Below are 72,089 nucleotides of genomic sequence, written 5' to 3'. Positions count from 1 at the left end.
TGGTCAAATATTCTAGTGAAGCTTTTCACATTTTACTTTCAATGTGGATTTAAAACTCAAGAGAATAAAGCTATAGATATAATAACTGAAATGTATTGTATTTACAAAGAAACAGAGAAAGGAAAGCTGATATCATGTCTTTGAGGAAAGGCCTGCATTTCCATGTTAAAAGGACAAAGATGGAGCACATATAGACACCAAAACAACAATTCAAACAGATGCCATATGATGAAGCTAATGCTTGTCATTATTGAAAGTGCTCAAGTGGGCCGGGCGCGGTGGCTCACGCTTGTAATCCCAGCACTTTGGGAGGCCGAGGCGGGCGGATCACGAGGTCAGGAGATCGAGATCACGGTGAAACCCCGTCTCTACTAAAAATACAAAAAAATTAGCTGGGCGTGGTGGCGGGCGCCTGTAGTCTCAGCTACTCGGAGAGGCTGAGGCAGGAGAATGGCGTGAACCCGGGAGGTGGAGCTTGCAGTGACCCGAGATCGCGCCACTGCACTCCAGCCTGGGAGACAGAGCGAGACTGCGTCTCCAAAAAAAAAAAAGAAAAAAAAAGAAAGTGCTCAAGTGGTCTTGCAAGATAAAGAGGATGAAACAGATTTTATAATTTTGAGACATGTTTGAATAGAAGCAATTTCAATAAAACAAAAAGCCTTTTGAGAAGAAATTGATAAATGGAAGGTGGGTGAGATTTAAAATAGCAAAAGTGCCATTTAAAAGTAACATTTAAAATAACAAAGTGAACTACAATAGGAAGATGTTTGAGGGTGAAAGGCCAGTAGATAATAATATAGAAACTCAAAAGAGTAGAAAGTTAGTGGGAAGACTTTGTAGAATGCATTAGTCCGGATGGCATAAGTTGTGCATTATCATCTATTTAATAATCACACCATAGAAATGTAGCATTTGTAGTTTTGGCTCTTGCAAAATCTGAAGAGAGCTGGGTGACTCCCTAGGGCCTGCTCCATGGAGTGACTCAGAGGAGCAGACATCTTCCAATGACCTCCATCTTGACAACTTTCAATGACCTCCATCTCAAAAGTGGAAGCAACATAAAGATGTTTGATGAGCAACCAGTGGCCATACAAATATTGGAGAAAAAAAATTAGAATGTGGGGAGAGAGGCAGTAGACACAATAAAAAATTCTATATAACACAAATGCTATATCTTTAAGAAATTGAATTTTTCCATTAAATATTTGTTTAAAGTTACGGACTACTTAGATGTCAAAGTATCACTTATCACAAAGATCAGTAACTTATTTCCTCTGTATAGTAGATGCCTCTTCTGTAGAATTAATATTTCACTATAATCTCTAAGATACAGTTCAAGGCACAATTTTATAATTCGAAGATTTTTATGGCATGAAATTGAGATCTAATACTCTTGTATCTTTAACAACCATTTTGTATTTAAATAACTGTTGACATTTACAATCATTCAAGAACTATTTGAGCTCTATATAGATATTGAAGTACAAAATTAATTATGAGATAATATATGGAGCCTGTCGGCTTTGTTTTTTAATAAGTGTGTATGTATGCCAATAAAGGCATTTTTGTTTCCTTATGTAAAATGTCCTATCACCCCTCAGCTCATTTTGCTATATCCACAAACACTACAGTTAGCACTTGAGTTTTCTTATTTGTTTTTTCTTTAAAAATTATTTATAACTTTTGGTTTCTGAAAAAATTGGTAATAAAACAGGCAAAGTAGGAAAAAGAATTATCTGGTGGTAGAGCAGACAGAGAAATAAACACTTCAGCATTTATTTTTAATGACCTAGTTAACCTCACTCACTGGATTTATATAGCTGACAGTTTGACCTCTTTTATTGCTGATATGAATTGAAATTTATTCCATGAACTACACGACTGATCATGAAGAAAATAAAGACATGAAAAGTGGCAAGACTTAATCTGATCTCTGTGTATGTGATGCTTATATTAAATCTTCCAAATATATAAAATAAATTCAAATAATTCAATTGTTGTAGACACATTGATTACTTAATTAAATTTATTTATTTATTTATTTAAATCCAGGTTACCAAAATTATTACCTAGAAGAAAAAGATATTTTAATCAGAAAAATGAAATACTTTATTATTCTACATAGGATGAAATGTGGTTCAGAATAACAACAACGATTAAATGGATAGAATAACAACTTAATTTCAAGTGGAATAAAATTGAGAGTTCTTTCTTCCTTTTTTGTTATTAAGAAGCCATAAGAGGTAGTCATATTATTGATTTATGGGTAAGTAATTTTCACTTCATAAGCTAAGAGATTAATCTGGAGTTAGTTGCTTTTTATTATTTTTGTGTGCTTTTTAAATCAGATTTTGAAGAAGTAAAGGAAATAAACATCAAAACATAATTAAAATTTTTTATTTATAAAGTGTTGTTGGCTTCTGCCTATTACTTAATGTACAATGAGTATTTGGTTTTAAAGACAGATTCTCTATGATAATAGATTTAAGGAGGACAATAATAAGTATGTACTATAAAATTTAATTCTGGATGCATAAAATATATTTTTCATTAATTTTGAAACACTATCTCATACAGCTAAATATCAGAGTTGTACACTTATTTTAGTTTTTAAATACAATTTTCAGGGTCCAGGACCATGGAATTTGATATAAGCATTTAAAAATGTGTTTTTTCTCATGGTGAGAGCAGAGACAAAAGATAATCTGTAAAGGAAAATAATTGTACATGTTATTGGTTATCTTTTTGTTTGTTAGTGCATTTTGTTTCATTAATTTGGGAATTATCAATATAAATAGAGAACATAGTCTTCATTAGTTCCTGTGGGTTTGCATGAATTGTATGACTGGGAAAAATGTAAAATGTAAGGTGCTCTTAATCAGCAAATTTTTCAATAAAATGTCAATGATGAACAACAGAAATTCTCTTCTTACTGGTATGCTGGAGTGACTTGTGCTAATGAGTTGGGGATAGCCCATAGAATAGTTTAGATTCAAATAGTGCCAGTTGGCTCGTTTAGACTATTAGTAAATGGACAGACTTTTTTTCTTCTTTTTTTTTTTTTTTTGAGACAGAGTCTCACTCTGTCACCCAGGCTGGAGTCCAGTGGCACAATCTCAGCTCACTGCAACCTCTGATTCCCGGGTTCAAGCAATTATCCTGCCTCAGCCTCTCAAGTAGCTGGGATTACAGGTGCACGACACCATGCCCAGCTAATTTATATATATATATATATATATATATATATATATATATATATATATATATATATTTTTAGTAGAGACGGGGTTTCACCGTGTTGGCCAGGAAGGTCTCGATGTCCTGACCTCGTGATCCACCTGCCTCGGCCTCCCAAAGTGCTGGGATTACAGGTGTGAGCCAGGACAGACTCTTCTTAATGCACCCTTGCAAATGCCATGTTCAGCCATTTTCAACCGAATTTATTTATTTATTTCTATATGAATGCCCTCATGGATTGTTTCCCAGACGATATGGTTTTGAGGTCTATTTTCTGCATTGTAATAACCTTTACTACAGTAATTACAAGTTCAAAAACACCAAACATCTAATGAATTTCTCTATGACATTGTTTATCTTCCATAATCATGTCAATATGGTGCTAATAGCCAGAGGAGACATTCGCACATTCGCCTGTGTTTTTACAAATCTCAAGACAAAAAATATTCTTAGGTCAAACTCTATCTCCATCATCTAATGGATGATAAAATGTAAGAATGAACTTTATGACAGATTAGCACCTGAACCGTCTCAGGAGGGAATTTCTCAGGTTGTCAGTACATAGCATTAAAACAGCTGAGTTATAAGTCTGTCAAGTTTGTAGTTATGCTCCTAACGGAGGAAGAATTACTGCAGTGATAATTACTTATCAAAGTTCTGGCCCCCTTCCCACCTACTTTTGAGCTTCTAAAGACTCATTTCCTAATAAACAAGTTAAGGGCAGTGATTGTTATTCATAGGCTCACTGTTAGTATTTAAGTGAATTATTTTCATTTAATAGTTTATTTTAGTTATGTAACCATAATACATAAGGTAATCATTGCATTTCTTATGCTGTGCTGGCATTTTTAATGTAAATTAAACCTTTGTTTCTAGGGTAATTTATTGCATCACATAGCAGACTCTAAGACTCACTAGTACTTTATGAGCAATTTTAGTTAGTTTTCCCTTTTGTACTTTTTTATGAGAACTGGTTTTATTTAATTTGGGGAAAACATTAAATTTGTCTAGGAAGATTATTAAACTAAAGTGAAATAAGCATTAGATTTAAGATGTGATTTGGACGATCAACCTAGATTGATGTTCATTATGAAAATATGTGCGTTACTACATGGAAATTGAGTTTCACTCTCCAAAGACTGAAGATTGATTCCCTAGATAACAAGCTAAATTTAGTGTGAACTCCAATACTGAACCCATCTACTTTTGACCAACTAACTTTTGGCCACATACAAGGAACTACTTGTTACTTTCTTTATGATTATGTCGAAACTTGTGTCGTTTCTGTTGCTCTACTTTTAAACTATAGATTAATTAAAAAAAGGGGAGATGAGATAAATTTAGACTTTTTCTCTTCTATATCTTATCCTTGTGATCTTTTAAGTATTGTAAACTTACAGAAAAACTCATTTGTTTAAACCTTTAACTTAGATTTATACAAATCACAATGTAGTCAAGGTCAAAAATTTAATTACACAAATCTTATATACAAAGTTGACATTATTTTTTCTTTCTTTTCTGAAAGTTATTTAATCTTCATTATAAGTTCCCACTTCGTTTAAGTAGAAGGGAAGTTTAGATTTATCCTTTAATTTTTATCTTGGTTTTATCTTGTTAAAAAGCCTCGTCTGGTTAAATTTTCAGCTCATTCTATGTTCAACTTCTAGATAAGAAGATTTTACATTTTCTCATATTCAGGGTGAAGCAAGAAAAACCTGATTATATTTCCTAGCAACAACATAAAGGTAACTAGTCTCAGCTCTCTCCTTTTTGGCTGGTCCTTGCTGTAGAATGGATGTCAGGTTGATTGGTCTCTGTACTGTCATCAGCTGAGATTAATGCATTCATCCATCTCTTGCTGTGGATTAGAAACCACTGCTGCTGAAAGTTGACCAAATTCAATCCAATCCCCAGTCTCTGCCAATTGAATGATCCTTTAAAATCTGCATGTGCCTCACTAGAGCACACAAAATCTTGATTTCCTGAATGCTAAGAACAATTTGTGGGGTGATTCCATCATCATTTACCTAGTAAATTCCCTCTTTTGCTATACTGTTACCACATATCATACTGGACATGGCTGAATATTAGACTTCAACTGCAGAGCTGGTAAAACAAGAAATGTTTTCTTGGGTTATTTCATGCTTATTTGCGTGTTTCTGTATTTCACCCACTCAGATTTCAATCCTTTCTTCTAAGTCTTTTTTTGCTTTCCACACTGTTCCCTAACCCCCAGGACTGGTACTTGTCCATGGCCTGTTAGGAACTGGGCCGCACAGCAGGAGGGGAGTGGTGGGCGAGTGAGCAAAGTATCATCTGTATTTACAGCTGCTCCTCATCACTCACATTACCACCTGAGCTCCATCCCACGTCAGATCAGCAGTGGCATTAGATTCTCGCAGAAGCATGAGCCCTATTGTGAACTGTGCATGTGAGGGGTCTAGGATGTGCACTCTTTATGAGAATCAAATGCCTGATGATTTGAAGTGAAGCTGAGGCAGTGACACTAGTGCTGGGGAGTGGTGGCAAATCCAGATTAACATTAGTAGAGTGGTTTGACGGCACAGAGACCATAATAAATCAATCACTTGCAGAGTCATCAAAACTCTATCAGTGAGTGGAGAGTGACAATTGAGCTGCATCTTGTGGCAGGCTTTATAGTGGCAAGGGAGCTGAGGTACTTCCATTGTACAGCTACATCTGGTGGCCTTAAGAGTTTGTTTGAGACAACTTCAAATCTCCATATGCTCTAGGTTAAAGTCAAGGTGGAATATTCTGAGATTGACACAAAAGCACTGAAAAGCCTGCTTCCATTACTAACATCCTGTCTTTGTGAAACAGGGTTTTCTGCAGTCACAGCAACCACCAAAACAGGATTATGGAGTACACCAAACATCAACAACACACTTAGGCGTCACTGTCTCCCATCACCCCCAGGTAGGACCATCTAGTTGCAGGAAAACAAGCTTGGAGCTCTCACTGATTGTACATTATGGCAAGTTGTATAATTATTTCATTATATATTACAGTGTACTAATAATAGAAATAAAGTTCACAATAAATGTATTGTGCTCGAATCGTCCTGAAACCATCCCCCCACTACCCCCAGGTCCAAGAAAAATTGTCTTACGTGAAACCAGTCCCTGGTGCCAAAAAGTTTGGGAACTGCTATTCTAACAGACCAGAATGGGTAGGTTTTCTGTTTCTTCCTTCATATCCTACTGGGACTATATTTTTATTATGATATTTTTATTATGATACTTTTATTATTCGTTGAGTCATCAAATATCCAGATACAGCTTAATCATATAAGAAAGATTATTGATATGTGATGAAAGATCTGTCAGTTAAGGCCAACACATTTGGTTGACAATGCAGGAAAATCAGAACCACTCAGATCACGGATTACCATGAAGTAAAGTGAATGTATTTTTGAAATCCTCCCACACATTAAACATTTTATAAAAACTTGAAGGCAATATATTCTGGTTATTTCGGACTAAGTATCTGAACTTAGATCCTATTAAGTCAAACCATGTGTAAAACAACAAGGTTGGACCACACGAAGTTGTGGTTTTTGCCTGTCAAAAGTGGAGAAATATTATCAATGTAGGTTCAGTTATTTCAATTCTTCCGTTATCTTGTTTCTGTGAAAATTAATTTTGGGAGTCTTTGCCAAATGTGTGAACACAGACACACACACACACGCACACACACACCATTCTCTTTGATAGTCAAGTCTTTACATATTACACAAAAATGTTGATTTACTGCTACATTTTAACATTCCACTTGATAGAAAAGAAATTATCCACTTAAATAATTATATTGTGCTGTCTCCTCATGTTATAATAAAGCCATAACACACATTATAAATATGTATAGTTAATATATAAATATTCACAAAATAATAATTGCATTTTGTTTAATATGTATCCAAAGAATGTATTAGGATTACACCTGATTTTTCATCGTGTATTTTGTTTGCCTGGGAGGTTCTATTTGCCATTGGCTTTATTCTTTGCACTATCACGATATCCAATTTCAACATTTCTTAAACATTTCAAGCATACTAAGAAATATATTTTTTTTCCCAAAAAAGTGTAATTTTAATGGCATCTCTCTAAAATTCAGACTGGCTGTTTTCTAAGTTTGAACTGCACACCAATGTCCTCTGTAAACTTCCCATCATTTGCTTTCTGAATACAGCATCTTATATTCCAGATATCATGTTTTTCTATTTCATAATTACTTGAAGCACATCCTAAAGTAAATTGATAAGAAATGATACACAGGGTTTAAATTAATAAATCATCGATTACCTAAAATTTAGTTTAATTTAGTCTCTGTAGAGGATTCTAGGTGGAAAAGTATTCTACTTAGTTTTGAAGACATTTTCACTTCGTATCACGTCATCAAGCGTTGCTGAGTCCATTTCCAGTTTCCTTAGCTGTCCCTTTGCAAAGATCTTGTTTCTCACCTGCCGACACTATGTGCGATTCCTATGACTCCTGTAACAAAGCACCACAAACTGGGTGGTTCTCATATTTTAATCAGCTTAGTTTTTTAAAAAAACGTGTTTGTTTCTTTGTTAGGTTGGTTGGTTTTGCTATTCTGTTGTTTGGGATTTTTATATATTTTTATATCAACCCCTTATCAAATGTATGGTTTGTAAATATTTTCTCCCATTGCATAGGTTGTCTTTTCAGTCTATTGATTGTTTTCTTTGATGTACAGAAATAATTTCTTATTAAATTACACAAACATGCATATATAATTATTTGCATGGAGCACAGTAATTTCTAATTTTCTGCAGATGGCTTATGATTTTCTCGATTTGATACATAAAGAGGAGATCTTGCAATAATAAATATTTTGAGTCTTATTATGCCGTACATATGTTAAATTTAATACTTCCTTCCATAGGAAAAGTGGATGATTAAAGTGTGACTCAAATGTGTGTGATTTAGGCAAAGGACCTATTGCTAGATAAATCTTGCAGATGCCAAGAATTGAAGCAGAGGCTTTATAGGTAAACTAACAGTTGAATTTTTCAAGTTCTCTTGGAAACATTTGTAGAAAAAATATTTTCGAACATTTAATGAAGCAGTATGAGCACACCTAAGTCACTCAGCTGTCTGAGATGATGTCAGAACATTTTTCTCGCTGTAAAGGAAAATGAGCAAGCACACACTTCCTCTAGCCCATCTTCCCAGCCGCCAGTGTCCAAGACTCTTAATAACCTCTGTCTGATTTGTCACTTGGAGGAAGAATTTGCTCATGTATCATGACTGTCAGAATCCCTTTCTGGCAACTATATCAGTAATTAGCTATGCCTTGTTTGTGCTCAAGGCAAGTGTATCTGTCACACTGATTTTTAAAAGTTCTAGTTTTTATTCCTGTTCTCATTTCAACTCCCATAGTAGCCTCTCAGCATTGTAAAACCAACAGTCACAATATCGATCAAGCTTTCATTGAAACTTACGTTCTAGAAAATAAGAACCAGCATGCTACGCCACCCTCAGTAGTATCAAATTTTGAAAAGTTAATATTTAGAATGCAAAGTTAAAAGCAAAGTTAATATTTGGAATGATTTGAGAACACTTTTGTAAATTTGTAAATAGCTTTTCTGATTGAGTGAACATAAACTGCCTTGTGTAGAGTTTTCTGAGAAATTTTTCATTGATCAAATATACCCATATATTGTCTACTATAAAACAGTAAGTTAATTAAGAGTTTCTCTTCCATTGGTTAAAAAAATGTCATTTCAGACTTTTACTCGGGTTTTAGAACAAATTAAAAAATAGACATAAAATGGCATAGATCAGAGATTTTCCAAGTTGAATCATCGACATAATCAAAAGTAACAATAGTTTAAAATGACATTTTTTAGGGGAAAACTTACTGTCACAAAATATTCATGAAGAAAACAACATCAAAATCAAAATGAAAATGGAAAGAAGAGTCTCAGATAAAGTATTTGAAGAACTATATAAAAGGTGATATTCATTATTAACATTTCACAAATATTTAACATATAATTGAACTACTATGAATTAATGAGGAAGAGACCAAAATTAAAAATCTGCAATGTATATGAACAGGAAATTTAAAAGAAATATAAATGGTAAATAAATAGTTAACACGACAGTATATTCAAACTCATTGATCCTGAATGGAAAGTAATAAAATAACAATAATGTTTTCCTTTTTGCCCTTCAGATTTGCAAACCTTGAATAAGCTTTTAAAAGATCATCAGCAATTCTGGCTATGATGTAGATAATTTCACAATATCATCAATTGTTAGTGAGATTTTCATTTTATCAACTTTGAATAGAGCTGTAAAAATATCTACCTAAATAGATATTACCTTAAAAGAAAAAATTCTGTTATGTTTACTACTATACTGTTGTACTAACTAGAGTAGCGACTAACTTGCACATTGTTGATTCTCAAATTTAACCAATTCAATTAAATCGTACATCTCCTCTGACCTAATTATCTCACTTCTATCACCAATCCTATAAAAAGCATAACATGAGTGATTAGAAGTGTATGAGGATATCCATTGCAATACTACATTTTGGAAAGAAAAGCCATGTAAATGTGAATCAATTTTAAAAAAGAAGGAAGTAGATTTGAAAGATATATGATTTGGAAAGGTATATAAAATATTACATTAAAAACAAGCAAATTGTAAATTATGTGTAGTGTGGTCAAAGATTCTCTAATCTGTTTAGGAAAATTACCTAGGAGGTTTGACAAATCTGTGGGTGCATTTTAAAATTTGAGGAAATACTAAAACCAGACACATAAAATATTAAACAGATGAAAACACGTATGAATGAATTATTAACTTTGAAAAAATATCTATGAAAGGAAACATTATAATACTTATTACACATCACTTGACTTACTAGTGAAAATATTCAGTCATCAAACATAAATGCTTGCTATTTATGTAAAAATCTTTTTTTTTTTTTCGGGTTCAAGTGATTCTCCTGCCTCAGCCTCCTGAGTAGCTGGAGGTACGGGCACACAACCACAACCGTTTTGTAGAGACAGGATTTCACCATGTTGTTCCGGCTGGTCTCAAATTCCTAATCTTGTGATCCGCCTGCCTCAGCCTCCCAAAATATCCTCATTTTAAAAAAATGGGTTGTTGCAGGCATGGGATGGTGCATGTGGAGGAGACTAAACACTCAGCCATCATAACAGGCAGCAAAGAGCTCTTGTCTATATTTAATCAAGAACTTGCTACCTAAGTAAATCACCAAGAAAAATGCAAGTAAATACCAAAGGAAATCTTTAAAAGAAAAGAAAGGCTCCAGTGGAATGAAATTGGACAGGGTTGTGCTATTTCTATTTTGAACTAGCAATCTTAAGATTTTTATCAGTTTGAAACATAAGTAATCTTTCTGTTTCTGTCTTTATTTGTTTAGTTTGCCTTTTTTGATAGGGCAAGGTAAGAATTTTTTAATATTTTATCAAAAGATACAAATTACTGAACTGTTTGCAGTATGTTCCTTTTATCTTTTTAATAATTTTTACCTGTGAAAAGAGAAGTTGGTAATTTTTTGAAGCTAGGGAGAAAGATAAAAATACAAAAAATTAGCCGGGCGTGGTGGCGGGCGCCTGTAGTCCCAGCTACTTGGAGAGGCTGAGACAGGAGAATGGCGTGAACCTGGGAGGCAGAGCTTGCAGTGAGCCGAGATTGCGCCAGTGCACTCCAGCCTGGGCAACAGAGCGAGACTCCGTCTCAAGAAAAAAAAAAAAAAAAAAAAAAAAAGAAAAAAGATTACAGAAAGGAGGACAAATACTATGTATATGGTTGGAAATATCAAAACACTGAAAACTGTGTCTCTTGAAGTAAAAAAAAAAAAACTATTGATTTTAATGGCCAGCACATTTAAATACAATATTTTATTACCGTGACCTGAGAAAATTAATTGCTCAGTTTTCTATGTGGATTTTAGTCTTCTATTATATTAAAATATATGCTGGCAATAGTTTGGGTACTAAGTGCACAACCTCTTATCCAAAAAGAAATAAGTTCTCACTTTAGTTTAGCAGCAAAAAAAAAAAAAAAAAAAAAGTTTTCCATGCCAAAATATTTTATTCTAAAGGTGAGTTACACTTTCAACCAGAATACCTATAATACTAATCAGGAAAAATCTTATTTTTAGCATGCATTTTAAGAATAACTTCTTATAAGCATCATAAACTTGCATGATTTTATTAATCAATTAGAAAATCAGTTAAATATCTGTTAAAGTGGAGCTATACGAGTGAAAGTTGCACTGATCATTTTATTTCAGATGATCATTCCTTCATGATTTAGCATGTAATTGTATCTAGACAAATAAAATATAATAATGCTTCTGATGCATTAAAAATACAACAATGACAAAGTTGTGATTTGGCCTTAACGACTGACAGGGATACAAAATCAACTATAACAAATTCTCAAGAACGCTCTGAAATAATTATATTCATTTGCCTGGTAATATTAAGCAAAAATAAATCAAACATTTATTTTCTAGCGTATTTATACCATACTAATTTTTATTTTTGTTTCAAATTAAAGGAACCAAAAAGACAGTCCCATCTAAATCATAATCAATTCACGCTGACTTCATGGTATCAACATTAGCCAGCCAAACCATATGCGTGGCTGTAAAATGGAGTAATTAGTATGTGTCCCTGAATAGCAGATTGCTATTTTATTAGTATATTAATACACATTAATGGAGAATCACAGAAATCTGCACATTTGTCTGTTTTTTCAGTACGCCCCAGGAACAATGAGATCTAAATGTTCCCTCTGTGGACACTGGCTGAGCTCTGCCCTGTGTCGCTTTCCACTGTGACAGGGCAGCGCTGAGTTCCAATGCCAAGTCTCACAGTCACTGTTCTCCCTCTACAAACCCACAGATTCTTTCTCTGTACCACACAGCCACTGCCAGCTGAGTGAAGAGCCCTTCGGTCTTGAGTGATCATTGGCAGTAGCCAGGCAGTACTCTCCATGGTCCTGGGCAATGGCAGTCACGAGGGGAGGCTCCTTCTCCTTGAGGAAAGGAGAAGGAAGAGTGTCAAGGACTCAGTCTTGTGGCTTGGGTACGAGTTCAGTTGTAGTAGAATAGAGCACCAAGTAGATTCTTAAGTTTTCTGACTGTAGGCCTGACTCCATGGTGGCATTTCCCGACCTGCCTTGGGATGGTGGTGTGCTCACAGTCATGAAGGGAAGGCCACAAGGCCTGGCTAGATTCACAACCTGCTGATTGTAGAGCACGTGGTCCTGGAAGGAACATTGGTGGTAGCCAGGCAGAGATCACCATAAGCCTGGGGCAAGACTCAACGCTGTGCTGGCTTTGGGTCTGAGCCAGTGCAGTCATGTGGTAGTGGCCCCAGGGGTGCTTGTGCCTCCCTTCCCTCATCTCCAGGAGGCTCAGTACAGAGAGAGATATTCCATTCATTTGGGGGAAAGTAAGGCAAGAGCACAGGAGTCTCTGCTTGGTAGTACAGGGAACTCTTCTGGATCTTACCTAAGATCAGCAAGGCAGCATCTCTATGAGTCTATGAGTCAAGACAGGGAATTAAAAATAGCTGCTTTGAGGAAACTCAATGGCATTCCAGATAACACAGAGAAGGAATTCACAATCCTATCAGGTTAATTTCACCAAACCAAGTGATCAAAATAATTAACAAGAATCAAGCAGATATTCTGGAAATAAAAAATTCAATTTATATACCAAAGAATTCATCAGAGTCTCTCAACAGCAGAATTGATCAAGCAGAAGAAAGAATAAGTGAGCTTGAAGACAGGCTATTTGAAAATATATATAGGAGATAAAAGAAAAAATAGACAAGAATGAAGCACAATACAAGATCCAGAAAATAGCTGCTAAAGGACAAATCTAAGAGTTATCAGCCTTAAAGAGGAGGTAGAGAGAGAGAGATCAGGATAGAAAGTTTATTCAAAGGGATAATAACAGAGGACTTTGCAAACCTAGAGAAAAAATTTGATATTCAAATACAAAAAGATTATAGAAGACCAAGCAGATTTAACCCAAATAACACTGCCTCAAGACTTTTAATAATCAAACTCCCAAATTGATGGATAAAGAAAGAATCTTAAAGAAGCTAGAGAAAAGGAACAAGTAACATACAAGGGAGCTCCAGTATGTCTGGCAGCAGACTTCTCAGTGGAAGCCTTACAGGCTGGGACAAAGTGGCATGACATATTTAGAGTGCTGAAAGAAAGAAAACCTTTTATTCTAGAATAGTATAGACAGCAAAAATATCCTCTAAACATGAAGGATATATACTTTCTCAGGAAGAACAAAAGTTGAGAAACTTTATCAACACCACACTTGTCCTACAAAAAGTGCTGAAATAAGTTCTTCAAACTGAAAGAAAAGAATGTTAATGAGCAATAAGAAATCACTTGAAGGTATAAAACTCACTGGTAACAGTAAGTACATGGGCAAATACAGAATATTATAATACTGTAATTGTGGTGTGTAAACTACTCATATCTTGAGTAGAAAGACTAAAATATGAACCTATCAAAATTAAAAACTATAACAGCTTTTCAAGACATAGTATGATTTAAATAGAAACAACAAAATGTTAAAAAGAAGGGGAGATGAAGTTAGAGTGTAGAGTTTTTATTAGTTTTGTCTTTGTTGTTTTTGTAATCATTTTAGAATAATGGGTTATAAGACGCTATTTGCAAGTCTCACGGTAATCTCAAATTATGAAACCTACGACAGATCCACAAAAGTAAAATAATAAGAGCCCACATGTAAAAGTTCAAATAGACAATGTAACTATTCATTTTCAACTATGCATTTTAAGGAACTAGAAAAGCAAGGATCAACCCAAAATTAGTAGAAGAAAAGAAATAATAAAGATCAGAGCAGAAGTACATGAAATTGAAACAAAAAATACAAAGGATCAGTAAAATGAAGATATGGTTTATTGAAAAGATAAAATTGACAAATCTTTAGCCAGATTAAGAAAGAAAGAGAGAATACCCAACAAATAAAATCAGAGATGAAAAGTAGACATTACACTGATACTGCAGAAATTCGCAGGATCATTAGAGACTATGAGCAATTACATGCCAGTAAATTGGAAAACTTAGAAGAAATGAATAAATTACTGGATACATACAACCTACCAAGATTGAACCATGAAGGAATGCACACCCATAATAGACAAGTAACAAGTAATGAGACTGAAGTCATAACGAAAATTATCCTGGACAACGACAACAAAAAAACTCCGTAACTTCACTCTAAATATAAACAAACACTTACAGAAGAACTAAAACCAATTCTACTCAAATTATTTTGACGAGTAAAAAGGTGAGAATACCTCCAAACTCATTCTACAAAGCCAGTATTAACTTGAGACTCAAACCAGGCAAAGACACACACAAAAAGAAAATTATAGGCCAATATATCTGATGAACATTGATGCAAAAATTCTCAACAACATACTATCAAACTCAACTCAACAGCACATGAAAAAGATCATTCATCACGACCAAGTGGGATTTATCTCAGGAATGCAAGGATGGCATAACATATACAAATGAATCAATGTGATATGCCTTGTCAACAGAAGAAAGGACAAAAACCACATGATCATTTCAATTGATGCTGAAAAAGCATTTGCTGAAATTCAACATTCCTTCATGATAAAAATATTCAGTAAAACTGGGTGTAGAAGGAACATACCTCAATACAAAAAAAAAAAAAAAAAAAGCATGTTGATAGACCTATAGCTAGAATCACACTGAATGGGGAAAAATGAAAACCTTTCCTCTAAGATCTGGAACAAGACAAGGATGCACAAGCTCGCCGTGTTTTTCAGCATAGTACTGGAAGTCCTAGCTAGAGCAATTAGGCAAGGGAAAGAAATAACAGGAGTCTAAATTGGAAAGGAAGAAGTCAGTTGATCCTTGTTTGTAGATGGTATGATCTTATATTTTGAAAAACCTAAAGATTCCACCAAAAAACACTATTAGAACTTACAAATAAATTCAGTAAAGTCTCTGTCAGAGAAAGTTCCCTTTCCTACTTTTAGTTTAGTGAGAGGTTTTATCAGTTTTAGTGAATTTTATCAATGTTTCTTCTCTGTCCACTGGGAAAATCTTATATTATTTTTTTCTTTTCAATTCATTAATATACTAATGCTGATTTGTTTTTAACTGTTAAAGCAACCTTGAAATCCTTAGATAAAAGCTCTTTGGTCACAAACTGTGAATTTTACATATTAAAAGTATGTATTGGTAAAAGTCATATATTCAGAATACATATGACTATATTCATGAATATTAGTCTCAGATTTTTTCCTTATAATAACTTTAGCACCAGGTGAATGCTGGACACACAAGATGGGTAGGAGAGTATGCCTTCTTTCACATTTTCCAGAAGAATTTGTGTGGAATTGATATTATTTCTTCCTTAAATGATTGGTAGATTCACCAGTGAAGTAATATGGAAAAGAGTTTCCTTTGTGAGAATAGTTTTAATTAAAAATTCAATTATTTTAGCAGACATGGAGATATTCTGGTTATTTATTTCTTGAGTGAACTTTGGTAGTTTTTGTCATACATCAATCTACCCCTTTAATTGAAGTTGTCAAATTTGTTTGCGTAAAATTGTTCTTTCTTCACTTAGTGTTATCTCATTTATTCTATTTTATTTGAGCTTAATATGTATTTTCTTTTCTAGTTTCTGAAAGTGGAACATTTATGTGAGACCATTTTTTTCTATTTTTACAAAGTCAATAGTGATATGTTTCCTTTTAGGCAATACTTACTGAAACAGGAAAATATTGACATGTGCATTTTTATTTTGATTCCATTCAAAATACTTTCTAGTTTCACTTCTTTCTTTGTAGACCAATGGTGTATTTAGATAGAAGTGTGCAATTTATATTCCAAATACTCATAAACTTTTATCTTTACATCTTTGATTTCTAATTTCAATCTACTGCATTCTGCATACATGCTTAATATTATGTGAATGCTGTTAAATATATTGAAACTTGTTTTATAACCTTGAATATAGGTTATATTGGTAAATACATTGTATTTTCTTGAAAAAAAATATGAACTGGAGAGTTGCTGTAGCATTTTTAAATAAATACTAATTAGGTCAAATTGGTTGAGAGTATTTTCAGTCTTTTATATTTTTAATGATTTATGATTAGTTTGTTATACCAATTATTGTGAAGGAATGTTAAAATCTTTAGGAATTATCATGGATTTTCTATTTTTCCATGCAGTTCTATAAGTTTTTGCTTTAATATTTGTATTGACTTTATTGAGATACAATTCATGTTTCATAAAATTTACACAATTATAGAGTATAATGCAAAATTTTTCATATATTAACCGAGTTGTGCAATATTATTACAATATAATATTAGAAGATTTCCCTAGCTTTAAAAAGGAACTCTATGCTTACTAGCAGTCAGTCCACAACCCCAAGCCTGATCCCCAGACCTATTAGCACCAGTCTTCTTTCTGTCTCTATAGATTTGCAAATATTAGACATTTCATGCAAGTGGATCATACAACATGTGTTCTTTGAAACTGCCTTATTTCACCTTGCACAATGTTCTCAAAGTTTATCCATGTTGTTGCATGCATCCACAAGTCATAATATTCTATAGTGTAAATATCTCATGCTTTGTTTGTTCATTTGACTGTTAATGTATATTTGATTTACTTCCACTTTTGGGGTTATCATAAATAATGATGCTATGAACATGCATACATATTTTTGTGTGGATATATTTTTTTGTTGATGGATATCTTCAAGTGATATTGCTAGGTTATATATATGATAACTCTATTTATTATTTTGAGAAATTGCCAGATATTTTCCAAAGTGGCTTCAGCACTTAACATTCCTAACAGCATTGTATAAGGTTTCTAATTTCTTCACATTAGTCAATACTTTTTATTGTCCACTTTCAAAAAAAAATTTTATCCATCCAATTGACTATAAAGTTATATCACATTGTGATTTTGATTTATATTTTTGTATTAGCTAATGACGTTAAACCAATTTTCTTGTGTTTATTAGTCATTTACGTATTTTATTTGGTGAAATATTTATTTAAATCTTATTTTAATTGAGTTATTTGTTTTTGATATTGAGTTCTAAACCTTTTTACATATTCTGCGTACAAGTCCGTTATCAGATAAAAGATTTGCAAATATTTTCCTATTTTAATGTTGTCATTTCACTTTCTTCTTGTTATCATTTGCAATACAGAAGTTTTAAATTTGATGAAGCCCAATTTATCTATTTTATCATTTGGCATTTGTGTTTTGGAATCAAATCTAAGGAGACTTAGTCTAATTCAGGCTCATAAAGATTTATTTTTATTTTTTCTTCTAAAAGTTTTTTTTAGTTTAGCTTGCATATTTGTGTTTATGATCAATATTCAATTAAGTTCGTGTATCTTGTAAAGTGTAGGACCAAATTCATTCTTTTTCATGTGGATGTCCAGTTGGTTGGCACTAATTTTGAAAAGTCTGTGCTTTCCCAATTGAATTATCTTAGTACCCTGTCAACTCCAATTGACCATAAACGCTATGTTTTATTACAGCAGCACTTTCCATTCTATTCTATTGATCTATATGTCTTACTTTATGCAATACCACATGGTCTTGATTACTGTATTTTTATTATTAAATTTAAAATTAGGAAATGTGGGTCCTGTAAATTTGTTCTTTATTTTAAAATTATTTCGCTATCACAGGTCCCTTGTAATTCCACGTGTTTTAGCATTAACTCTTCAATTTCTACAAAAGAGCAAGCTGTGATTTTGAAAGGAATTGCATTGAATCATAAATCACTTTGGGGATTATTACTATCTTGACAATATTAAATCTTCCTATTCATGAAAATTAAATATATTTTCTTTCCAGATAGAGAGATATTATTGCATACCTTTCAAGAATATATTGTGGTTTCCAATGTACAATAATTATACATCTTTTGTTAAATTTATTTCTGAGTACTTTCTTGAATGTTTTATGAAATGAAATAATTTCTTAGCTTTGTTTTCAAATAGTTTATATGTAGTGCATAGTAATATAATTGATTTTATGTTAATATTACATTCCACAACCTACCTCAATTTACCTATTAGTAAAATAGATTTTTAGTAGATTTTTTATGTTTATCTTTGTACAAGGCCATATCCTGAGAAATATAGTCAGTTTTGCGTCTCTCTTTAAATCTGAATAATTTTGTTTCTTTTTCTTGCCTCATTTCCCTGGACAGAACCTCTAATACAATGTTGCATGCAGTGCTGAAAACAGGCTTTCCTGTCTTGTTCCTTGCCTTAATAAAGCCTTAAGATTTTTACAATTAAGTACTTCATCCCTAAATATTTGGACTTGCCATAGATGGCCTTTATCAGGCTGATGAAGTTCCCTTCTATTCCTTTTTCTACAAAGGTAGAAGAATCTGACATATGAAGTTTTAGTCTTAAGCACTCAAAAACACAGATATACTGCAATTAGAATTGGTCATTTGAAAACGTAAAAGTATATACATTATAAAAAAACATTTAAAAAGAAAACACCTAATTTTTGTAGCTCATAGAAATAATACTATTTAGTAACAACATAATCAATTTACTAAAATAATAAGATTTAATTATTAATTTGAGTTGATTAAATTAACATCAATATGTGAAAATAAATAAAATATAATGATTCCAAAACGCAAATGCAATGAGTCAAAAATAGCCATGAAATTCCTAAATGGAACAACAAATCTGTAGTATGCTTCGAGATATAAAAAGTTATTTTTACATTTATAATAATTAAGGTAGTGTGATATTGTAACACGAATACACAAACCGATCTAGACACAGAACAGACACAAACAAATAGACACAGAATAGAACCCGGAACGGCAACCATTCAGATATATTGATAAGATTCACCTGAGTTTTATTTAAGAGCACTTCAACACAGTGGAGAAAGTATGGTATTTAATGTAAATGGTGCTGAATCCCGCAGATATGCTACAAATCTCACATGACGATAATTTCAAGATGGCATACAGTTACTTATGTGAAAGTTCAACTCATGACAAAAATGGGGTAGATTTACCAGTCCTGAAGCTAGCAAATATTTCTTCATTTGGGCCTTAAAATCATTAACTGCAAAGAAAGACATGATGAATTGAAGGATGTTAAATGTCAAAAAGTATACTCATTAGAAAGCAACAACAGATTGGAGAATCAACATACAGTGAATGAAAATGCATTTATTCAACAAATACACATGCCCAGAATACATAGGTAAATTCTACAAATAATTTTTTAAAAGGCAGACAAATCTAATAGAAAAATATCAAAAGGCTTAAAGGGCACTTTGGAAAAGATATCCATGTAATCAACACACATGTGAAAGTAGATTCTTATCACTGATCTATAAATTAAATTTCCTACACAATAACACCAAATCGCTAATAAAAATGGTAACAATAACAACAAATTTAACAATATTTTAAAAATAAGAACATTTAAAAATTTTCTTATCAATAATTTTTATTCTGAGAAACTAGAAAAGAGGAAATGTGTTTAATCAACCATGATCTAGTGTTATCCAAAAGCCAAGAACAGACATAGCCTATCTCATTTAGCTCTCTTAACAACCCTGTGAGGCAGGTATATTACTCCAATTTTATATCAAAGGAACTAGGATTATTTTTAACTTTGATTTTAGGTTCAGAAGTACATGTGCAGGTTTGTTATGTAGGTAAATTGCGTGTTGTGGGGGTTTGGTATACAGATTATTTTGCCACTCCGGTAATAAGCACAGTACACAATAGACAGTTTGTGGAACTTCACCTCCTCCCAGCCTCCACCCTCAAGTGGGCCTCAGTGTCTGTTGTACCCTTCTTTGTGTTCATACGTACTTGATGTTTAGATCCCACTTACAAGTGGGAACATGCAGTATTTACTTTTCTGTTCATGTGTGAGTTCGCTTAGAATAATGGCCTCCAGCTCCATCCGCATTTCTGCAAAGGTTATACATTCAAGTCTTTAGTCTATCTTGAGTTAATTTTCATATAAGGTGTAAGGAAGGAGTTCAGTTTCTGTTTTCTGCATATGGCTAGCCAGTTTTCCCAGCACCATTTATTAAATAGGGAATCCTTTCCCCATTGCTTGTTTTTGTCAGATTTGTCAAAGATCAGATAGTCGTAGATTTGTGGTGTTATTTCTGAGGTCTCTGTTCTGTTCCGTTGGTCTATATATCTGTTTTGGTACCAGTACCATGCTGTTATGGTTACTGTAGCTTTGTAGTATAAACATGGCTGAGAAGAATATGGTCTCATTAATTTTATGGCTGTGTAGCATTCTATGCTGTATATGCACCATATTTTCTTTATCCTGTCTACCGTTGATGGGTATTTAGGCTGATTCCATGTATTTGCTATTGTGAATAGTGCTGTGGTGAACATACAAGTGCATATGTCCTTATGGTAGAATGATTTATATTCCTTTGGGTGTAAAACCAATAATGGGATTGCTTTTGATTTGCATTTCTCTAATTATTAGTGAGCATTTTTTTTCCTACCCTTGTTGGCTGGGTGCATGTTTTCTTTTGAAAAAGCACAGTACAAAATGTTAAGGCTACGGAAAAACGGAAAGTCTGATGCTGCAGCTTGAAATACTATTTGGTAAAACTAACTTCGAGTTACTCTGGAAAACACTGTGGCTCTGTCTAAAGCATCTGAGTTTCCATTAATTTCAGTCTTAGATATAAAACTAGAGAAATACATATATATGTGTACAAAAGACACACACTAGAATGTTTACATTGGAGATAATCATGATGGCGAAAAATTGAAACTGCCCAAATGCCCACTATCAGTATAATGGCTTTTTTTTTTTTTTTTTTTTTTTTTTGAGACGGAGTCTCGCTCTGTCGCCCAGGCTGGTGCGATCTTGGCTCACTTCAATCTCCGCCTCCTGGGTTCACGCCATTCTCCTGCCTCAGCCTCCGGAGTAGCTGGGACTACAGGCGCCCGCCACCACACCTGGCTAATATATATGTATTTGTATTTTTAGTAGAGACGGGATTTTACTGTGTTAGCCAGGATGATCTCGATCTCCTGACCTCGTGATCCGCCTGCCTCGGCCTCCCAAGGTGCTGGGATTACATGCGTGAGCCACCGCACCAGGCCTCTAATGGCATATTTACATTACGGGGTGTGTGATGACAATGAGAATAAGCAATCTACAACTATCACACCAATATGGGTGAAGCCAGATACAAAAGAGCATATACTGTGGGACTGTATTTGCATAATTAACAAACCCAAGCAAAACTACTCTCTGCTGGTGAACCTCAGACAGAGGGATATTGACTAGAAGAGGGCACAAAGGGCCACCTGAGCACTAGATATATTCTATGTCTTGCTTATCTGGGGATGGTTATATAGATGTGTTTTATTCATGAGCATTCATGAAGATGTACAATTGTAACTTGTGCTTTTTTCTGCGTATACTGTATTTTAGTAAAAATTGCAAGACAGTGACCTATTCCCGTTATACTTAATTGCTCAAAAGAGTGATTGAGGATGCATTTTGCTGACTCTTTTTTGGACCATTCTAGTAGGCAGATGTTATGGCACACCCCAGAGGAAATTTGGTTTGTGGTTCTCTGACTTACATAGTTCTGTGGTTTTAAAGCCATGTAGTCAAGTCGTCTACTGGGTTGAGTTTGTTTCAAGACATTCATTTTGAGTGTGAAAGAAAATTCTTATGTTAAATAATAATAGAATTCTCAGAGATAATCATGGTTTTCTTTTGGCAAAAGATTTGACCTTTGTTGTGTGGGAAACAGATTGTATCCATCACTTCTCTTCTCAGTTTTTAAAAGCAAAAGATGAAAAAATAGATCATCTCATTAACAAAATGAAAAAAAAATAAAGAAGTAATAAAAAAGAGGCATGTACAAGTGCCACTGGAGATTGTTTATGTGATTTGTATCTCAGTAGAAGCTGTTACCATATGCCTGACAGGAATATCAGCCGTGAAGATATTGTTGATTAGGATTAGGATAAAGTCAATTAAAAACGAAAACGGATTTACTGATAAAAATGATCAAGAACTGTGTTCCCAATCATAGACTCAGATAATCTGAGAGTCTCATAGTCACTCCAGTCACTTTGTCAAGTATATACTTGATAAACAGGTTGTGAAAGCTTTCTGTATAAAGCATAGTGGCATTTGGAGGTTAACATTCATATACATATTTATAATAATGGTCTATTTATTCAAAACCCATTCTGGATACTAGTGTTTTCTCACATTGCAGGTTTTTTATCCTTGGCAAGGCATTAGGTTCATTTAATTTTATAAATAATTATGGTTTAATGTTTAGAAATAGAGGTATAACTTCTTGACTTATGGTATTCTATGAAAAAACAGGAAAGAAAAAAATACAATTTGTGTGTGTGTCTGTATATATATAATATACATATTTAGAAAGAGAGAGAGAGAGAAGAACAAACTAAATTGCTCATCATTTCCATTACTTATCACTTTCCAAATAGAGCTCATTTTGGAAAGATAAAGGAAGTAATAGGAGCTATTTTCAGACCATATGGAACTGCATAATGTATTGGGGATGTCGCCAGATTCAAGCAAAGTGGTTGCATTTTACAAGCTGGAGAGTCCCTTTCACAAGTAGGATTACAGAATAATTATGCTCATCTTTAGATGTTTCTGAGGGTTTTCATTGGATCTATATATGATGATGGAAAAGTAGGATGATGACAATTTTTTCCCAAGTTTTAAATACATAATGTGTTTCTGCCTTTTTATTTTTGTTTAAAGATTGTTATGCCAGGCTGTGATATGTTTCCATTTGGTTAAGTCAATAAGGACATTACAATTTTTTTCAAGATCATGTGCTTCACAATTTCCAAATCTTACTTTTCAAGAGGAGTTATTTCCTGGATGGGTGGATATTTAAGCTATGCATGAAACAACAACAAACAGAAGTTTTTGTTTTTCTTTCTTTGATACACAAAAGCTCTCCCATACTCCCTAATTTATTTATTTTTAGGGGACTTGGCCATTTCGTTTTAGAAACTGTCATGGGCTGAATTGTACATTCTTCATTCATATGTTGAAATCCTAACACCCAGCACCTCAAAATGTTACTGAATTTAAAGATAGGACCATTCGAATGTGGTCCTAATCCAATGTGACTCATGTCCTTATAAAGAGAGGTGTTTAAAACACTCAGACAGACACCAGCGATTCATGTACACAAAGGAAAGACCATGTGATGACACCATAAACCAAAGACAGAGGCTTCAGAAGAAACTAAACCTGCAGCCACTTTATTTCCACGGTTTAAGCCACCAACTCTGCAGTACTTTCTTATGACAACCCTTGAAAACTAATACACAAACTAACCAGCCTTTGACAACTAAGCAGCCTGCCTAGATTAATCAGGCTTGTTCCATTTCCTAATTAGCAAGTTAGGAAACAATATGATTTAGATTTCTCAGAAGGCTAAGAAGGAACTGTTCTGTGATAAGGATTTTATAAATGTAATGTCCTTAAGTAAGTATCCTGAAATGATGACATTGCATCTGACCCAAGGCCTCCTTCTACTCTATTTAGAAGGCACGGACAGGGAAAATGTTAGCATCTAAAATTTCTGACATTTTAACATTTCTTGCTTTTGAATATACCAAATCTGCAAACCCAGGGGCATTAGAGCAACTAAATGCAGTATCTGTTCAACACGCAGATAGAAACTACATCAGCAAGTGCAGATTTGATGATAAATTTTTTGTTATTTTTTTCTGGTGCCAAATTGGGAGTGAAGATTTTAGCTGGGTCTCTGTTTCAAAGGTTAGGCCATGAATTGAACTGCTGCTTTTCTTCACCAATATTAAAGATATCAGTTAAATTAAAATTCAAAACAAACTTGCTAGAGAAATTAAAGTAAATGTTAATATTTCCAAAAAAGTTCAAAATGAATATTCAGGGTTTGAGTTTTATATATATATACATGTATATATATATATACGTATATATTGTATACATTGTATTTAACCTAGAGTAGGTAGAGGGCTGCAAAAACTATTAATTCTTCAAAACAGTGGAATTTTGTTGACTTTGCACAGTTTGATAGCTTGGAAACATAGAAGACAACTGCTAGTTACAGAGCATTTTTCTAGAGTGTGGAGAATCTAGGTACAGCCTGAGCATTTAGGCATAGAGTATCAGTCTCATTCGGGTGGCTGCAAATGAGGAGCACGTGGAGAGAAAAGACAGAGGAAAGGTTATTCCCAGCACAATATCCAAAAGCAGAAGTGGTATAATTATATTTTAATCTCTATGTGTGTGTGTGTGTGTGTGTGTGTATATATATATATACACATGCATACATATATATGTGTATATATATATACACATGCATACATATATATGTGTATATATACACATACATATACGTATATATATTCAGGGTTTGAGTTTTTATATATATATATTCAGGGTTTGAGTTTTATATATATATACACGTATATATATATATATACGTGTTTTTTATATATATACGTGTTATATATATATATACACGTGTTTTTTATATATATATATATATACATGTATATATATATAAAACTCAAACCCTGAATATATATATATAAAAACTCAAACCCTGAATATATATACCTATATGTATGTGTATATATACACATATATATGTATGCATGTGTATATATATATACACACACACACACACACACACATAGAGATTAAAATATAATTATACCACTTCTGCTTTTGGATATTGTGCTGGGAATAACCTTTCCTCTGTCTTTTCTCTCCACGTGCTCCTCATTTGCAGCCACCCGAATGAGACTGATACTCTATGCCTAAATGCTCAGGCTGTACCTAGATTCTCCACACTCTAGAAAAATGCTCTGTAACTAGCAGTTGTCTTCTATGTTTCCAAGCTATCAAACTGTGCAAAGTCAACAAAATTCCACTGTTTTGAAGAATTAATACAGTTTTTGCAGCCCTCTACCTACTCTAGGTTAAATACAATGTCTAGGGAAACACTATAATAACATATAAATTGGCTATTATTACTGATTTTCAAGGAATATCCATATTCTCAGTGTAATTTCTGACCTGTAATATCCTGTATGAAACTGGACTCAACTATTAGACAAAGAAAGACTATCCTCCAACTGATACTCACTGAGCAAAAGGACATTTCAGGTCACTTGGCCCCTTGTACTGGTATTTCATCTTTGCAGGTAATATTAACTGTATGACTCTATCAAGGAGTGCTAAGAAAGAAATAATTATATTTTACAAAATATTTTGTACTAAAGTTATTTCATTGTATCCTTTACCAGCTCCATCCTTTACCAGCTCCAATAAGAAAGCACGATATGATATCGTCATAGGATTATGGACTTGGAAGATTCCTTATTGCATCAACAGGTTTGTAATGATTGCTGATAATTTCACATACCATAAATCTGGCAGTTATTAATCTTTAAAGGCACTTCAGGTGAAGTCTTTAAAAAATGTATTATTCAAATTTTATGACATAACTTTATTAAAAATTTATCAAAATTTGCTGTTCTTCAAAGAATTCATAGAAACTTTGAAAGAATTAATGGAAGAATGAATGCAAAAATATGGAGTTCTACATTTATTTGTTGTAGTGAGCAATGCTTTCTTGCTCTTCTATAGCTGTTCTACATGGAGGCTGGGGAATTGTCTAGTTGGTGTCTACCCTGCCTGTAGATTCAGGGAAGAAAAAAAATTGAAGAGTAATAAAATGGAGCATCTCTCTGAGAGCCTTCTACAAGTTTTTATTCCTCTGCTTTTTTGTGTTTTGTTTTATGTTTTTGTTTTATCGTATGTCCTATCAGATGAATTGAATACAGGTTGGAGAATAATACATCTCTTCTCTTGGTAAGACTATAGTAGAAAATAGAAAATTAGATATATTGTTTGTCCAAATGTCTGCTTTTATTTTTGAAGAAAAACAACAACAGCAGAGGAATCATTCAAAACTCTTATTCTTTGGCAACTGAACTGATTCTCTTAATTTGCTCAAAGGTTAACACTTGATTTAAGGAGCTTTTGCTCCTAAGTGGAAGAGTAAGAATGCCTTTTAATTTCATTACTAGTATGATATTTACGTTATTAACGGATTTAAACTTAGACAATATTATTTTCATATGATGAAACAATTATTCATAAAAGAGCAAGCAACTCTTGTTTTTTCTGTTAGAAAAGTCACCATGAACCAGAAATGATAGAAATGAATAGTATAAATTTTCCCTTAAACATAGATCTTTCTTCACTTCTTGTATTTGAAATACTTCACCTTCTCCTCAACTTCTTATCCAACAATAAAGTGTTTCTGTTTGAGGAGAATTGCCAGTCTGAAGATATTGTGGGTCATATCTAACTTGCTTTGATTTACGTTTACAAGAGTGTCTGTGTTGCAGACCTTACTTTTCTGCTAATGTTTAATACATTGTTGGCATTTATTGGAGCTAGAAAAATTATTTAAAAATATTTATGTTTCAACTTTCAATGTATTTTTATTTTTCATGTTTCTTGTTTCAATACATAAACTCGGTGATAAGGTTGAGTAAACTCAGAGCAAAGGATGTCTTCAATTTGAGAATCAAGAGAAGCAGTTTGCTTTAAAACACAATGCCTTCATTGTATAACCCTATTAGTTTATTACTTAAATCAGTTACTATAAAATGCAAGACCACTGGGGAAACTTGCAGGTCATCTACTCCTGTAATTTCTTGTTGAATGTAAGAAGTGCTAATATACTTGTGTGTATTAAGATTAAATTGTTTTCTGTAAATTCAACAATTACAACAAAATTAACTGGTATTTATACATTTCTGTTTCAATAAATTTTCAGAGTTATTTTGTTTCAGTATTTCTTAATGGTAGTAAAAATTAAAATATGTTTTGCTATTTTATTAAAATTGTAGAACACACACATCAATCACTTTTTAATCAACTCTAATTTGGCCACATTCTCCAGTTATTTCCTAGGAGCCCCTCCCTATTGCCTCTCTCTGATAGACAGATATCTGTTTGGAACTATTCCTTAGCTCCTAGTCATTCAGTAATGCAGACCTTCTTTTTCTTTTCTGGTAGAAGTAAAAAAGAAAACATTTACTGTATTAAAAAAAACCATGAAGTATACTCCACACAATTTTTTTATAGGTCTTTGGCCATACTACTTGCATACCTTAAAAGAGAATAATGCTTTTCCTTAAAACGCTCCACCTAAAATATAGATATATTATTTTTACCTCATATATGTGTCATATTGTATGTTACAATATTATATATATTTATATATAAAATATACTGTGGCCAATTATATTTTTGCAGTTTTACAGTAAGTACCTCCAATGTTTTAATTCTTTCTCTCCATCTCTTTATTATTATTAATCTAGAAATGCTCATAAATTTTACTTCAATGTTTTTTCTTCCGAGCAAAGTATTTTAAAATTTTTATATTTAAGTGCACTTAGTATCCTTTATTAACTATTCTATGTACAAACATGATTGTTCTAAGGTATTCACAATTCCATTAAACTAATTTAATTTTTAAAAAACTATTCAAAAGAGCATTTTCTTTTTGCATTTTCAAGGAATCAAAAAGCATTTTTTGATGTTGAAATTATATTGCATATTTCAACTAAAGATATTTGCAAATATAATTTGTACTATAACTAGGAGATAATGCATATGAGAAATATGTAAACACACACACAGTATTGAAAAAATTAACTCACCTTTAAATGTATGGTGCATTTTTAGTATTTTATTAACTGTAATATTATAACTACTAGATTTTACTAATAGAATTGATTTTGAGGCTTAGCCACATAATGGGTTCAATGATAATGAGCTTAAGAAATTTATCATAAACTCATATTTAGATTTCTGTTAATACTGCTCCATACACTTTATATGTTATATGAATTGGATCTCTTAATGCCTCATTGCTTCCTTCAGGGTATATTGTAATGATATGAATTCCTTGGACCTCCGAAGCTAAGGGTCTATAGTCTGAAGTTCTTGTCCATGGGAATGAATTCTACCATTGTAACTCATATGGGAATCAAAAGAGCCACGATTGAGTGAATGCATGTTGAATAAATAATCTCCCTAATGTCAAGATTATAATGACTGTTGAAATCCCCTTGTATGTTACTTGACACTATAGATGACATTTTCTTCATTCATATAATACTTATTATAATCATTTTTGTTCCTTGAGCTTCTCTTTGGCAGCATAAAATATGAATAATTAAGCAATTGATAATCCAAAGTAAGTTTTGCAATATTTTTTAAGAATACATAAATTTGCTCCTTGATTGTGCCTTCTACAAAATATTCTCCCAGAAATTTAGAGAATTCCTGATATATGAGTAAAGATAAGACATGGGATCATGTTCATGTTATCTAGGCCAGTTTTACATTCTTGGAAACTACATGATTTTTACAGGATTTTCTGGAAGCACCCGATTCCAGATTAGGTGTTGCAAATGAAAGAAAATGTTCAGACATAAGGAAATATGTCTAGCACTAACTTCACTATTATTCTTATGCTTTTTATATATTTACTGATTACTCAGGCCCAGAAAGAGCCTTGCCCCTTGTCTTGCTGAAAGAAATAGTCTGGAGACTGTTGACTTGGCAAATATATCTCAGTTTTTTTGGAGTGATTCTGACACTTGCTACCCCAGCATCTACTGAAAATATACAAGCACACAAAATCATACAAAACATAACAGAAATAGTAGTAAACACATAGTTTCTCATGTGAATGGAAGTGTCTCCCAGATTAAAAGATGGATCCTGTACACTTAATAATGCAATTTCCAGCTCTGAAATCCTTCTGCTGATTGGCAAAATCATTATTCTGGGTATTATCCTAGAAGGGGTTGACTTTTATAAGCATTCTCTTTTACAGGCATTTATCTTTTCTTTTCTGAAATACACATTTTAGCACTTTGTCCCTAAACAAACCAAAGACATAAAAAATCAATTTTTGTTTTAAAAATACAACACAGCCAAGCAATAAATCAATGGTATTTCCAAAGTCCTTTGCATAATTTAAGACCTAAGTCAGTAACGATGGCATAGCTTCAGTTGTTCATGTATTATTATTTGTCTTCAAATTTTTGCCACATGTAAGGTTAAAATTTCACATAAAATCTATAATCTTTCTTATGAAAAAAACATAATATTTCTTGAAAAGTAACAATAGTGTAAATTATACCGAAAGCTATTCTACACTAACTTGGGTAAACATTTCTGACATATGTCAAGTTATCATGTATTATAGCTAGAGTGTCTTTAGCATAATAGCAGATACACTTAGAAAACTATATGTGGCACATAATAGGTACTCATTTAATATTTATTAAATGAACGAATAAAATGGAACATTATTTTTCTGTCAGAGAGGGTTTTATCTCTGAAAATGCCTTTGAAATCTTTGAAATGTAAAGATTGTTAACTTGTGACTTTCAAAGCTTAATAGGAAGGTAGTTCTGGCGTTTCCCAAGTATGAAATGGAAGTACATTCAAGAATGTTAACTGAAATTGATAACAAATATCAAAGCAAAACTTGAATCATTACTATTAACTGACAGATCTATCAATATTACATGCTTAAAATATGTGAACAATTTATTAATACGTTTTCTAAAGGCTTATATTTTCAAATGTTCAAGAATAGTTTATTATTTAGTTATCATCAATGTAATTAAAGGGTTAAAATATCTGCTCATTTACATGTGAATAGTAGATAATGAGGAAACTATCTTAATGTTCCACCAAAAAAATCAAATTACCTGGGCATTGCCAAAACACAATTTAATTTTTTTTTGTAAACAGATATTTCAGTAACAACAAATTTAAAGTATATTTTCCTTAAAATCTAACATGATGTTCAAGCCCATCTTCTAATTTGTTTTGGAGGGCAGATAGTAGACGCCATTGTAAATAAAGCTTCCATTCAACCATATGCAGTAATAATGTTATTTATTCCAACTGAATTCCAAAAGGAGTTAGCAAGGTACAAAAAAAAAAAAAAAAACTTGCAAGAATCAGGAAATCTGGGTTCAAATATCCAATTTGATGTCTGCAAGATGAATAAGCTAGAAAAAATTGTTTATTTGTCATTTGTTTTATTAAGTTGATTAATTAAAAATTAGGATGGACAATGGCAGAAAGAGCTACGTTAATGAATTGGGTTGGATTCACCATCATCACTGACTTTCAGATTTGAAGGTAAGTTAATTTAAAAAAAAATAGATGAATACATACATTAAGTTTGTTCTGTAAATTTGAGTTGGTGAATATGTTATTCTAAAGCATATTGTGAATTGACTGTATTTATAGCAAAACAGAAAATTTGATGTATCTTTGCTGATGGGATAATCACATGACTTGGTAATAAGAGGTGATACCTCTAATACTAGTAAGATGAGAAATCCCCTAATTGTAAATATTTTTATCGGGTATGTTGTATATAAATATGTTATTTCATAGCTGTTTAGGAAATTAAAATTAATAGGGAGCTTCTATGAAAACATGTATTGGTGATTGTGTGTTTACATGTCTTTTTCAGGGGCTTGACTTGAAAATCACTATGCATTTGGTGTAGAAAATATAAAGCCAGGTAAAGTGAGAATTACAGCAATTGTTAGAAAGGAAAGGGATGAGCTCTAAGGAAATACATTACAACAATTATTCTTATTGTTTTTTATTAATAAAATTTATATTTCTAGTCGCCCATTATTCCCTCGCCAAGATTATTTTTCTAGCTATTTATACATCTTATTTCATTTTTAAGTCTTATAACCGAATATACCTTTTGGCCAGTTTTCCAACAACTACATTTTCAGGAAACTGTTAAATTCTCAATATAATGAACAAATGAATTGTTAAAATATACAATAAAACAATGTCATACATAATATTCCTACAAAAATATGGGGTTCCGAATGCTGCTAGTTTACATTAGGGATGAAAAATGACTTAAAATTGTTTGAACTAACTTAGAACACACACTGAATTTCTAAATAATTATATATTTTTCTGTGAACCAGACTAGAGAGTTTTGGAAATGCAACTTAGTTTACAAAACAGAAGAATTCATTGTAAAGTGGGAATACTTTGCAGAAACCCAGCTATCTATTAAAGGTGATATTTGTACTTAACTACCAGGTAAAGTTTTCCTCTAAAGGAGGGCAGGCACACTTCAGGATAATTCCCCAAGGCAAGAAGAAAACACTATAATTTCTATTGTATTTGTTTTTGACTTTTTCAACTTTTAGTTTTGAAACAATTTTAGACATACGAAATAGTAGCAAAGAAAAAAAAATACAGAGTTGCCATACATCTTTGGCAAAGTTCCTCTTAATGTTAACATCTTACATGTAACCGCAGTACAGTTATCAAAACTACATTTTTGTTAGTACAAATCTCTTAGCTAACTACTTTATTTGAATTGCCTCAGCTTTTCGCTTATATTCTGTCATAGAAACTTGCTATAGGTTTCTCCTTAACTTCCTCTAGTGGATGAAGGCTTCCTATACGTTCCTTGTCTTTCATGACTTTGATACTTATGAAAAGTTGGTGTTTTGAGTATTATGTAAAAATGCCACTTAATTTGGGTTTGGTTGATTTTGTAATGATTCAATTGAGATTAACCATCTGGAAAAAGAATAACACAGAAGTGATGTACGCTCTTGGTATATCTCATCAGAGGGTATATGATTTTAATGTGGTTTACTATTTGTGATGTTAACCTTGATCACTGGACTGGAATAATGCCTACCAGGACTTTTCCACTGTAAAATTATTATTGTTCTCTTTATATTAATTAACATTTTGAAGAGTATACTGAAACCATGTAATTATCTTGTTTCCCCTTTGCATCTATCAGCAAATCTATCCTGTAGCAAATATTACCGATATTTTCTATTTTCCTCATTCCGACTACATGTATTGATTGCAATGCCTCCATAAGAAAAAGTTATTCCTTTTCTCCCACTTATTTATTTCGTCAGTCATTTATTTATACCAGTATGGACTTAAGAATATTTATATAATTCTTGAAATTTCAATCCACATATGACTTTACGATAGAAATCAGAAACGCATCAACTTTTATAAACCCTAATGAGAATGTACATTGGGGACCCTCATTAGTACAAACACTGAACAATCTGTTGCAAAGCAAAAAGAGAGCAGGTAGAGTTCACCATGTGATGAAGGTGGTAGTGGCACTATCATTCATTCATTAACTTATTTGCTCTTTTCAGACATATTTATTGAGAACCTACTATGTGCCAGACCATGTTATAGGATTGGGGGGTACCCATTAAATAAAACAGATGAATTTTGCCACACAGAGAAGTCTAGCATAGAGTAAGAAAAGAAAAGAATGTTAGTTAAGGAGGTTACAGAAGTCATCAGCAACAAGTCTATTCAGGACCTAGATTTTACTATAATTTTGCTTCTAAGCCCCTGGCAGATATTTAGTAAGGGACAGATAATATTTTAAAATACAAATACATATATATATATATATATGAGACATATATAGTATATATATATATAGCATATATATATATATATGAGACATATATAGTGTATATATATATATAGCATATATATATTATATATATGCTATATATGTTATATATGCCATATATATAGATTTATAGCAGTACATATATGTGTGTGTTTGTGTGTATATATATATAGAGAGAGAGAGCAGTACAAAGTTGGAAGCATGGAGTTTTGAGTAATCTAAATAAGAAATCATGTGATTTGAACTAGGAAGCTATTAGCTAAGATGATCAGATTCAGAGTATCTTCGGAAGTTTAAATTCTCAAATTGTCTGACAGATTGAATGTAGAATATAAAAGAACAGTCAAGAAGGTAGACTTCAAAGTACTGAAACTGCCCAACGGGGTGAATGTTGCATTTACTATTTTGAGAGGGAAAAGTAGGAAAAACAGAGCTTATTAGAAATCCAGTTAGAATTCTAATAAACACTTGTATACGTAAGTCTAGATTTTAGCCACGATGATCCTGGGGTTGCAAACTTTGAATTCATTTGTGTATAAGTGGCATTCAGTTCCTCTAGGAGAGAAAGTTGGGTGGAGTAATTTTAAAGGATAAGAGATTGGAAAGTTAAGGTATTGGTGCACTCTAAGGTTGACATTGGGGCATTGAGAAAGGGAATCCAGCAGATAAATTAGGGTAAAATAGAAAATGACATAGAAGTCACTAGATTTGTGCATGCTCTAGTGTCAAACCAGAAGAAATTCTGAAATCTAGAGAAGGCTCCATGTGTAATTATTTCAAGACATGAGGCCACTCCATGTCCAATCAACCACTCTCTGTGTTTTGCTTTATTTTAATCTTTGATAAAAGTAAGGTTGCTAAAGAAAGAACAAGGCAAATGAAAGATTAAAATATTGAGAGTATACCATTGAGATTAACTGAGACACCATTAGAATTGAATGTAGGTCTTAGACCTAACTAACGATGCTGTTGAAGAACTTTTGAAACCCATTATTAGAATAAAGTGGTTACCTGGAATGAGTCTATTCAGGGCCTAGATGTTGTTATAACTTTGCCTGAATTATAATACAGTGACCTAAAAACAAGGAGAATAACATTTCAAGAAAAGGCAGCTCTCTCAGGTGTTGCTAATATGTCCAATGAGATGAAAAATGTGAATTTACCATTGGATCTGGTGATGTTGAATTCAATGCTGACTTTGACAAGAGCAGTTTCAATGAAGTAATGGGAAGAAAAGCCTTTCTGGAATGAGTTTAATAAATAATGGGAAAAGGGGAGTTAAGAGATAGTGAGGGCAGGTGTGGTGGCTCGCAGCTGTAATCCCAGTGCTTTGGGAGGCCGAAGCAGGAGGATCACTTGAGTCCAGCAGTTCAAGGCTGCAGTGAGCTATGATCACACCGCTGCACTCTATTCTGGGGAACAGAGTGAGGCCTCATCTCTAGAAAAACATAAAATAAATTAAAAAGTAATAGTGAGTACTGATTCATATGAGTGTTTCTGTTACAATGGAATGTAAACAAATGGAGTTAATGCTGAATGATTAAGTGAGGTCTAAAGAAAGCACTTAATGGTAAAATACTATTTTTTATTAAGTGAAAGTGTAAATAGTTGAATTAATGAGTGAATAAGCACTTACAAGTATTATTTCTTTATTCTAATAATGGGTGTCAAAGGTTCAACAGCATCAGTAGGTCCAAGACCAAAATTCGGGTTCTAATAAAGTCTCAGTTAATTTCAATACTATACTCTCAATATTTTAATCTTTCATTTACCTTTTTCTTTCTTTTGAAAACTTACTTTTATTAAAGATTATAATAAAACAAAGCACAGAGAGTGGCTGATTGGGCATGGAGTGGCCTTATGTTTTGAAATAATTATACATGGAGCCTTCTCTGGCTTTCAGAATTTCTTCTGGTTTTGACGGTAAAGCATGTGCCGATCTAGTTAAGTATATGTGATGCACTCATGCTGTGACTGGGGAAGGTATAGCTGTACATTCTGGAGGAGAAAATTGTTGTAGGAATGACTATTTCATGCCGCTCTTCACCTATGTTGGCTCAGCAGGCATCCACACAAATGAAGTTAGGTACCAATGATCAAGAGGTTCTACATGAGAAATGTGGTATATAAATGTATCCATATACCATTTTGTTATGAATAATTAATCTGCAGATATCAGAATTGGTAAAGTCCTCATAGCATTTCAGTTGTAGCTATTTTTTTTCATGGTTTGGAAGACTGCATATAGTTATACAGCTTTATTTCATACATCCTTATTAGTAGCATCTATACAAAGAACTATTTTAAAAACATTTTAATAAAGAAAAAAAGGAGCTGGATCAGGAGGAGTGAGTAAATCTGGGTTTGAATCAGAATTCTGCTCCTTATTGGACAGGACATCTTTGGCAAGCCATTGGAAGTCAGTCTCAGGTTTCTCAACTAAAAACGGATATATTATAAATATATAGGCACTTACCACTACTTTCCTAAGTATTTAGATAACAGAAGCAATTTGCAACCATAAATGTAAGATATAAAAATACTTTATACTTACTTAACACCTTACTCTGCTTTAGAATGTTCACGTATGTGTTATCATTTGATTATACAACTTTTTAGACTAAGTAGGAAGACACTTTTGCTCCAAAGTTACTTATTAAAAAAAAGTAAGAAATAAGAGAAGTTACAAAATAGTTAAAAAGGTCTGAAGTGAATGAAATATTAATTTGTGTGTTTGTTGAATGCCTAAAACAAATCCAAATCTATGGGTGCGTTCACATGTACAAATTAATTTTAATGAACACTGTGAAATCACTATTATAATTAAAATGTTAGTGATAAATATAAATTTATTAATAATTTCAAAATTCTCCTTTAAAATGAGTGAACTGAGTCATAGAGAAATATAGCAACTTGTTTTCTAATATAAAAGTGAATGCTTGTGAGCTAATATTTACTGAGTTTTTGACTATTTTTTAAGTTCTACATGCAAGCGAATTCTTTATTAATCTATGTAATCAACCTCAGAATATCACTATATTTTCCTATTTTTCATGCAAGAAACTACAGATGGTCCCCAACTTAAGATAGTTCAATTTGTGATTTTTTTGATATTAAAATAGGTTTACTAAGGTACTAAATGCATTTCAACTTACAATAGTTTGAATTTATGACGTGTAATTATAAGGAAGTAATCCCATCTGAAGGTGATAAGCATCTGTAGATGTAAAAGATATTAAATAATGCAGCCAAGATAATGCCTTCATAAATGAAGTTGATTTCAAAATCTGCTTTTCGGCTCAGATTTGTTTCATAACACATCACTGCATTAGTTGTCTCATAATAAAAATACACATACTAGTAACAAATCCCAAATAACAACTTTGGTCTGAATAAGTCGAGTATTCATTTCCTCTTAATTGATTCTCTTAAACTCATTTCCTGGGTAGATATTAAAATGTATGAAGGATTTTTAGGCTTTGATGGGTGTAAAACTGATGAAACTCATAAACACTTATATTATAAATACTCTAATATAGATGAACATAGAGAAAAGAGAAGTATATACTGAGTGCGAGGTAAGAGAAAAAATCACGATTCATTTATAAGTGAATAGTGAGGACTTCAAGGAAATATGCTATATACATTGCCTTTATATTCCCAGCAAATGGATAAACATAGAAAGAGGGATCTGAAAGTAACGCGTATTGAGAGACGCTATGGCTAACCAGTAAGTCAGAGACAACGGACACAATGTCAAGAAATGAGCTTGGAAGACGCAGCACACTGTGAGGGGCATTTAGGTTTAATTCTGAAGTATTTAGGTTTAATTCTGGAATCAATGAGGAGTTATCACAGGCATGGGAGAGGCGTTCAAGCAGGAAAATGGCATCATTTCATTATTAGGAAAAATTACAAATTGAATTGAAGCTATATGGAAGATATATAAAATGTGGAAAGTCTAATATTTTTCAAGCCAAGATTCATTACAAGACTATGTAAAGAAAATTCTGTGCTTTTTTTTTTTTTTTTTTTTGAGACGGAGTCTCCCTCTGTCACCCAGGCTGGAGTGCGGTGGCACGATCCCGGCTCACTGCAAGCTCCGCCTCCCGGATTCACGCCATTCTCCTGCCTCAGCCTCCCCAGCAGCTGGGACTACAGGCGCCCGCCACCACGCCCGGCTAATTTTTTTTTTGTATTTTTAGTAGAGACGGGGTTTCACCGTGTGAACCAGGATGGTCCCGCTCTCCTGACCTCGTGATCCGCCGGCATTGGCCTCCTAAAGTGCTGGGATTACAGGTGTGAGCCAATGCGCCTGGCCAAATTCTGTGTTTTTATTTTCTGATTAATATTTACAAAGTGAAAGCTCACTTATTTTGTAAGGTATTGATGATCTTCTTTCTTTATTCATAAATTATATCTTTAGGTATGGTGAGAAGCAAATCAATATTATCCAAAGCTTATCATGCCAAACTTTTTTAGTGAAGGGGTATAGTACCTTTTTATTTATACTGAAACACATTAAAATATGAAATAACATCTTTAAACATTTTTCCACTTATATGTACATATATTTATGAGTTAACAAATTTTCCAAGAAAAAGAATTTATCATTTTGTAGAAAGGCTTGCTCACTTTTCAATTGTGTTCTAGGTTAAAAAAAAAAGAAAAAGAAAGTGTATATCTAAGGTCTGTCTTAATATTTGGTCATTTTTATACTTTAGTTTCTTTATCTCTTCTATTTCTCAAACAAATTAGAGCTACTAAAAGTTCTGTAATTCTGTATTAACTCTGTGAAGTAAATGGATTTCTTAAAAATCATATATTTAAAATAAATGGTATCGTACTGACTATTCTAAGCACAGTCAGTGTATGGTTATTTAGTTATTAAATCTACTCATTTCAAGGCAGGGAAGGTACTAATAGATGTAATTTGACTTTCAGATTGATGGGTAAAATTTTCAAATTAAAACATATAAAGCCATAAATGACTCTTTACATCAACATATATGATTATTATATATTAATTTAGGTAGAAATTGTATTTTTATTAACAGTAAATAAATATACACTTGAAAAATTATTTAAATACACTATTTCCAAATGTATTTTTTTTCTTCCACTGTGACAACATTATTTTTTGCTGGCAATTCAGAGACCTTTCTTCTTTTTTCAATGTCCCTCTTCTGCTAAAGTTAAATAACAATGAGATGGAATTCAATTTTACTGATAAATTCTTCTCCACATAGATAATCGCTTTTCAGTCTTGATCGTCTTTTGAGTATTATGAATAATCCATGCACCTCTTCATTTAAAATTTATTCTGAGCACTATGCAAGGGTCTAGGGATGTAAAGACAAGTAAAGAAGTTCATAGTCTGTTGGTAGAGGGAGACCCTGCAAATGATCAAGTTATTAAAATCCTGCTAGATAAGAGCTGCTATAGAGGTAACTGAGAGTGCACAACTGACATTTAGCCTAATCCTTCCACCGTAGCAAATTCCCAATTTACTACCTTCACAGACCTCGAACAATTGCACATTAACCTTAGCCCAAATGTCTTGCCCTGTAACATTCTGACTATAAATACTCCAAACAGAAAACCAGAACATGTCTTGAGATGCATCCATATGCAAAACCTTTCTATTCACCCATGATATGTAAAGATAAATAGTTGATTTAAATGTATTTTTGAAGCCATCTAATTGTGGGTTGTTTCCATACCTAAGTCTAGAACATAGCTGTGTTATCCTAATTATAATTTTTTCTTCTCCTGCCCTTTGCCCTATCACTATATCTTGACTTTTGTTCATCGCTCCCCCAGTTCCAATCCCTTCTCTTCCTCTTGATGATATCTTAATACTAACCATTTTACATAATTTTCTTACTTCCGTGTTAATTTTTCTAAGATACTATGTAGTAATTGTCCCTCCAGCTATTTTCTCTCACTAGTCATATCTCAAGTATTTCTCTAGTCACAAGTTGCATTGCAATTAGAAACATATGCCTTTAATATTTTCATATTTTCTTTGCTGTTCAAAATCTTTCCCAGTTGCTTAATATATAGCATTTTTATATTTATCTGATAATACCTATATAAATGGTATTTCTTTAAATACCATTAAAGAAGTACCATTAAAACACATGAATGGAAAGTGAACACATTTAATCAGCTAATAAAATGATAACAACTGCTGCAATTTGTTACATTTTGTTCACTCTTTATTCTTTTCAAACACAAATACATGCTAATTTTAACAGTGGAACAAATTATTTTTTACATATATGTAGCCTGATTTTTCTGAAAAATGTGTTGTGAACTTTTCCCAATGGCCCTAAATATTTTGAAATTTTCTATACCTAACTGAATAGTATTCCATCTAATGGATATTCTTAACCAATGTTTGTTCCTTATATTGTGGTGCTGTGATTAATATTCTAGTGTAAAATCCTCAAATTCATCTACAAAAAAATTCTTTAGTATACATTGCCAGAGATAAAGGTGAAGTAATCAAATAACTCAAAAAAAAAAAACCTCAAAATGTTTAAAATTAAAGTAATGGGAACAGATGCACAAGAAAGTAGACAATTACTACTAAATATAGTATTAATATATGCAGTTTTGATTTAGTACTAATTCCTTGCTATGTGCATTAATTCTGCCTCATGCAATTTTATTTGGTGAGTACTATTTTTTACATTGTATACATGAGGGACTCCCAGTTTTAGGAAACTATTTTATTCTAAAATTACCTGAAACTGTAATATGAATATGAACAAAGCACAAAATGTTACAGTGTTAGCTACGGAAAATGTGTTTTTTTTTAATTTTGACAAATGAGTATCTTCCATAAACATATGTAAATCAGAAAGTTCTGTTTGCTAAATAACACAAGTATGATGATGAAAAATAGAAGTAAAAAAGAAAATTTCACAGAACTGTGATTACAGAAGTGAATATTGAAAGGTAACTGCAGAAAAAATATGATGAATATTTTTTAAAGGAACTATATGCTTTAATAATAATCAAAGAAATGTGCCCAGCATATATCATTTGTATTGCTGCATCGTCAGAAATGACATAAAGAATAACAATAATAGTTTTGTTGAAGTAGAAAGGCTGATCAAATAACTGTCATCTTAATTCTCAAGAAGCTTTTAAGGAAAGGTTTTTTTTTATTTTTGAGATGGAGTTTTGCTCTGTCGCCCAGTCTATATAGTGCAGTGGCCCAATCTCAGATCACTGCAACTTCTGCCTCCTGGATTCGAGCGATTCTCCTGCCTCAGCCTCCCAAGTAGCTGGGATTACAGGCTCCTGCCACCACATCCAGCTAATTTTTGTATTTGTAGTAGAGACGGGGTTTCACCATGTTGGCCAGGCTTGTCTTGAACTCCTGACCTCGTGATTCACCCTCTTCAGCCTCCCAAAGTGCTGGGATTACAGGCCTGAGCCACTGTGCCCAGCCAGGAAAGACATTTTTTAAAGGAAAAAAGACAAACGCTAGAGAGACTGAGAGGAGTCCAACAGAAGACAAGAGTTTATAGCAAATTTTACCAAGAAGGAAGTAGAGTGACCGTGAGGTGAGATGTTTCTGAATATGCAAAAGACAAACCCTTGAAAGTGTCTTGTTCTGAAGCCAGTAATTATGGCTGAGGGCAGATGTACACAGAGAGGGAAATAGTTAATTAAAATATATCTATGGCAACACAATACTAAATTTTGATCGCACTTCCATCTTCTTGCCTCTTTCTGATATTAGTGCAGGTTAAGTTCTATAGTCTTTTATTCATCACCAAGCTAAAAGACAAAAAATCAGCACCTCTTGTACAGCTATTGAAAAGCATCTGAGGAGAATTAAGGTAGCAGTGACCTTGTAAGGAACAAACCCCCCCCACCATTCTGACACTTCAAAACCCAGCTTATCATCCAGATCTGTCATTGTTCTACTTTGATTTAGATTTAATGTTTCCAAGAAAACAACTCTTCTCACAAACAGAATCACTCCCAATCATTAGCCCGTCTTCCCTTGTGAACAATGTGGTGAGGAGGTGGTCAGAGGGAAGGGGAGCCTGGATATGCATTTACAGAAGCAAAGGTGGGGGCAAGATTACTCCAGCAGCTTTCTGCGAATGAATATGAATCGATAATTGAGGTTTATAAGACATGCGAAAATAGCTGAAGTGTAAAAAGAAATGACTTAAAAACAACAAAAAATCTGAGAAACTGTCACAGGCAAAAGGAAACTAAATGTAATGTGCGATCCTGAAGGGGATCTGAAACTGAAAAGATCATTATACTTTATTTTAAAACAATATATCATCAATATTGGTTTATTCATGTTGACAGATACACCATCATGGTGAAAGACGTTTATGCTAGAAAAAATTGGGAGTCGTGTAGATGGGAATCCTCTGTATTATTTTCATGAATATTCTATAAACTTAAAAATATTCTAAAATACAAATTTTACTTAAAATTAAAACAATAGTAATAAATTATAAGCTGGACATGGTGGCATGCATCTTTAGGCTTATAGGCAAGAAAATCACTTGAACTTGGGAGTTTGAGGCCAGCCTGGGCAACAAACAGATGCTGCTTCTGAAAAATATAAAAATAGTAAGTTAGTATTTTACAGCTTTATTCAGGTATGTTTTACAAATAAATTGTATATATTTAGGATGCACAATGTGATGTTTTGATATTTGTATTGTGAAATGATTACCATAATGATGATACATTTATTATTGTTGTTATAATTATTATTATAGGATTAAAAACAAATGAATTAAAATATTGCAAATGGCGAGTCTGGGTAAAGGATGTACAGAATTTTTAAAGTTATTTTTGCAACTTTCCTGTGCTTGAAATTATTTCAAAATAAAAAGTTAAGAAAAGTGAAAAATGATAAGCAAACAAGCAAAAAACTCATCACAGAAATATGCCGAGATAATTCAGAAAGTAGATGAAGCCTTAACATCAATAAGAAAAAAACAACTCCTTGCGATTCCCAAGAAGATATTGCCACTGTGGAGGATTGAGGAGGGTTGGTTGGGAGGACGTGTACTATCAAAATGAAATAGGAAGCTAGAGAGTCTTCTTAAAGCTTAAAAATGACTACAGTGTTTGAAAGAAAAACCAGATGAATATTCATAAAATGTAGAGGAAAGTCACAAAAAATGCCAACAGAATGAGATAATAAGGCATAAGGCATAAGGCCTCTGATGTACTACCATTACTAGGCAATGGGACAAAGAATGAATAGAAGAATATCATCCAAAAGGCAACAGCAAAATATCTCCTGGAGCTGAAGAGAAATTTCGATTTAGTCTCAAATGGTCCATCAAGTATCACTGAATGAATGAAAGATAAGCCACCCACGCTAAGGCACATGATTATTATTGTTTTTTAATTATACTTCAAGTTCTGGGTTACACGTGCAGAACGTGCAGTTTTGTTACATAGGTATACAGGTGCTATAGTGGTTTGCTGCACCCATCAACCCATCACCTACGTTAGGTATTTTTCCTAATGTTATCCCTCCCCCAGGCCCCCACCCCACGACAGGCCCTGGTGTGTGATGTTCCCCTCCTTGTGTCCATGTGTTCTCATTATTCAGCTCCCACTTATGACTAAAAACATGTGGTGTTTGGTTTTCTGATCTTGTGATAGTTTGCTGAAAATGATGGTTTCCAGCTTCATCCATGTCCCTGCAAAGGACATGAACTCATCCTTTTTTATGGCTGCATAGTATTCCATGGTGTATATGAGGGCACATTATTATAAAAGATAAGGAATGACTTGAAAAGTAGATCATCATAAAAGACTCTAGAATGGATAAAACTAACCACACATAGACACCCCTCACAAGTCACCAAAACCAGTCACCAGTCCAAAAAGAATGAAAACAAGACTAAACTAGAGACTTCATCAGGAGTATGGAAAAAAAGGGCAATGACAAGCAGTTTTCATTTTTTAAGAAACAATGTCAATCAAATAGTCTAAAAACAGTATAAGAAAAAAACAACTTTAGTTACATATATAATTGAAAAATAGCACAATGAATAATAAGAAATCACAAAAGAGAAATTGTATACGTAAGTGACAGAATATCATGGAAATAGAAAAATTCTAGTAACATCCACGAGACAAGGTAGACTCCCTGCAAAAGAACTGGGCATCAGTTTCACACAATATTTCTCCTCATTACCATCTGGCATTATGACTTCATTTACTTTTTTGATTTGAAGGCTAAATCTTGCATGAAAGCATAATAAATTCATTCAACCTATACTTCAATAGTTTGAAAACCATAATAAAAGCTGTAATCCTAAATAAGAATAAATATTCAATATAAGAACATTGCCAAGGGACAGATGCTGCAAATTTTGACAAATTTCCCTAATAATATTATCATTAATTTATCTTATGGAACAAAGATATTCAAGTCAATTCTCATAATTAAATTAAATACTGGAAAATGGTATAAAATAATTATAATTTACTGTAAACACACTATAAAATTTTCATCAGCTGTTTTAAGAGAAATTGGTTATAAAAATAGTGATATAATTTTACATCTTTGAAAAATTAATTATTAAATTTATCCTATATTTGAGTTCAGTTAATGAAACCCTCTTTTGACTTCCCATGATACTCTTACCATAATTATAAAGTGTTCTCTAATTTTACCACCGTGTATTTTTATTTATCTTGTTGTTTGGCTGCTTTTTCTTCAAGATTATGGTTTTGGGGAGAAAGCAGCCACAATTCCCAATCTTAGGCAATTTCTGGGGCAGTATCTAGTTCATGGAAAATCCCTGAAATATGTGTTAAATCAATGTCTAGCACTTAATTGCTGCCATCACATGGGGTGAGTTGGACCTTTCTCATGAAGTTCCTCCAGGTCTCTAGTTTAGGACTTGCCTCCTTCCCTTGTTGACTCATGCTTTGTACTGTTTATCCCTTTCTCACAATTACTGGGTGAAGTTGTTATGTACTTTCTAGTGAAATATCAATAATCATTAAATAATACATAACAAAAATTATGTAACGCCAAGAAAAAACTAAAAATTCTACAAGATGACAAAATAACATTTTAGAGTTATTTCATATATGTAATATTTATTTTTTATGTAAAAATATATGTTATATATAGAGAGAGTTTAGAGACAGGGTATAGTGTGTGTGTGTGCCTCTGTGTGTGTGTGTGTGTGTATTTAGAGAGAGAGAGAGGCAGGTCTTTGTTGCCCAGACTGGAGTGTAATGACATGATCATAGCTCACTGCAGCTTTGAACCCCTGAACTCAAAAGGATCCTCCTGCCTCAGCTTCCTGAGTAGCTAGGACTACAGGTGTGCACTGCCATGCCCAGCTAATTTTTTTAAATTATATTTTTAGAAACAGGGTCTTGCTATGTTACCCAGGCTGATCTCAAACTCCTGGCCTCAAGCTCTCCACCTTCCTTTGCTTCCTGAATTGTTGGGATTACAGGTGTAAGCCATCGTGCCCAGCCATAACTCATTTTTTATTGAAGAGGATATAGTCTCTCTGTTCCACTGCCTCTGCTGGGCTTCTCATACACTCCTGGTCATTTAATTGACTGAGTTTTTGGCTCTCCTTCCAGTACAATCAGTAAGATAACTAGGCCAGCTTGACCTGCACTACTGTTTTCTGCTTTGTGCAAATATGGATTTAGAAGAGGAATGAGGTGGGGAGGGCATATACTGCCTTTGTACCTGTGTTGCAGCTCCCTAGCTACATACAAATAACCACTCTTATTGAAGCTACCCTTCAGTAACCACTACTTGTATACTCACAGATTTGGGGTTTTATATGTAAAATCTAGGAACATCTTATCTACCATAAGTCCACCTATATCTTAACCATCATAAAATCTTGAGATTTGTCACAGATATCTTTCACGTGTATATATCCTGTGCAAAATAATTTGCCTTTCTGAGATATCACACTTTCATGTGTATTATCCAGTAATTAGAAAACACAATTTATAAAACAATAGTGAATCATGTTACTTACATTCTCTCTACATTCAATATGCCAGCATCGAATCTTCCAAATTTCAAAGATTCAATTAATTTTTAAATAATTTCATATTGCAATGTAACGTATTTTCTTCTTTAGTGAATTTTATATTTCCTTGGATTTTATCAGTTCTAATACATATGTGGTAATATATATAATTATATATATTTATATAAACACGCACACACCTAGTAAGTTTCAAAACCCACCTATTGTGTTCTATTTTCACTAGTGGTAGACTTTAAATAGTAGAACTTGACCTGGTAGAGCCATCAAGTTCTCTAAAATTATGATATGACATTAGGTTCTAAAGAGAGAATCAGATGTCATGGATTATATTTTCAGATGCTCGATACCAATTTTTTAGGAACTTGGAAAAGCGAATCAACTTGTAGAGTTATACAAACATATTTAATGGTTTGAGAATAAGTAACAATTTAATTATGTTTTAAAATGTAAGACATATTAAATAAGCTGTTCATAATCTTATTATTTATTCTTCACTGTATGGATATATTAGAGTTTATTTGAGTTTTTATTTATGCAAGTTACCTAAGAATAGTGCTTAGAAGTTTTTGTGGGAATTCAAAAATCGGATTCCACTATTGTTTTAGGCAAGAAAATGCAAATTAGCAGAATTTCTGCAAGGAAGCTGGGGCATTTACCCAATTTCAGTAAACGTGGTAGAATTTTCTCTCTATGCTATTCTGCAGACAAAGAGGATTTGGACTACCTTTGGCTGCACAAGAAGGATATTTCTGTATATTGCAAACAAAATGCAGCCACCACTGAATGAAAAAAATCATTTCAAAATAAAACACACGTTACCTTCTTTTCTGCTTGCTTTTCTGTTGAAGAAATAATCATGCTCATTGCTGAAAGTCACCTCCAAATCAACATAAACATACAATTACTACTCTGGGGTGAGAATTTTCTTTTCTTTCGATAAGCAGAGTATGAAATGGCTTTAGATGTCAAGAAACAGAATAGCGGAAATGAGGTGATTACTCATTTAAGCCAAATGGAAAACTGTGTCTAATTTTCTAACTGCTCTATTGACTTCAAATAGTCTGCAAACAGTCACAGACTCCCGATACGTTTAATGCACTCCCAAGGAGCTAAATAGGCCTTCTGCAGTTTTGAATTTCCATGGGAATTCAAAACATGATTCTTATTGCTTCTGTGTTTCTTCTCGTCATCCTCAGTGCGAATTTCTTTTTTCAATCACACATAAATGTTTTGGTTCATAGTTTACTTTAGTTTCTTGGAAACTGGCAGAGAAAACAAAAGCTTAGGGGTAGTAATATCAAAGTAAAATTAGAATATCTCTTTTTTAGTTTACATCTAAGCAAAACACACTGGCATCAGTTTTGGTCTCTCAAATAAACAATGACTATTACTAGCACTCGGTATTTATTCAACCATTCAAAAAGATTTTCTTTCGTAGATGCTGTTCAACTTCCTAACAGCACTGGCCTTCTTACCAGCAAAGAAAATATTTTAAGAAATAACTTGGATGGGCGCTGTGGCTCACGCCTGTAATCCCAGCACTTTGGGAGGCCGAGGAGGGCAGATCACGAGGTCAGGAGATAGAGACCAGCCTGGCCAACATGGTGACATACCGTCTCTACTAAAAGTACAAAATTAGCCAGGCATGATGGTGCACGCCTGTAGTCCCAGATACCCAGGAGGCTGAGGCAGAAGAATAGCTGGAACCTGGGAGGTGGAGGTTGCAGTGAGCCGAGATCATGCTATTGCACTCCAGCCTGGCAACAGATTGAGACTGTCTCAAAAAAATAAATAAATAAAATAAAATAAAATAAAATAAAAAGAAATACTTATTTTCTTTTTCTTTAATGTTCAAATTAGCTGAAGCAAAAATTAAAGAGCTATCCAGCAGTTAATAAACTAAAGGAAACCAATTTAAATAATAGTTATTCTGGCAGAATTGTTGAAAATTCTACATTGTTTTGACTAGCCCTAGAGAAAAATCTGATACAAAAATAACCAAAAATATTCAATGAAAATATATAATATTCTAAATTGAAATTGCTTAAGTTGTGTGACATCATCTTATCATGATAAAATAAAAATCTAGAACAAGGAAATTATAATTATTTTCCTTTGAATATGATGTCTTATGTACATTTTATACATATATTTAGACTGTAAAACAATTAGAATAATAAAATAATAAAACTAAGCTCAACTTTTAGATTATGTATCCACTTTGTCTTTTGTTAAAACAGTATTTTTTTGGTTTCAAAGGAAATCTTTTATATAAAAATTAAAGAAAAAAATACTTAGGCAATATTATAATGGACTTCCTGGATCAGGTTATACCAGAATACACATACCACATTGTATGTTTCTTTGAAAATAACATATGTTTGAAAATAATTTATGGAAATCTTATCTCTGTTCTCAGTAAATAATGACAAATGAGTTCATAATTTAATAAAATGAAGCAACACACTTATAGACACTAAAAATATTTTTGATAGATAATATCAGACACAGATATCAGTACACTGGAATGATTGACTATTTGTAACATATATTACTAGTAGCAGCAGTGAGAGGTAGCGAGTAGATAAACATAATAGAAATATCAATATTCTTATGACTTAAGATTTATTAAGTCAAAAACAACAAATGGAATTTTATTTGTACAGTCTTAGAAGAAAGTTGATTGACCAGAATGAAAACTATTCGTACAGAATTGAGAATGTAAGAAAATAAATTGTCCCGAATATTGTAATTTAAGAGCAACTATTTATTCTAAAATTGATTAGAACATTAGAATTTCTGGTTCAAATATGGACTGTCATATATTATCAGTGGACACCAGTGGAACAATAACCATGTGAAGATTTTACAGACTCCTGTCTCCTCCAATCCAGGTAACCGAAAATATAACAACAGGGAGGGATGTTACTTACAAGACGTAGTAAAACTCACCTGACTAAGAAGTTCTGCAGTTCTGACAATGAGTTAGACTAATGGTAAGAGCTGTGTGAATAGGTAATGACAAGCAGCCCTGCAAAACCATTATTTTTTGTTTGTTATATTTCTCAAATTGACAAGCATTTTTCCAGCAGCAAGCATCTCCATTCCTTTGTATTTCTTTTATCTACCTATCAAAATCAGTTTATAATTCCAAAGGCAGATATTTCGTTCATATCCTGAGCTCTTAGCATGCTTTGGTTTTGTAGTGATGTAAGGGCAGATAATGCATCTGCAAAATGAATGAGCTGCTCTAGGTAGAACATAAAACAGTTCTTTTCACATGATCGACACTATTTAATTGGGTCATAATCATTTTCTCTTAGTTATATTTTATATTAACTTTTATTAAATCAATTTAGCATAAATAATAAATTATTATGTGTTTAAATATCACCCATCATTTCTGTAAAATTGAAACACAATAGAAACAAATTAAGAGAGCAGTTGCTTTTCTTAGGAATCTTTATACTGAAAAATTCCTTAACTCGTTCCTTCTTCCCTTGCTCCCTTTCTTTTCTCCCTTTCTTTCATCTTCCTTCCTTCCTACCTTCCTTCTTACCTTCCCTTCCTCCTCTTTTCCTTCCTTCTTGACAAATATGTAGTTTACTTGATCTTGTTTGTAGAGGTTAGGAGAACAAGACAGAAATACAACACTAGTGCTCATTTAGCTTTAATCGTTTTGGAAGAGATGTAAAATACAAATATGAATATTATGTAAGATAATTTGAGTGTGTGATTTTCCTTGGGTCTATAAAGACCCACACTTCCTGATTTTCCTTTGTTTACCTAAATCTAGTAGCTAATGAGTTTAACAGAAGACAAAATTCCTACATCAAAAAAAATTTCCCTTTAAATTACCTCAACTAGAAAATCCTTGTAGTTCTCATGCAACCAAATATTCTGAGCCTGTTCCCCCATTTCACCAATCACCTTTACCTCCATCAGTCCCCAGGCTCCCAGGACCCTGTTAAGAAAGTCTGTGGCCCTTAGTTAAAGAGGAACGGACACCGATACGTATGTCCAGCAGAAACTGGAAGTGAGGTATTACATCTATGTGCCTGTTAATAATTAAATAAATACTTTAAAAAGGTATTGCAACTGCTAAAAATCTAAGAATGCAGTTTGAAATTAAATACTGTTAATATTTACTTTGAAGTCATTGTTTTTCTTCTTATAGTTCGTATTATGTGGGTTTAGCTAGCAATTTTCTTTTGGAGTATTCCAAACATGAGACCATTATACCTCTAGATTTCTATAAAAGTTGTTCACCACTACAACCTACTTGTCTGAAGCCTGGAACAAGGGGATACCTTCACTCAACAAAATAAAATACCAGTATACCAATACCAGCCTCTTTAGACAGAAAATTCTGAATTGATACCTTGCCATGAATTTGGTTGAGAGAAATGCTATGGAGAGGATATTATCTTTATTACATAGTACACATTTACTCTTCTATGTATTATGAGTTCTATCTGTGAATTCATCTGCTGGTCAGAAATTTGACCACTTCACTGTATTAACCAATTCTTTTACAGACTATCCATTACATTTTGGTATTTATTTTATGGCATTTTAATTTTAATATATCTTTTATTAAAGCACATACATTTACAGAATACTGCCCATGAGATGCATGTATGATTAGATGAAATTTCATGTTACTGACATGAAGACCAACAAGAATATTACAGGGTTGCCTCAAAATAATTTTCGTCTTCGTTTTCTTAATACAGATCTTTAGAACCTGTGAATTTTTGCCTTCATTTTTCAATGGTATTTTTCCTGGGTTCAGGATCCTTGGTTATTTCAGCTTAGAAAGAAGTCAATCCATTGTGCTTTTACTTTCATGATTTCTAATGAGAAGTTGGCTGTCAATCTTATGCTTGCCCATTTGAAGAAATTATGTCTTCCTTTTTTCATTATTTTAACTTTTTCCCTTAGTTTACATGCTTTCTTTTAACTTCTGTTTTTCTCTATTTTCTGTGTCTAACCTTCTGTTACTATAATCTAGAGCTACTAATTTCAGATGTCCTATTTTTCAGCCCCAGAATTTTTATATTTCCCTTTACTGTTCCCAATGAGCATACTCTACATTTTCAGCTATTTTGTCCATCCATTTTTTAAAAATTATAATAGTCATCCTAAAATCCTCATCAGTGAATTTCAATTTCTCTTTGATGTGTAATTCTGTTTTTATTTTCTATTAGTTCTCTCCTCCTTGGCTTTCAGCCTATCATTTGGTGTAGCTAGTAATTTTTTGATTATGTTTCAACATTGACATTGTATAAAAAATTTGTAGAATCCCCATAATATTATCACACTCTAGGCTAACCATTGGTAAACTATGGTTCATGGGCCAAATCTGGCTAACTCGTTTTGTTTTTGTAAATAAAGATTTATTGGAAAACAGCAACACTCTTTTATTTACATATTGTCTATGGCCGCTTTGACAATACAATGACAGACTTGAGAAGCTGCAAGAAGAGACTATATGGATTACTGAGCCAAAAACCCTCTGGCAATAAAACAGTTTCTGCTCAGCTCAATCTAATCAGAGACTTGCTATATCACAGCTGTGTTGAGTCCTAGCAAGTCCATTCTATCTATGTTCTTCCCTCAACTTTTAGGGTGTAAAATAAGATCACAGTGGATTTTTTAGGGCCCTTTTCCTTAATGAAATTTTTTTTTTTTTGTCTCAGAAAACTGAAAAAAATACTCTGTTGTGTTTTCCATAGGCTGTCAACTTAGGTGGTTAGTCTTGGAATCCCAGTAGTCTGCACACGTCCTTAAGAAAAAAATTAAAAAGCAAAATGAAAAGCAAATTTCACATTCTTGTTATATATAGTAACATTTGATAAAAGTTAACTGCAGGTTGTTAGCTGAGGGGTAGGGAGTGGTTGGTGGTGGATTAGTTCTCCTTTCTTACCAAATAGCAAAAAAGAACATTTTATAAAACTTAACTGCAGGATGCTAGTTGAGTGATCGGGAGTGGTTGGTAGTAGACTAGTTCTCCTTCCTTACCAACTAGAAAAAAAGAATAAAACAGAAATAAACATCTCTAAGAAAGCAATGGGAGCTGCTGAGGCAAACCCTGGATGTCTGCAATCCCTGTAGTATCTGCAAAAATATTTGTCAGTTTTGTTCTTCTCTCAGTTATCCTCACTTGACATGTAACCTGAATGGTCAGCCTCTTGTAATGAACCAGAATTAACAAATTGCTTCATAGTAACATTGGCAGTTCAGCTCACTTATACAAGCTTCTCCACTCTCAGTAGTCTTAATGCCTCAAGTTCTCTTCACCTCCACAACCCCCATTGCCTTCTTAGTGACTTTTTTTAAAAATTTTATTCCTTTTTTATAGTTGGCAAGGAAGGAAAGCTAGTCTACCACCAATCACTCCATATCACATAGCTAATATCCTCCAATTAACGTCTATCGGAGGTTACTATGTATAACAGTCATGCAAAATTTGCTTTTTATATTAGTTTTCTTTTTTCCCCATAGATCTGCTTTCAACGTCAAAACATTCATTTTCTTCTATATGTTTTGCTTGGTAAGCTACTTCAAATCATTCTTGGGAATTGGACAGCAACAAAGACATTTAATCATTAAAAGGAAGACATTAAAAATGTCTATTCTTTGCATTTAGATGGACTTTATAGTAACAACTTAAATAGAAAATGAAATTCTTTTCAACAGCAGTGTATTTATATTCATTCTTTCACACCTTCTTTCAAAAGCAGTCTGACAATAAAATGGAAGTGATTCTTTATAAACAGAGCCCTTTAGGAATGTCCTTTGATCCAGAGAACACCTATTTATTCCCTTACCATTCAGTGTACTTACAGTTTTTTGCTAAAATTTGTAAATACTTCTCTTTTTTGCACCCTAAATACAACTGTCACTTTCTTAGCCTTAGTCATGTAATTTTCATCTGGAACTTATTTACAAATGACCTTTCCGAAAAACTGCTGTTTTCTAACACTGCCCCGTTTAGGGTTAGTTGGCTCTTATCGTTAAGTAAGTTTGGTTGTTAGCACTATGTAAGGTTAAATATGAATAATTAATTGTTTGTCTTAGGCACTGGCTCTTGGTAGAGGTGCAGCAATAGCTAGGCTTTTTCTTATTTGCGAGGCTCTTATATCGGTTGGAACCCAGAGAGCGTGCCAATAAACACCACAAGGTGGTGTGGAGAAACACACTGTTTTTAATGACTGCAACACACTGGTTGCAGAAGGGCTGAGGCCTAAAATGGCGTCAGCACCAATGATGACAGGTTAGGGGTTTTAAATTCTCCTGTAAACCGGAAGTGATGTAACTGCTACACAGTACCTGGACAGCCTGTCTCTTGGTCTTCAGGGGGTACGTGTCTTCTGGCCAGCTCCCGTCCTTCTTCTGCTATCTTGCTGATGCACACTGCTGACGCATGTGGTCTTGCGCCTTGGGACTGGGCCTGAGAAGGGAGGAGCTATTCATTCCTTTAAGCTTTCAGGCCCCAGGGAGAATCTTTCACTATTCTTCTGTCAAAGGTATTCCAAGTTCTAATGTTGCCCTTCTTAATTTTATTTCACACATTTTTCTAATGTTTAATTTTACCAAGTATTGTTTCATAAAAATGTTTGGTTAATATAATGCAGTATGAAGAAACTCAAATTTATCAAGAAACTAATATGACCCAGTTACTGTGCTAGTTTTTTACATACATTTTCTTTCCATTTAATTCCCTGTGTTGTTACTCATGTTTAATACATGAGAAAATTAAGCTATAAAAAAGTTAAATAAATCTCCCTTGGTTAGTCCCCAAGTGATCATTATCATACTTTAAAATTTACTGGTGATTCTTTAATATACATAAATACTAATATCTATTTTCCAAATTGTCTTGTAACAGGGATCCTCATGTATTTTATGCATCATGATTGATGATATCTGTTATCTTTTACTTTTATCTATTGCTGCATAAAAAATCCTTCTAAATTTTAGTGGCTTCAAACAAAAATACACTGTTTTTCTCTCAGACTTCAGTGGATTGACTGGACTCTGACAGGTAGTTTTTATTTGGAATTTCTTATGAGGATGCAGTCAGATGGTGGTTGGACTGGAGTAGTGGTGTGCTAGAGTCAGTTTTTGCTGGCGCAAGAGGCAACTCTGTGCATATATTTCTAGTTTTGCCTCCGGTGATGTCACATTGATAGCTAGAAACAGCCAGGGTAGTGGTAGTTCAATGAAGGTTGAAATTGCCATGAATCAAGGCTCTATATCCACAGCCCACCTTTGGAAACTGGATCTATCAGCAAATCACTGGACTGAAATCATTTGAAGGCTAAGTATTGCCAAATTCTCTTCTAGAAGTGTGTAATTGCATATGCCATCCACGTACTTACCAACAATGTATGGCAATGTCTGTCTCCTCATGGCCTGACGGACATATTATATTACCAATCTTTTGGATTTTTGCAAATCTAGGAGGTAAGAAATTGCATTTCAGCACAGTGTCCACTTGCATTTCTTCTTACTATGAGTCAGGTAGAGCATCTCTTCATTTACAGTCTTTTGCATTCTTTTTCTATCAATTATCTATTGATACCTGTTATTCATTTTTCTGTAACGTTTTTATTCTTCTAAGTATAGCATAGAATGTTTTTTTATAATACAATAATATTATTGTATTATAAATACGTTTTTTTCTAGTTGGTAAGGAAGAAGAACTAGTCTACCACCAATCACTCCATGTCACTGGAGCAGTGGTGTGCTAGAGTCAACTTTTGCTGGTGCAAGAGACAACTCTGCATCTATTTCTAGTTTTGCCTTCAATGATGTCACATTGATAGCTAGAAATAGCCAGAGTACTTTCGTTTCACTTCCTTTTTAAAAATTAAATGTTTGCATTGCCACAGATGGATATGCTTGCTTTGTTCCTGATCAGGGGAAGGCATTCAGTCTTTCACCATTAAGTATGGTGTTAACTGTTGAACATTTGTAGGTGCCTTTAATCAACTTTGAATAGTTTCTCTCTATTACTATTTTGCTGAGACTGTACATCATCAATGTGGATGTTTGATTTTGTCAAATGCTCTTTATACATTAATTGATGTTGTGTCTGAAATTGGTGGGTTCTTGGTCTTGCTGACTTCAAGAATGAAGCCGCAGACCCTCGGGGGCGGTGAGTGTTACAGTTCTTAAAGATGGTGTATCCGGAGTTTGTTCCTTCTGATGTTCAGACGTGTCCGGAGTTTCTTCCTTCTGGTGGGTTTGTGGTCTCCTGGCTCCAGGAGTGAAGCTGCAGAACTTCCTGGTGAGTGTTACAGTTCATAAAGGTGGCACATCCAGGGTTGTTTGTTCCTCCTGGTGGTTTCGTGGTCTCGCTGACTTCAGGAATGAAGCTGCAGACCTTCACAGTGAATGTTACAGCTCATAAAGGTGGCATGGACCCACAGAGTGAGCAGCAGCAAGATTTATTGTGAAGAGTGAAAGAACAAACGTTGCACAGCGTGGAAGGGGACCTCAGCGGGTTGCTACTGGTTAGGGTTGCCTGCTTTTATTCCCTTATTTGGCCCCACCCGCATCCTGCTGATTGGTCTATTTTATAGAGAGCTGATTGGTCCATTTTACAGAGTGCTGATTGGTACGTTCTGACAGAGTGCTGACTGATGCCTTTACAAACCTTTAGCTAGACATAGAGTGCTGTTTGGTGTGTTTACAATCCTTTAGCTAGACAGAAAAGTTCTCCAAGTCCCCACCGGACCCAGAAGCCCAGCCAGGTTCACATCTCAATGTTATCATATATTTTTTCTCCTTTAGTCTATTGATAATGAATTTCATTTTGATGAACATGTGTTAAATCATCTCAGAAACTAATTTGGATGTGTTTTCCAAATGTCAGTCTTCATTTTCTTTATAAACACACCACTCCTTCAATTATGTTCCTTAAAGAAAGGGTATGTTTAGGTGAAGAAGAACCTCTCACGTTTTTGTGCTGAGTTTCATGTCCTATTCCACTTCTGCCTGATGTAGGCTGAAAGTAATGGAAGACAGTGTCCTTGGAACGTGGCTGCTATCTTTGCAAGGATGTGCACAAATTGGGAAAGTGAATTGACAGAATGAATATGTGGCCTCATCACTCACCCAAATAGAAAATGATTTACTGCAATTGCATTCACAATATAACTGTTCAGAATTGTCTAGCTAGAGGATAGGAGAATCTAAATAGAAGTACAATATATAGTAGATCAAATGGAAAGTTCTGTGTTGAATATGCCTTCACCAGAGTCCAAGCAAAAGAGCTTGAGGAAATTCTGAAGGTTTTATTTCTGTGTTTCATTTTGTTCCATCGTCCTGTGTTTCTCTTATCTCTGCTGGAATATGTCCATTTTCCATCCACCTTAATTTAAATCTACATATAAATTTCTGAAAACTCCTCTCTTTAGGATTAGTTGTTGCTCCATAATCTGTCATTGCTACCCATTAGTTCCTTTCCATAAATCTGGTCTGCTCACTCACTCTCAAATGATGACTGGGGCAAGCTAGCAGGGAAATATAAACTAACATTTACAGACTTAGTCCAGATGAAGTGGCAAAAGGAGAAGAAATATGGTTTGATTCAAGGTCTAAATACTGCCTGAGTTACATAGAAACATGCTTTTACTTTCAATTGTTTATGGATAACTGTTTGATTACTCAGACACAAACACAAGGACAAGTGTTGATTACATGTGACACAATACTCTGAGAAAAAAGAAGAGAAAACCACAACTTCCAAAGCATGTTTCTTGTAATGGAATAGACAATTTTAATACAAAATATTCTTTTGGTCCTCTTTTTTGTTCATATACAGCCCTAGTTCTTTGCTTGAGCCTCTCAGTAATCAAGAAAAAGTGATAGATTTTTAAGTCGCCTTTTTTATCTAATCAAAAATTTTATAATCTCTCTGTACCACTTAAAGACATGCTCTTTCACTTTTATGTATATATTTATTTCAATCAAAATGCATACATTTAAAGAATAAAATTAAGCCAACATACAGAGAAGTTCTGTAATTACTTAATAATTTTCTTCAACTTTATAGAAGATGAGACCCTGTTATCTTCCATCTTCAAGATTAACAAAACAAGTAAAATATTCCTAAATGGAGTTTTTAGTAACCCCTAAATAAATATTTTTGAACTAGTGATAAGAGTTTGAGAGCACTGGCAGGAGACAGATTATATTATACATTCATTATGTTGTAATCTCAATATGAGACGAATCTTTCAAAGGCTGAGATAAGACTAATTCTAGAGTTTTTCCTTCCACTTAGTATTTCAAATAGCATCACATTAGATATGTGAGAATTCTACTAATAGATACTTTTTCTATTGAACTTGTAAAGCAAAAAAATCAAAAGCCAGCCCTCCAACTAACTGAATGGACTTCTCCTCTCTGCCAGGGCACTCCAAAGGTAACCTGAAAAATTGGTTCAGGCCATGAGGAGAAGGAAGAGTCTGAAATGCCTCATTATACACCCTCCCCTAGCTTTTGGAATTCAGGAAAAGTCAACCAGCGTTTAACATCAACACAGACCTTAAGTCTGATAAGAAATATGGATAATCTATTGTCTCTGAAGCCTGCTATCTGGAGGCTTCATCTGCCTGATAAAATGTTGTTCCCCTTAGTATAACCCAGATATTCCTTTTTATCGATAATAACTCTTTCAATCAATTGCCAATCAGAAAACTTTCAAATTGACCTATAACCTGGAAGTCACACCACCATTGCTGCCTTTCTGGACCCAACCAATGCATATCTTACATGTATTTGATTGGTGTCTTGTATCTCCCTAAAATGCATAAAGCCAGGCTGTGGATGACCTCCTTGGGCACATGTTCTCAGGATCTCCTGAGGGCTATGTCACAGGCCATGGGTCACTCATATTTAGCTCAGAATAAATCTCTTCAAATATTTTACAGAGATTGACTCTTTCATCAGCAAACTGATATTTGTTGCATATTGTAAGGAAGGTCTTTTCTGGGAAACAAAAAGAAAAACAAAAAGGATGGGAGGAAACCACTATATGAACCCAGATGAAGATATGATAATTTTTAAGTCACTCTTTTTTTATTGGTAAGTCAATATTTAAATTTGCAAATTGTATTAATATTACATGCTTACATGGGGAAATACTAACGTCCTGGAACAAGGCTTCTGAAAATTCGTGACACTATTGATTAGTGATGTTTTCCATTTGCTGGAGGTCAAATAATGGCAGCTCATGTGCTATTTATTCGCCACCATTAGTTAAAAAAAACCTAGAAAATACCTCCTGGATTTAGAGTACAGCATCAGCATAGAACAGACTTGGATTGTAATACCTCATCATTTATTACCTGGATGAATATAGGCAGATTGCTTTACTTCTGAACCTGGGATTTCCCACCTGTAAAATGTGGAAAAATTAAAACTGACTCAAAAAGTCATTGAGGATAGTAAGTGAAAAAGCACGTGTGATGGGTAACATTGAGTGTCCACTTAATTGGATTGAAGGATGCAAAGTATTGATCCTGGGTGTGTCTGTGAAGGTGTTGCCAAAGGAGATTAACATTTGAGTCAGTGGGCTGGGAAAGGCAGACTCACCCGTAATCTGGGTGGGCACCATCTAATCAGTTGCCAGCATGGCTAGAATATAAAATAGGTAGAAAAATGTGAAAAGGCTAGAGTGACCTAGCCTCCCAGCCTACATCTTTCTCCTGTGCTGGATGCCTCCTGACCTCAAACATTGGACTCAAAGTTCTTCAATTTTTAGTCTTGGATTGGGTTTCCTTGCTCCTCAGCTTGCAGACAGCCTATTGTGGGACCTAGTGATGCTGTGTGTTAATACTTAATAAACATATATATATGTGTAATAGGAGATATATATGTATAATAGGATATATATGTATAATAGGAGATATATAATCTCCTCCTTGTTTGCAGCCCATTAGTATTCCTCCATGTAAGCATGTAACATTAATACAATTTGCAATTTTTAAATATTGACTTACCAATAAAAAAAGGGTTACTTAAAAATTTTTATATCTTCACCTGGGTTCATATAGTGGTTTCCTCCCATCCTTTTTGTTTTTCTTTTAGTTTCCAAGAAAAGAAACATATATATATATATATATGTGTGTGTATATATATATGTGTGTATCTCCTATTATCAAAGAAACATATATATATATCTCCTATTAGTTCTATCCCTCTATAAAGCCCTGACTAATGCAGCATGTATATTACTTAACCCAACAAATGACATTATAGTAAGTATTCAATAAATGATGCTTATCATTGCCTATCCATATTAGATTAGAAAACCTACTGAGAGAAATCTTATATACAATTTTCTGGAAAATGAGAGGGGAAATATTTAAATTATAAAGTATGTTTATGTTAAACTTCATAACATATTTCATATTACAGTAATATTCATTTAAAATAAGAAAAGGCAGCTTTGTCATGGAGGACAGAGGTACAAATTCTGACAGCTTGAAGAACATGACAGTAACATAGTACCTTAAGCTTTTGTTTATTACTGTTTGTTTTGTTAAATACTTCTGATATGGTTTGTCTCTGTGTCCCCACCCAAATTGCATTTGAATTGTACTCCCATAATTCCCACAGATTGTGGGAGGGACTCAGTGGGAGATAACTGAATCCTGGGAGTGGTTTTCCCCATACTGTCCTCATGATAGTGAGTAACTCTCCTGAGATCTGATGGTTTTAAAAATGGGAGTTTCCCTCCACAAGCTCTCTCTCTCTTTGCCTGCTGTCATCCACTTAAGACATAACTTGCTCCTCCTTGCCTTGCTCCATGATTGTGAAGCCTGCCCCACCACATGGAACCCTAAGTCCATTAAACTTCTTTCGTTTGTAAATTGCCCAGTCTCTGGTGTAACTTCATCAGCAGCGTGAAAATGGACTAATACAACTTCATTTGCATTTTTATAATTGTGCTTTTAATATAGAGTCTTGGCCAAGTGTAGTGGAAAGATTTCTTATACTTAATCTCTTTTTGTTTTTGCTTAAACTTTGTGTAAATTTCATTATTTAAAGCTGATTTAAAGGTGATTTAACAATGAGTGTATAAAATACCTAAACAAATTAAGGCTATGTTGTCAGGAGATTCACATTAGATTTACATCTTATAACACAATTTATGTTTTCACATCAGAGGCTTCATAAAATATTACAAAAAAAGATTTTATATTTTTAATCAAGAGAGAAAAGACTCTTCTAAAAAGGTATTTTATTCCAGTGACAGACAAATAATGCTTAGAAAGTTTTATGACCTAGAAAAAGAACCATTTGTGGTATAGTTCCTTTCACATGTATCAGTATACTATATATTTTATTTTAACTTTTTTAGTATTTTTATAGAGAAGTTAAGGCAATAATGCAGACAGTGACAATGAATAACAATACAATTGTATTAATTCTAGTCAATTCCCTGTCAATTAATACACTATAAAATAGTTTTCATTACGTTGCATTTATTAAATAACCAGTGTGCTAAGATTTAGTTCAATGAACACGCAAAGTAATAATCTTTGTCATTTTCTCAAAATATTAATTTCTACCTGACAATAAAATGTTATATCCTGATAAAGCTGTATTGGAGTGTGATCATAAGGACTGCTAAATTTTAATCATAAAAATTTTATTGTAATTTAATTAAGCAGATATGTTTTTCCATTGTACCTCTCAATGAGAAAATAGATTTAAAGCTAAAGAGATTTTTCTATATGTGACATATATTTGTATACCTAATTAGGGGAGTTATGTGATAATAAAATGGTTTGCTTCAATTGCTTCATTACATTGACATGCATGATACTCAATTCAATTAGAATGAAAATACGACATTATAAAAATATTATAAGAATATCATTTTATAATCACCTAAGCTGCAGAACTTTTTCCTTCATGTTTTTAATTGTTTCAAAATGAAAATGACATTTGATTTTTTGCACAAAGTGTAGATTTGTTACAAGTACTGTATCTATGTATCTGTAAGAAGATTTCCTCTTTTGGTGTGTCTTTGCAAGATTACTATATTTATTAAGGAAAGTTTAGTTTTCGACATGGCTTTTCCTGTCTTTTTTTCTTTACATGATAGAAAAGCATTACAAAAGTCCTATCAATTCATTTTGTTTATTTATTGTTACAATTTTGGTGAAAATGTAGTTGTGCATTCCAAGAAATTTTCATTTTCTTCCAAAATAAATTGAAAAAATAGTAAAATTGAAATCATTTAAAGTCCATTCTGAAAACATATCTTCCTTTTCCAAATCACAAAGAATTTTTGCCAAGGAATTTTCAGTATGCTATAACCCTTTTGTGCCATAATATTCTGAATTCTGCTATGCTGAACTCTATTAGTCGTATGTTCTGCAAATAAAAATGATTTTCTATTTTACATGATAATTTGTAAGAACAGTCCTTAAATCATTTAATATATGTAATTAATACTTTCCAAATATGAACATTTTCAATGTTCTGTTATCACAAGATATTGTTTTAAAAGTATTTTCACATCATTCAACTTCCTCAATTTAATATCACAGTTGAATAGTGATGTGTAATTGAGTTAATTCAAAACTAATTCAATTTAAAAACAACTTCTTATAACAAAAGGGAGCTCCCCCTTGGTGACTCTACTATGGTAATTAATTTTTTTCTTCTGTGTGGGTTTTATTGTTGTATTTGGGCAATCCAAAAATTCAATGGCTCAAACATTTTAACATATCTAAACATACTTCCTTCTGCACTGGGAATTGTTTTATCCTAAGGTCCAGATGTCTACATTTATACTGACTAGTATTTTAATATATTTGAGTTTCACATCTAAGAAATAACTTACTTGTCTCTTGTTGCGAAGCATAGAAACTTGACTCTATTAGGAAGGTTTAAATCAGGTCCAAAGATGATTATTGTATATAAATACTACCTCGAATATTTATCATCAGAGATTAAAGGTATTTAATTTTAAATGAAATACAAAAAAGTCCATTGTCCCAAGAAGTATACCTTTTAATTTTAAATAATTCATTTATATTACTTTTCTATTTTTACAAAAGCAAGCAAAAATTATCTGTCTCTCTGTCTTCTCTCTTTCTCTCTCTCATCTAACTATGCATCTATTTTTGTTATTTAAAACTTTTTATTTTTAATTTTGTGGGTACCTAGTGTGTGTCTATGTGTGTGTGTGTATGTGTATGTGTAGATAGAGAGATAGAGAGATAGATAAATAGATATTTATGGGGTACATAACTTTCTATCTTTGTAGTGTCTACAAAGGCAAGTAAAATTATCTCTCTGTGGCTGGGTGCGGTGGCTCACCTCTGTAATCCCAGCAATTTGGGAGGCCAAGGTGAGTGGATCACTTGAGCTCAGGAGTTCCAGACCAGCCTGGGCAACATGGTGAAACCCAGTCTCTACTAAAATGCAAAAATTAGCCGGGTGTGGTGGCTCATGCCTGTAATCCCAGCTACTCAGGAGGCTGAGATGGGAGAATCACCTGAACCTGGGAGGCGGAGGTTGCACTGAGCCAAGATGTTGCCACTGCACTCCAGCCTGGACAAACAGCGAGACTCCATCTCAAAAACACCACAAACAAACAAAGTTCTCTCTCTGTCTCTCTCTCCTATCTATCTATCCCTCTGTCCCTCTGTCTCTCTATCTACCTATTTATCATCTGTCTACCTATCCATCATCTGTCTACCTATCCATGTGTCACCTATCAGTACTTCATCTTGAATTCATTGAAACTTTATTTCATGATTCGTTGACGTTGCTTCAATGTTTATGTTTATCATTGTAGTCAGTAGTTTGACGATATAGATTTTATAATTTGTTTATGACTGGCAGTTTCTTTATGAATGACATTGGCCATCAAGTTCATTCTTAACACTTGGGAAATTAATGTGTAAAGATGCGATATACCAAGCCTGTGTTGTGGACAGCAGTGCATGTGTATGTGTAATATGAGACTGATAACCCAGCTATTTCTACCCTGAATAGAATGGAATGTTGATGAACAATTCTTTTTTTTGAAACAGAGTCTCACTTTTGTCGCCCAGGCTGGAGTGCAATGGCGCAATCTCAGCTCATTTGTAACCTCCACCTCCCGGGTTCAAGCAATTCTCCTGCCTCAGCCTCCTGAGTAGCTGGGATTACAGGCATCTGCCACCACTTCCAGCTCATTTTTGTATTTTTAGTAGAGATGGGGTCTCACCATGTTCGCCGGGCTCTTCTGGAAGTCCTGACCTTGTGGTCCACCTGCCTCGGCCTCCCAAAGTGCTGGGATTACAGGCATGAGCCGGCCCGGCAGATGAACAATTCTTCTTGTTACACAAGTACCAGTAAGGCAGTGAAAATGACCCTGGGTTCTGATTTTTGTTTTTACCATCCTTGTGGCCTTAAGAAAGCGTTTCACTCTCTTTTGGCCCTCAGTATTATCACCAGTGCTGAGAGGCTATTGATCCTGTTCTCTTACAACAACAAGAATCTCTACATTTCTCTACGCACACACACACACACACACACACACACACACTCAGTGCTGATTTGTGCATATGGCCAGTCATTTGTTTTACACTGTTATTTGGTTTTTCACTTGTCAGCTTCTTTGTTGAAACTATCATGAATTTCCCACCTCCTGCTCTAAGCTCTGCATTTGCTAATATCAGGTCCTGCACATGGCTTTCCTTCACTGGTCAGCTTGGCTTCTCGTTTTCTGTCAACTATGATGCTTCCTAACATCCACAGTTATTGAGTTGCCTGGGTATTTTCTTCAGAATGTGCCTATGCCATTCCAAAGAAAGAGACATGTTGACAAATGTTCAAAGGTGTCAATCAGTAAAGTGATAATTGAAAATGCTGAAAGGTGGCAATTGGGATAAGATGCCAATGCCCCAGGCAAAAAGACCCACCAGTCAATATGATGTGGCCACTGAAATGTGGAAGCACGTGGAAGCGTGAGTCATTCCTCTAACAAAGAATGCAGCAACATAAAATGGAAGATAAGAAGGTCTGAAAGCAGGGAACTACAAGAGAGATAATATCACACATTAAACTCAAAACAAAGGCTTGGCACAATTCTATGGGTTCCCTAAAAAGTCTTGTTTTTCTGAAAATCATTTTACATTTTTAGCATCCCCCAGACGACATAGCACAAAATGGTTGTTTCAAAATATTTGTTGATTTACCTAATGAATAATGAATAAATAAATGAATGAATAAGTAAATATGTCACCTGGACAGAAGTCTAAGGAAGAGTTCCTCAAACAGCAAGTTTCAAGTGATCATATTTTAATATAAACAATAAATGCACACAATTAACTTGCAAGACGATTCAAATTAAAGAATGCAGTTCACAAACTAGCAATCAGTCATGCAGCTTGCAAAACATATTGGTTACCAGTAAAGTATGATTGATAATATAATTCTTCAAGATACTGCATTTAAAAGATTCCATATGAAGACTAAGTGTACTGGTGAAAGAATCTAACTATTCACGAAAGAATATGAGTGAATTGCCCCGAAAATATACAACAATTATCAAAGGGAAAAAATGAGTAAGTCAAATTGAACAAGATTTGGAAAGAACAAAATTGGTAAATTGGACTAAACTTGAAGAAAATATTTTTAGTGATCTACGGGTAATTACATAGTCCAGTAACTTAGCAAATAGGATATTTGAATTTAATATTAGAAATTCATTGTAAATATTTATTTAGAATAATATATTATAAAATATATACTGCCCTGATCAAATGATTCCCGTGATATTTTTAGAAACATGTCAAATAATTTTATAGATGTATTTATATGCCAAATTATTCCTACTTGACTTGTTCTAATTTAGGGGTAGAGAAAATTAAAACAGACAAGCAGGACCACTTACAGAGGTATGAGCATCCAGAATATCTGGAAATGCTATTTGTTTTCTGCTTATCCCATTATTCAGTATTCAAGTCACCCATATTTTCAAAACTTCAGTAGAATGTGTTGCTTGCTGCATTGATGGCATTTAGCTTTAGGCACTGCTGTAATAATTTTCTGTATTATTTGTCTTTTAATGGGAACCACAAAACAATTCACATTAATTAGTGTCATTTTAATTTACTGCACCATTTATCAACTCTACTATTTGTTTGACCCAAACTAGGTACTCATGAAACATAATTCTGACTAGGATTATTACCATTTCCAGCTTAGTCTTATAATTGTGTTGATATACACTCAACTTAAATAAAAAGTTTCAACATTCTACCAGTAGCAGTAGCTGCATTGGAAACAAACAAACAAAATAACAAATTGCAGCCCAGAATTCCTAGAGACACTACCATATTTTATACTATTTTGAAGAGCCAAAATACTCAAGAAAATAGAGCAGAGATATGAACTGTATGTAGTAAAGGAATCTGAGAAGACCACATGCATAGTGCATGAGGGGCTTAGCATAATTCCCAGGCCACTATAGGACCAAGACTTGATAATAGAGATGTAAACTGGTTTGATTAAATGTTCTCTTCTCCATATCATCTTATTTTTATGAAAATATATACTTCTTATATAAAAGAAATACTATTTTGTAATATTTGTGAATAATATTTAAAAGTAGACATGGAAGAATAATCACACCAACGGCTGTTAGTAGGTTGTTGCTTTCCTTCCGTATTAAACTCTATTTTGGTCTATGTATGTCATGAGCCTATTCATTCTGCGTGTAAAATTTGTAGTCCTTTAATGCACTTGTAGTTTAAGCATGTCCTAACAACGTAATTTTGTTTAAAAATCAGATTTAAAGTTCTCTAATGCTTTAGTGAGCTTGTGACTTCCACTTACTTATGCATTACACCACAATGAGCCTAAAGTTTATTGCCACAGTTTAACTAGTAATATGTGCCATTTTCAGATATATATTTTCTTACCACATGCTTTCCAGCAATAAGTGTTATCCAATTAAATGGTTATATTTTAAAAATGGTGTTTAATCTAATGTGCATCTATTTGATTATTAGTTTACTGAACATTTTATTTTGCTATTATTTTTTGGTGAAAATTGAAAGCTTGTGTTGCATTTTTTAAAAGTTTAATTGGGAAGTATATATTTTGCTTATGCATTTGAAACATAGGTGTTTACACTATGATTATCAGCTATTTATTTGCCAAAATTTTCGCAAAAGATAAAAAGAAAATTGAATATTTTATCTTTCAACATGTTCTATTTTTATCAATATTGTAAATATTTTCCTTTGTGATTTCCTCTTATAATTTAACATTTGATTCTTTCACTGTTTGTGTAGGTAAAATGTTCTACATATGTTTTACTTCTACCTTATTAATTTTATCATTCAAATCACTAGTTTATTTAGTTTGAGGTCTATTCGACCAATGAGAACAGGAAGAAGCTTGTCAAAGTCACAGAACAGTTGTGTTTCTTTTAGTTTATCATTGTTATTCTAACAGGATTCTGGTTTATACATATTGTTGCCATCCTATTTATTACATAAACATTCCTGAGTGATTAGTCACTGTGGATTGGACATTTTGTCAATTTCAACTAACCCTATTTGTCTTGATCAAAGCCTTTTTTCTTACATCCTTCTTTGTCTGCAACTCATTTGCCAGTTGTGCACTGTTTATGTGTTCTTCAGCCACATCATTGTCAACTTTTGTTTTAAAATTCGTCCTAAATTTTGTTTTACATCTGTCTTTACAATGCAGTATTTATTTGTGTTTAATATCTCAAATTAATCTGAGCATCAAAGGGGAATTTAGCCAGCTTATGATCATTCTCAGAAGTGATGCGTTTGGTTTTTTGCTTTGTTTGGTGGCATTGATTATTTCACACATCTTGCATGTTTGTCTCCTTTGGATTTTGGTGTAAGATTTTTCCTGTCTCCACCGACTGTAGGGAGAGGTGCTTATTTGCATTCTTTTGCTTTGTTTTATTTGTTTTTTTGTGTCGGGAGAAAGAGCTTATGATTTGCAGTTTGGGGACAAACATTGGGAAGATGTTTTCCTGCCTCTTGTCTTGATGGCGGGATTACAGTAACTTTAGCAAATAAGAATGACATGATGCCTCCACCTTGTTTCTCAGTTGTTGAATTACACTATAGGTGAAAATTTCTCCCATATTCTATAAATGGCTTTATTATAAATTCTAAGGGATGTGGCGCTGTGAGTGTTCCTTATTTCTGTTTTCCTATTACCCTTTAGTCTACACAGCAGTATTTCAACTTTCCTTCCCTCTCTTTATATCTCTAGCTCTGAGTTCACACCCTAACTTCTAGCTGATGCACTTACTGTTTACATCATAGAAGTATCTTGAAATCATCAAATAGATGTCTAACTGCCTGTGATTACACAATGACCTTCTCCCTGCACGCTTTTTCTTCTTCCTTCCTGGTTTGGGTAAGCATCTTCCCCTAGGGCATAAGGCAGCTCTCCACTTCACCCTGTATCATATCACCTTTAATATTCTCAGAGACCTTACACTTTTGAATCGCATTCTCCAAGTCTGGTCTTTTCAAAGACTCCTGCTGTATTCATTCTATCCTATCAGCTTTTATATAAAATAGAAAAACAGAACAGCTTAAAAATAAAAAAAAAGGAAAACTAAACCAAACCTCGACTTCACAACACCCTGCAGCTACTACCTTAAAATATCTCCACTTTCACACCCAGACTTCTTGTTGACACTATTCTCTCATCTTGACAACTCTGCTCACTCTGTCACACAATTGAGCATCTGCCTTTTTACTTCTCCAGCACCAGTTCTTTATCCTGGATAAGCCTCCCTCCCATTTCAGTGCAATTACATTTCCTTAATTAAAAGCGTAGTTTTGGAGGAGAGGGACAAACATAACCCCAGCTGTGTCATTTACCTCTTGTCTCATAAAAGGTGGGGTAACAGATGACCCTAAAACACAAGAGCTTTTTGCAACAAGGCTTATTCCCTGTGGACCACAGATTGGGGGCTTGTTGCTGCTTTAGGTTGAGCGGAACTGGGAAGATCTGCTTCAAGCTGCAAGTCTGGCTGTGCTGAGATTCTGCTGCGCGTGGGGCTCAGGTTTGCTTCTCATATGTTCATTCTGTGGCTCAGGCTGAAGGGGCAGTAACTACTCGGAAGGAACTCCTCCAGGCAGGAGGTTGAGATGCGAGAGAGCAAGCTCACCAGAACAAGCCCACACAAGTTTCTCCCGGTGTCAAGGCCACTGGCAGCCATTTTTTCCTGACATTAGAGAAATCCCGCTAGAGAGAATAACACATATACACAAAAGTCAGGAATTAAATACAGTGCCCCCGGCATCAAGATGCTGGTTCCAGTTATACCGGAGGCCCAGACACAATGACAGTTTATTTAATGTTGCTAATACGTCTCTTGGTTCGATTACGATATTTCGATCAAGTTCTCTCACTGACATCTGTTGGCATAAATACAGTCAACACTCTCATTTACAACATGCTGGGTTTTGATGGCGTCGTATTATATTGAAACTGTACTATCTGTCTTAGCAGTGTCTTTCAGTCCAGCCTTTACTTTTTAGTCTCATGGAAAAAAAATGGCAATATGAATGATACGATCTTCTTAAAAAAATCCTCCTCTGGCTTCCAAAACTGCTCTCATTCTTGCGTCTCACGTTCCTCTTCCTCGATTTCATTTGTGGGCTCCTCTATCTAAGGCTGCAAAATTAACATTGACGTGCTTTGGGTTTCTGCTTTAGTCAAACCTAATACCTCATTTTAGACACTCTCCCTATCAAATTGTATCCATTTCTGTATTTCCAGTACCATGCAAATGAAGATGTATCTAGAATCAATATTTTCAATCCAAATTTTTTTCTAAATGTCAGATCCATATGCATAACTTATCTCTGGACATCTGTAGGCATATATACTTAACACACTTTTTCATCCATGAAAATTTAATTTTTCATCACACCAAAATTAAATTCATTTCATCCCTCAAACTGCTTCCACTTCCTTCCCTGCCTCCTTCATGTAATGAAAGTCACCATCATTCACAAACTTGGGTATGTTTTAGTTAATTTTCTGTTTCAGGTTATTCCTGTTTTTTGCATGGATTATTGCAACAGTATCTTCATTCGCTTTACTGACTTCAGTTTAATATATGACAAACTATACTCCATATTGCACTCAGAATTACCTATTATGCCAATAACATGATGATGCTTAACTCTCAAGAGAATTCTCCAGTGCCTCCCTTTGCTGTTAGGATGAAGTTCAAACTTCTTATGACGCTTGCTGAGGTCATTGTGAATGAATTGGTTTCTGCTGATCTTTACACTGCTTCCCCCATCACTATTCACCAGCACTCTATCCATGCTTAAGCTCTACTGAATATGCATCAATTTCTTAGATGCAGAATGCTCTATCTTGTCTCAAGTCTTTCAGGAACATTTACCTCTCATTGCAAAATATCAATTCCCTTTTCCTTCCACCCGCCCTTTTGCCTTGATAATAGTTCATATTGCACTGCAACATTAAAGCTCTCTAGCAAAGAAATACAAAGACTTGTCTTTTTATTGGTTGAAAATAGGAACAAATACCATTCACAGAGATTAAAAAATATATTATTTATCAATCTTTGATGCCCTAGCAGTTGAAATTTCCACATTTATGTATTTCTTTATGGAAAAATTTGGTGTGTAACTCTTCATTCAGGCTACTGCAGATATCATTACCACTAAAGAATTGATTGAGAATGCCCTCAAACCCTGGTTAAGTCTTCTCATGCTGCTATAACAAAATATGTAAGACCAGGATATTTGTAAACAACAATAATTTATTGTAAACAATAATAATTTATTGCTCACAGCTCTGGAGGCTGGGAAGTCCAAGATCAAGGTGCCAGTAGAGCTGGTGTCTGATAAGAGCTCATTCCCTGCTTCAAAGATGGTGCCTTCTAGCTACGCCTTTGCATGATGGAAGGGGTGAGCAAGCCTTGTTTATAAGGGAGAAAATCCCAGTTTTGAAGGCAGACGCTTATGACCTAATCACCTCCAAAAGGTGACTATAATACTATCATCTTGGGGGTTAGTTTGCCAAATGTGTTTTGGGGGGAACATAAATATTTAGACCATAGTACCTCCCATTAACTAATTTCTTAACATTAGTAACTAGTAAGTTAATTTATATATATATAAATAAATAACTTATGATAAACATAAGTTTATGTTATTTTATATATGTGTAATTTAAATAACTTATGTTTACCAGCAGAGAATCTAGGAGATGGGTACTTTTCCATCTTCTATACTTTGCTCAGTTTTGAGAAAGAGAAAATGAATTTACTCGATTTGTAATTTTCAAGGAAAGAAACATTATGAAGTAATAATTTGGAAAAGTGCTTCCAAACATGAAAGCACATTTAAAGTCAATCTGAGTAGAGTTTTTTTCAAAGAAGAGTTCAATTAATCATGCATTATGACGTAGCAATTACAGAGAGTACTAAGAACATATGGCATCGTTCCTTACATGCTGCTATAATTGTAGATATTTTACATGTAGATCATCATAATTACGGTAGCTGTCATTATTTTTGAAAATGTGCCCTCTTCCTATGAGATATTAAGACTACTGATCTAGACCACTAAGGATGTACCCATAGTCCAACAAATTAGGCTAACTTAGCTTGCTGCAGAAACGGAAAATACATCCACCCATAGTCCAACAAATTAGGCTAACTTAGCTTGCTGCAGAAAGGGAAAATACATCCCAAGGCAACTGTGGTGACATCTCAAAAAAGAGATTTGGGAGAAACATTTTATAGAATTCAGGCTTATGCTGAATAATTCTTGGGAGAACAGAAAGATATGCCTGGTTTTGAATTGAATTCTTCTTGTAAGCAGAGGGAATTCAGAAAGTGTTTATCTTGAATATTTTATCTAAGAAGAAGAGCCATTAAAACAGGCCTGATATTATCATTGATTAAAAAAGCAACCATCATCCACATTAGGTAAAATTCAAGTGGTTCAATCATTTTTTAATTGCATTTGTCCTTGTCCTGTTGCAAACATGCTTACCGTATGGCCTTATTTGAATGCTGTTTGTATTCAGTTTGGGAATACCATGTTCTGGTTGCCAGCAGGGCTGTTTTTAATTTTCTCAGAAGTGATCTCAGACCCTCTACACCAATACCAGGTTGGCCATGAGTCTTGCTCAAATCAGTGGATTATGAGTAGAAGTGACATGTGAGTTATGAAAAAAAAAAACTTTCAGACCACCGTCTTGCCCACCACATCTCTCTTTTTCCTTCACTGTGAAACCTGTGATGCTGCAGACAGGGGTTGTTTCTCCAACTGGGTCCTAGCATGATGGTAACAAGGAGCAAAATCATGATCCACATTAAAGGACTTAAAATTCCTGTATTCAACCAACTTTTGCACTAGGAAGCTGCTGAAATATAAGGGCTATTGGGGCCTGTTATATTATCGAGCCTAAGCTGTATGACATATATATTTATCAGAACAATTTCTTATCTAATTATAATCACTCTATGAAAAATTGCCTAATTTACATTTCCTGTTACCTTCAAAATAGTTACTGGCTAGCAAACTGATTTGTCGTTATACTTATTATAGATTCATCTCTTGTGCATAGAATCTGTAAATGATATATAAAACTAGATTTATAACTTATTAATTTATAATGATAAATATGACAAGATTAGTCTCTCAACAATGTGTGTCTTTTATAAAGAAATATCGTCGCTGAGAGGCCAAGAAGAACTCACATTCTTATTGTGTGTGCTTACTGATCTTACAGGCAAATTCATAAGGGAAGATAAACCATTATTTTAAAAAAATTGTAAAATATAGGATCATTGTACAATAATTTAGATAAATCAAATGTTGATTTGTATTAGGCTAAGGTATAATTATCTTTACTATTGAAAGAGTTCAGCAGGAGTGGAATACTCAAAGTTCCATGGTTCCTTCTATCCTGGGCAGCTCATGATTGGATATTGGCCACAACATTTGCAGTTAAATAGAATATTAGGATTGTGATATAAATTATCACCTATTTATTCATATTTTTATATACATGCGTAAAAATTTGGATGTTCAAATCTTAATTTTTCACTTGGCGGTGTGACGACAAAATATAAATTCATGCACTATTGGAAACATATTTTCCTAATGTCTTCATACATGAATTGCTAGTTTTCTTAATGGTGACATTAAATCCTCATAAAATGATTGGGTATCTTTCACCATCTCCTTCTTTTGTGCATACATAAAGTACATCTCCTGGGACCACTGAACATGGATTCTTTGTGAAATGAAGCTTTCAGTCAGGCAGTTAAAAAACATTATTACCATCCAAGCAGATGGAACATCAGTAATTTGGTACTAATCAGCTCAACTGGTTTTACAGAATTTCTGCCTTTAATGTTCTGTGCCTTCATTGTGTATGATTTACATCTAAGCTGAAAGGAGCTTCAAAGGCTGGCAGCTATCAATAGCTGGCTGATGCTATCTCCTCATCATTAGTCTTTCCATCGCCAAGTGGTCTTTGGATCAGGTGACCGAGAATAGCTATTGAAAACAGCACACCTGTAAACTGTTCCTTTTCCACCGTGAGCCAGATTAAGACTTTGCAGAATAAATGGGGCACTGTATGTTTCAGACCACCAAGTGACCACACCATTATTCTATCCGCCATCAAGGATAAGCGAGACAGATAAAGATATAATGCTTGCAGATAGAGTCACTTTCATCCAGGAAGAAGGTACCAGACACATAAAGACTGGTTCAGCTATGGATTAAGTATTGGAGAGTTTTTTCACCCATGTGCTATCTATAGTTTTAATATGGTAAAGATTTTGTTTTGTTTTCAAAAGTTCTTGAAGAAATATACCAAAGGAAGTCCTTCAAAAATAGTATCACCTAAACTGAATGCTAGGCTTTGGGTAAGTTGCTGTTTTATTTTCTTGGAGTTTCATTTCAAGATGTTGTATTCCCCAATGTGATTACATTGAACAGATGTTCAATAGTTTATCCAGTTTCTTTTAAATGCCTGAATTGAAACATTTTATCCACGCTAAACT

Source organism: Symphalangus syndactylus, chromosome 15 (genome assembly GCF_028878055.3).
Source record: "Symphalangus syndactylus isolate Jambi chromosome 15, NHGRI_mSymSyn1-v2.1_pri, whole genome shotgun sequence".
Classification (NCBI taxonomy): Eukaryota; Metazoa; Chordata; class Mammalia; order Primates; family Hylobatidae; genus Symphalangus; species Symphalangus syndactylus.
The sequence above is the reverse complement of the archived record's forward strand: the minus strand, read 5'-3'. Positions refer to the sequence as shown.